The 60,948-nt window shown below is 43.6% G+C and overlaps 1 protein-coding gene and 1 pseudogene across 3 annotated transcripts; one reads left to right on the plus strand and one right to left on the minus strand.

Annotated features, from left to right (window-relative positions):
- Window positions 1-6,139: 6,139 nt before the first annotated feature.
- MTURN (maturin, neural progenitor differentiation regulator homolog) lies at window positions 6,140-35,592 on the minus strand. 2 transcript variants are annotated; one of them, XM_082662346.1, is made up of 4 exons: window positions 35,219-35,592; window positions 25,481-25,603; window positions 11,485-11,580; window positions 6,140-11,095 (listed from the first exon to the last, which is right to left on the minus strand). In XM_082662346.1, the coding sequence occupies exons 1-4, from the start codon at window positions 35,378-35,380 to the stop codon at window positions 11,030-11,032; spliced, it is 447 nt and encodes a 148-aa protein (XP_082518472.1). In that variant the 5' UTR covers window positions 35,381-35,592; the 3' UTR covers window positions 6,140-11,029. The 2 variants fall into 2 exon arrangements, with proteins under 2 accessions (XP_082518472.1, XP_082518471.1); XM_082662345.1 differs by having other exon boundaries at window positions 6,140-11,580.
- A 14,282-nt stretch (window positions 35,593-49,874) lies between these two features.
- On the plus strand, window positions 49,875-50,201 carry LOC309827451 (protein FAM32A-like; annotated as a pseudogene). The gene has a single exon. The product of its transcript is annotated as a protein FAM32A-like (transcript).
- Window positions 50,202-60,948: the final 10,747 nt, after the last annotated feature.

Genomic DNA, 60,948 nt, shown 5'->3' on the forward strand with positions numbered 1-60,948 from the left:
CTGAGCTAAGGCCGCTTGCAAATATAAGGACATGCTTCTGAAGTAGTAGGGTTGTCTAGTGAAGAATTTCATTATATCCCCATGTTTAATTTAGATGAACTTTGAATTCCAAAGGGCTCAATGTCAGGCGAGCTGGGAGAGGAAGGGATGGAAGGAGTGTGGGTGTGGTGGGAAACGGAGGCCTGGAGACAGCCCTCAGCGGGGTACACCTGACCAAATTCGTGTCCCATTGCAGACTGACACCTGGGGGAGGCTGTGTAGTTCGTGTCCCTTCAGTTGCTAGATTTCCATTTCTGATAACAAGGACTGCTGGAGTCAGTTGTTAGACCTGACACTTTCCAGACCTGTTTTAAAGTTGATTCTCCACAGGAGTTTGTCTTTTTAGAGCCCCTTGCAGCCCAAGGCTCAAAGTGGCCCATAACATTTCTAAGCAGGAGAAACTCAAGATTTAAAAGACCAAGGCCATGTGGGGAGCAAGACTCCCATCCGAGACCCCCACTCTTCTTCATCACCATATGACATTATCCCCTTCTCTTTCCAAGCCTGTGTAGCTTCATGCTCCTTGGAGAATTTGTTCAAGGGTTTGGTCTTGACTCACCTTTTCTGCTCTCCTTCCTCGCATCCCAGCATCGTTTGGAAAATGGAAAAGCACCGCTCCCGGGATTCAGCACCCTCTCCCTGGAGCCACTCACCAGCAAGCTCACGCTCGCATGCATGACCCATGGGGTCCCAACCATGACGGACCTGGGTGTTGACACTTGGGATCTCAGAAGCAGGGAAAGTAGGTTTGGAGCACTAACATTTCTTATGGGATATGATGTGGCCACCTTTTCTTTTCCTGCACTGGTGGAGGAAACAACTGCAGAGATCATCCAAACAAGCAGATGAGACTCAAAGTGAATGGAATTTGTCTTTGAAACGTGTTCTCCAATTCCCACGCACTCCTGTACCAAGACAAGCCTGAGGATTCCGCGGCGGTGATAGGGTTACTGAGGGCGTGTGCTAGTGCCTCAGCAGGGACGTGGGAAAGGAAAGGGCTGGAAGGCAGGCTGGAAGGGTGTTCTCACGGGTCTCACACAGACTGAAGTCGTCAGGGTGTGCTGTGGCCCTACCGCGCGGCACCGGGTCTGACTGGGTGACAACAGCTTCCTTCTGGTTCTCAGGGACTAGCCTGACTGCAGAGTGAATTTTTGCTCCTGGTTATTTCAGAGTAAGCTTGAGTAAAAGCCGCTTCATCATGAGGAGTCTGTAAGAGCCTCTTCTGTTCTCAGAAGAGTCCGTAATGGCCTTGTTCAGGGGGCAAGACCTAGGAAGAAGGGTCCAGATAGGGGAGCACACTGGTTGTCTCCACAGCCTTGCCCTGCCTCAGGATCCTCTGATTTTATCAATCACTAAATTATTTCAACGAATCTGTTGCTCTGGTTCTTTAGGGCATTTTCAAGTCTTTGCAACCACATGGATACTGGGAAAAAATGTGTCAGTTATCATCCTAATCCACTCAGCATGGCCATACTGGTCACAGGCAAGGCAAAGAGCTGATGAAACTGAATGAGTTTTCTTCATTCCATCCTGTGCACGGGCAACCAAGCAGACCAGCAGTGTTCACCGCATCAGGGCCTCTGTGATGCTGGGCAAAAAGGACCAGGGATTTCATTAAAAGTTAAGACCAATGCTGATGACACTCTGTGGAGGAGAGAAGGTAAGAGGGCTCTGAAGCCACACTGCCTTGGTTTGAATCTCAGCTCCAGCACCTACCAGCTGTGTGATCTTATGAAAATTACTTAATGTCTCTGGACCTCAGTTTCCTCATCTATAAAAGGGGGATATTATGGGAAAGGGAAGTATTGGGGAGTTTGGGATTAGCAGACGCAAACTATTATATATAGCATGGATAAACAACAGGGTCCTACTGTATAGCACAGGGAACTACATTCAAATTCTGTGATAAACCATAATGGAAAAGAATATGAAAAAGAATATATATATGTATAACTGAGTCACTCTGTTGTACAGCAGAAATTAAACACAACATTGTAAATCAACTATACTTGAATAAAATTAAAAAAACACAAACCTTGAGATATAGAAATATTTTAAAAAAAGGGGGGTATCAATCATAACATCTATCTTTTGTTGGGAGCATTGCAGGAGTCAAAAGGAGTTTAGTACAGTGTCTGGTACTTAGAAAGGGCTTTATAAATGTTTGTTTTAAAAAAATTATTGCGTGTAACAGTGCACACAGCTGGGGTATATTCACTTAGCACTGTTTGCTTCATGGCAAAATGAATGAAACCTCCTCGGGCTGTTCCACACTTGCAAAGAATGCAAGCAACACTGGGGAGCAGGGTAACCTTGGACCTTGTCCACACTCACCAGAATCGAAAAACATCATTTTGAAACTTAACGGTAGTAGCGAGACTGCTGTTAAGCCACTGTTAAAATGTTTCTTGGGGGAGTAGGGGCTTCCGTTATGCCTGTGACACGTTTACTGTCCTTTTCACCAATATCCCTTCTCAGGGAGTGTGTCCCAGGCTCAGTCAAATCACCCAGCAAAGGACAACTGTCAACCCCATGACTGTGACATGGGTTAGACCTAATTCAGTAGAAAGAATAAAAACCCTGAACAGAAGGGGCAACACAGGAAGAGGGAAGGAAAGGCCTTCCTGTTCCTTCTTGGGCCAAAAGGAAACCCTGGGGCAACTCTGGGAGCCGCTTGGGAACTCCCAAGGCTGCCACCAGTTTGGGCTTTGGCCTGTGGTGGTCTATGACACCCTTGGCCATCACCACATGTTGTTACTGCATCTTGTGCCCTGGAGCCCCCAAGAGTGTCAGCCAGTTTTTAGGGGCTCCCAACTACCTCACTTCTGGCCAGATATCCTACAGATGCTCAAATCCTTCCCCACCCACTCCTGATCTGTGCAGGCCTCAGGCAGACTGATTTCAGCCGAGTAGAAACCTGTGGTCCCGGCACCGCCCTCGGCACCCTGAATTTGGGTTGGAAGTCACAGGGCTTCACAAAGCCTGCCGGCTGATCATCAGAATGTCCCGGGCTGCCTTGGAACACAGAGCAGCCTTTCACCTTGCTCAGAGCAAAATGAAATGTGCCATCCATCTCCTCTTTGGCATTTCCCCAGCCCTTCTCAGAGTGAGCTAAATGCCATGGTTCATCGATCGGTCAATAAGTCATGTTTATTGAGCTGACAGTGTGTACATACAGGGGTGTGGGAGCTGCAGAGAAAGATGGATGAGAAGGGAAGAAAACCAACCAGAGTCAAACGTTAGGGTTTATGTATAAAGAAGGGACTCTACACCTTCATCTCCTATGCACAGCTGGGCTGCTCGCTCCTTTCACGCCACTCTGGGGTTCTGCTAGCACGCCTCTCCCAAAGGCTCCACAAGGAAATGGGCAAAAGGCTACCCAGCACTAGAAAGCCCTTTCCTTATGCAGTGCTGACCTCTAGAGGCTTCCAATTAAAAAGCATCCCAAAGGACCAACTTCGTTTTACTGTAGGTTTTTGTTTGTTTGTTTGTTTTGTTTTTTTTGTGGTACGCGGGCCTCTCACTATTGTGGCCTCTCCCGTTGCGGAGCACAGGCTCTGGACGCGCAGGCTCAGCGGCCATGGCTCACGGGCCCAGCCGCTCCGCGGCATGTGGGATCCTCCCAGACCGGGGCACAAACCCGTGTCCCCTGCATCGGCAGGCGGACTCTCAACCACTGCGCCACCAGGGAAGCCCTACTGTAGGTTTTTACATCCCACATCGTTGCCATATTTTCCTGGAAAACAAAGAGAAAATCTCTCTGCTCCTTTAAATGTGGCCTAATAGGAAATGCCTGCTTTATTCTTTGGCTCCCTAATTACAGCCTGCTCAGATTTTTAGAAATGCCATTGCTTTTTGCTCCAAAAAAGGGAAAAAAGGTGGGTCAAAGATCAGGAAAGTATTTCAAAGTTAGTATTTGCCCACTGTGAAACTAAGAGGAAACGCACTGTGCCAGCTATTTCGGGACACATTTCTTGAGTTTTCAAAGTACCAGATGGCCAGGCCCGCCAAGGGAGGAAGGCATGTTCGCTCCGCACCCCGCCCCTCGCCCTGATTCAGCAGGAGAGCACGGGGTGGGGAGGGGGTACTACCTGCCAGCCCCTCCGGCACACACGCAGCCAGCCCACTGGCTCCAGCCCTGCGGCAGGGTCCAAACACTGGGTAGTGGGTTTTGTTCTGCTTACTTTATTTCAACCTGTTCACATCCACAGTGAACACTAGGGACAATGGGGTATCCCACCCGGCCTGACTTTACTATGAAAACCAGGCTCGTTTCTAAAGGAAACGAGACTATTTGTTATGTCCCTAAGCAAAACAGCCCAAATATTCCTATTTTGTGGTAGTTTTTATCCTGTATTCTTGATCACAGAAAGAAGGGACATGTAGGAAGGCAGGAGAAAGTATCCAGGGATGTCAGCACTGGAGCTAATATACACCCACTATTTTGGCTGGGATCTTTATTTCTTTTCTTTTTATTAGAGTTTACTTTTTACAGTAGTTTTAGGGTCACAGCCATTTTGAGCAGAAGATACAGAGATTTCCCATTTAGCCCCAGTCCACACACATGCATCTCCCATTTCAACATCCCCCATGTAGTGATGCATTTGTTACAACTGATGAGCCTACAATGACACATCTTATCACCCAGAGTCCATAATTTACACTATAGTTCACACTTGGTGCTGTACATCCTATGGGTTTGGACAAATTTATAATATGTGTTCACCATTACAGTATCACATAGAATACTTTCCCTACTAAAAATCCCTGAAAATCCTCTCTGCTCCGTCTATTAATCCCTCTCTTTGGGGGTCTTTATTTCTAAAAGGGACCTTAGAGAAGATAGGTCAATGTCAGTCGCCCAGCCCTCGTTTCCTGAGACGGTATTTTCCTTATAAACTTTGCTTCCCACCTGCCCTAATCTCACTAGCCAAGATACATTCCTACAATGCTAGTGCCTAGAGGGAACTTGGAAATGAGTCCACACTCCTGTTTTTACAGATGAGGAAACAAAGGTGGGGCAGGGGGCAAGGGGGAGCTGGTGACAAGCCTGTGATCACACAGCCAGTCAGGGAGGAGACTGGGCTAGAACCTTGTCCCCCGGGAACCAATCTGAGAAAGATTCACTGCAAAGGGGAAAGTGGCTCTTTCCACCACCAGTCCCTGCACTCAGATAGAAGAGCCAGCTTACATCTGTTTCAAATTCTTTGCCCATTTACGTTGTTACATAATGTTGAGCAGAGATCCCTGTGCTATACAGTAAGTCCTTGTTGGTTATCCATTTTAAATATAGCAGTGTGTACAACAGAAACTAACACAACACTGTTAATCAACTATACTCCAATATAAAATACAAAGTTAAAAAAAAAAAGTCTATCTGTTAGCGCTCAACTAACAGTAAGAAATGAGTTCTCTTGTAAGAAAGCCTTTGTCTGAGGATCTTACACTAAGTGAGGTCTGGAACGCTTGCACACAGCCGACCACTCAGTACAATCTCTGACAACATCCATGTCCAAACCGAAGAAGCACGAATTAAGTTACCTGAAACACACACAGGAGCCTCTAGGCTGTGCCTATTAAGGCACTTGCAAATCTAATTTAACAATCTATGGAGACCTATTCATTTGGGGAAAGAAAATTGCTCTTGATCAAATAATGGGACTTACCACCAACTTCCAGACTTATTTTTTAAATGCCATTGTTTCTGAATAACAATTGGGCAGAAAGTAATGGGAAATGGTGTCATGTCATCGTAGAAGGACCACAGGTTTCTAACTGATGCCATGAAGGATTCCTAACTAGGACGGGGAAAAAAATCTAAAGTTCGAAGGAAGAGTGGAAAATTACGAAACACCAGGTACAGCATCAGGATAGATTAATGTCTCCAAATACATCAATTATTAACATCTGAATCATATCAGTGGTTCTTGTAATCACTCCTCCCTCCCCATCCCCCTGCCCCACCGCAGCCAGGCTCCAACAACAGCAACCACAAAGCTGGCTGATGGTCCCTATTCCCGGTCCTCCTTTATAGCAAGTCAGGCCTCCTTTAGGACCAAAGGTGGTGGAGAAAGTAAACAAGAGGCACATCACAGCAGAGTTCGGAAGGCTCTTTAATAGCAAGCATATGGTAATTACATCGTTGGATGAGATCCTCACCCTCAGGGGAGAGAGGAAGGAGCAGGTGTGGCCAGGGTTCAATTCTGCCTTTACACTGCTGAGGCAGCTGATGAAGGGCAACGGTGTTTGGCAACCCATTTCACAGTTTTGTAATTTACAAGAGAGTTCTTTGAAAGGAATATAAAGGCAAAGAAAGCAGAGACATCCTGCATGAAACATTTCTCACCTAAAAAACAAAACCCCCAAACCATTCCTTGCTTTTGCTTCTTATGTAGACACTAAACTTTGCTCTCTTACACAAATTAAGACTGGTTCACAGATAGTTTCAAGTTTTCCCTAGAACTGACGACTTACTTTCTCCTCTAAAAAGCTGACATTTGTACAGAGTATGGCTCTGTATCTTATCTGCCTAGCTATCAGAAGGTACTTAAAGTAAAAAATGAATCTGAAGAAACAAAAGAGAAAAAAAAAAAACCAGGCAAAGGCAGTTTTACAGGGAACAGACTGTCAGCTCTCTCTGTGGTACCGAGTAACTTGAATACACAGTTCTCAGAAAATGAAATGTTTATTTGTATGTGGCCTGGTGCCTGCTTTTAACTACTTGGGCCTCTTCGGCCATACCGTGCTTTAAGTAGACTTTCTACAACATGAAATGCTCATAGGTCCTCTATTTTTGTAATCCAGATTTAAATAAAAATACCAAAGACAACACATTATTTAACAATTTGCCCAAGGAACACGAGCTATAGATATCTCACCATGGACACCACGTTGCCACGGATACCAGTGGCTACCGGCATTCTGGCAAGTCTGAGAATTATTCTGTATAAAATCTAAAAGACTTCAGCCTTTCATGCCATACCTGGTATCACCAAACCAAGATAACTGCTTGTGTCTTTATGGAAGAGGATTAGTTTTTGATTCAAAAAAACTTGAGGCTTCTCTGGTAATCTGAAGACTAAGCAATCAGGCAATGACGTCTCTTTGGAGTTAACACTCACTAGAGGGAAGAGGGGTCTGTGATCCACTTGAGTTTTAATTGTGCTCTTTTACAACCCGGAAGCGTGGTGGAGGAGGTGGGCTCTGCCCTCTGGCCGGCTGGGGCATTCCTGAGCTGTAGCCTCCTCTGCAGCTGACAGCGAGGTCAAGTTTGGTTCCCGTTCTGCCTGCCAGGTGATTGGAGCCCCTTGCAGATCTGCCAGCACTTTGGAAATACAGGCTTCTCTGGCAGCTGGTTTAGTGAGGAACAGAACTCCACCAGATTTGCAAGACACCCACTGTCTCCTTGGCTGGGGGGCATTTTTTTTGAGGGGGGCATTTTTAAAGCCACAAGGCCACCCCCGACAGAGGCCTTGCCTCTCAACATGCAAGCAGCCCCTCTGAGGAAAGCAGGATCCTGGTGAGATAGCCAGGACAACAGTTCTCTTGTATTTTATATGATAACTGCCTCTTGCCTTTATATTTATTTAAAAAATCAGACCCTAACTCTCCCATTCTACCTTACTCATCTCCTCCTACCCCAGGTTAAGTCCTGCCTATTCCTATGTGTCTCGCAAACCAGGAGAAATAAGATCTGTTCATACCACAGCTTCCCAACTTGTACATTTTAACATGAGGCAGATTCCTAAAATATAAATTCCAATGATGCTCTAGTATCACAGCTCTCCTAGGTCCATACACTTTGTGCTCTTATGAAACAGAAGCAATATTTAGACATGTACTTGTGCTAGGGAAAGGTTTCTGCTCCTATGTGGAAACACAGTGACTACGAGAGGAGAGGGGTTTTCACTTAAGGACACTGGAAACCTCAATTCTGGCACCAGGACACAAGGAGAATTCCTAAATTAGAGACTTTTCATGTTCTAGGCATGGGGGGAAAAAAGCACTATGTGTTGCTGGCAGCCTGGGAGACTTGAGTGGACACCGCAGTGTCCGTGGTGGTGGCAGGCATACTGTGGGGTCTCACCTCCCTCCAGAATCTGCTCTCCGACTCCCCGAAGTCTCCTTGGTATGATTATCAGGCAGGGAAAGTAACCGGGTAACCACTAGAAAAATGTCTCTGTGATTCACTCAAACCTGGGACCAAGGTTGTGGAACGTTATCACAGGTGTGACTTCGCAGCTAGCCCACAGTGATCAACAAGCAATCAACCATTCCCCTACTCACACACACACACACACACACACACACACACACACACACACACACACACACACACACACACACACACACACACACACACACACACACACACACACTCAGTCACTTTCTCTGTTACTTCTCTTTCTCTCTCCTGGATGACATGGCAACAAAGCACTCATCTCTCACTCTCTTCCAGCTATTCTTCATGCGAATTCCCCGACTAAGTTAAGTTAAACTTACTCTACTTCCAAAGCCCCAGTCTGTCAGAGCACAAGGCAAATCCATACCTTCCACGGCACAGCAGCCAACTGGGACAAGTATTGATGTGCTTTCCATATCTCCGGGGCCCCCCTTTACCCTCTCATCTGAGGACAGAATCTCATCAGCCCCTCAGCATCAGACCTGAGGGGGTTTCAACACGCACAGACTAACACAAACCTGTTCTAAGGTCATCCTGTGGCCAGGACCCTAAGGACAGCAAGACTCAAAATGCATTTGCTTCGCATTTCTCGAGAAGTTTCCTTGACTGTTGCTCTTCATACACACACACATAGTAAGGCAGTTAAGGAAGGACAGTGGTTCAAGCAGGAAGGGCCAACTCCCCTTTCTTCAGGCGAGTTAAATGACCTGTCCGAGGGCACGTACATGGTCACTGGCAGAGTCAGGACTAAACCCGGGTCTCTCTCCTAACTCCTGGGTCTACGCTTCTCCTGTGGTACCACACTGCCTCTCGGTAGGTGTGTTTACATGTTTGTGAGAGTCGGAACTCGGTCTAGCCAGGGAACCACTTCCATAGTGAGAACCACAGGCTGCCCGCGTCCCTGAGCGGCCAGGTGAAGCTCTGCACTGAGCCAGTTCTGATGCCACCCACGACCCAAACAGAGAATCCACAGCGCAGGTGAGTGTGTACATGTGCATGTGTGTCAGCATGCACTGGCCAGGATGTGCACAATCAGAGAAAATGAAGCTTTAGAGGAAACAATCCGATTCGCAAGCAACGCCCTCTGGGGTTTTGCCTTGAAAATAAGGAACACACAGCGATGTCCTTTCCTACCCCCGGGGCAGAACAAAGGCCAGATTTCTCCTCAGCCCACTGAATGGCTGAGTCTATCTCAGCTCAATTTTTATCAACAGAGAACATTCACATAATAATACCACAATGCATTTGGTCAAAGCCTAAACACTTTTTCCATAAAATACATTTTATATGTCCATTCCATTTTCAAACATATGTAAATTTAGATTTTAAGCCTCTACGTACAAAATTCCAATTTACCTTTGAATGGAGCAAGCCAGTCCAGCTTCTTCATTTCGGTGGCAGAAGTCATTCTTTCAGACTACAGTGTGAGCACGGAGCTTTACAGACGCGGGCTCTACCTACGGGAGGCATAGCTCCCAATCACCTGTGCTCAGGTTCACAGCCAATCAGAACACAGGCGAGGGAGCAAAGCACGGAATCCGCTTGCTCCACTGGATAAAACCCCAAGGTTTGTTTTGTTAATAGGCTACTCCAAAGATAATTCATTTCACTTGAAGTTAACCTTTAATATGTTTTTCCAAGAAAAGAAAAAAACATGGGTACTGAAGCACGGATCGAAACCACGAAATTATTTTACCCGATGACTTAAAACTGTAGGACACCATTTTACCACGAGCAGCTGTACTCCTCACGGCACCAATCAATTAAACAGAAAATGTTGAGATAATCAGGTTTACACCAACATGCCTGGAAGATATACAAGACTCCCGTAAACTCCGTGGCCTCTGCTGCTTTTTTTTTTAATCTAAAACTTTGACAACCCAACAGGCATGTGTGTGCATGTTAAAAACAATTCCACCCCAGATGTTATGTTAAGTGTTGTAAAAGAGGCATTCTGCATCTTTTATTAGAACCAGAGATGCAGAAGGTTCTAAGCAAAATGAATGTTTTAAATAATTCCATGTTAGCATTGCAAAGAATTTCCCCCCTCAGTGTGTGTTGCTAAATGATGACAGCAGTGTTTCCAGTTATGATAGTAGTTGTTTCTGTGAGTTGTCTGAATATTTGATCATTAAAACTTCCCTTCTGAACCAAGCTAACCCACGATTAAAAGATTCCCACTTTCATACGACTTTAAAACTTCACTGCAGTTAGGTTCCTCAAAGCACTTGATTACAATTTTTAAATAAATTATACAGTGGGATCCTTTCTTGACTTTTTTTTGAAGAATAAAAGTCAGATTAAGAAAGTAAAGAAGGATTCCATCATATTTTTAAAAAATTTATCCTGGTTTATTTTCCTATTAAATTCATCTATGGCTTCAAAGTTTAAGTGGCACTTGGATTTGGGATGTTTTCATGATTTAACAAGTTGCCATCTTGTTATAAAGAGAGAAGGTAAATGTTTCATTTCATATGTGGGGTGGCTTATAAACATTTTAAAGAAATCAATAATTTATGTCACCCCATTTATATTCTCCACTATTAGACTTTAAAAGTGGCTTTGGAATCAGCATGTTTTAAAATAACTGAACATGCAAATAATGTTTCTACCTAACCATGAACCAGCTGCTATATATCTAGGTAACTCAGTAATGGCAGAACACTTAAAGGCTTCTTTGCCTCTCTTACCCTCTTAACCCAAAACTAAGTAATTCTCCTTTTCTGCCCTTGTATTTGCACTTGTGCAGTTTAATGACTAGATATTAAAACTCATGCTTTATAAGCAAAACCTTCCATTTACATACGCTTAAAAGGTACATAAAAAGTGCAGACTGCATTTCTTCTCTGCCATGCTTTCTCTCAATAATGTCACCTGTGATGACTCAAAACATATCCTTAATACATTCAGAGTTCTCTACTTTTGAGTCAGCAAATGTTAGTTCTCCAACATAAACTCAAGAGAGAACAGTCAGCCGCAAAATGGACTCTAAATTCAAAATGGCAAAGGCTACCGAGACAACTCCATTAGAGACCCACTGAAACGGGAGTAAAATTCAGGTCACTTCTGAGCAAAGCTCATCCCAGATATCGTGTGGTCGTTAAAAAGGTATTTCATTTTAATTTGGATGCTGGGAGTCAGACGTCCTGTTTCGAAGTGCTATTGCAAAATGCTAACCCAGGAGCTTGTGACCCCACCTCGGGTACCACAGGGCCCACTCTCCTTCTCAGGTGGGAGCCCTTGGAAGTCTACTGCTGACTGACCCCCATTTGGGGGTGGTCCGCCTCTGGCTCCTCCTCTTCCACGTCCGCACTGTACTCTTCAAATGCGTCGTCATCTGCATCCGGAAGCCCCAGTAACTACAGGGGAGAGAAGAGAAGCAGCTGTGAGTGCCAAATGGCCCACAGGCAGGAAGACAACCAAAGGCATCTGATCCAAATTCAACAAAGGGGGCAAGAATAGACTGTGGGGAAAAGACAATCTATTCAATAAGTGGTGCTAGGAAAACTAGACAGCTCCATGTAAAAGAACGAGATTAGAACACTTCCTCAGACCATACACAAAAATAAACTCAAAATGGATTAAAGACCTAAATTTAAGACCAGAAACCATAAAACTCCTAGGAGAGAACACAGACAGGACACTCTTTGACGTAAATCGTAGCAATATTTTTTTGGATATGTCTCCTAAGGCAAAAGAAAGAAAAGCAAAAATAAACAAATGGGACCTAATGGAACTGAAAAGCTTTTTCACAGAAAAGGAAATCACTGACAAAATGAAAAGACAACCTACTGAACAGGAGAAATATTTTCAAATGATATGACTGATAAGGGGTTAATATCCAAAATATATAAACAACTCATACAACTCAATATCAAAAAAACAGCCCAATCAAAAAACAGGCAGAAGACCTGAATAGACATCTTTCCAAAGAAGAAATACAGATGGCCAACAGGCACATGAAAAGATGCTCAACATCACTAATATGAGAGAAATGCAAATCAAAACCACAACGAGATATCACCTCAAACTTCAGAATAGCTATTACCAAAAAGTCTACGAATAGTAAATGTTGGAGAGGGTGTGGAGAAAAGGGAGCCCTCCTACACTGTTGGTGGGAATGTAAACTGGTGTAGCCACTATGGAAAACAGTGTGGAGGTTCCTCAAAAAATTCAAAACAGAACTTCCATATGACCCAGCAATTCTGCTCCTGGGTATATATCTGAAGAAAATAAGAACACTAATTCAAAAAGATACATGTACCCCCAATGTTCATAGCAGCATTATTTACAGTAGCCAAGATATGGAAGTAAACTAAGTTTCCATCAACAGATGACTAGATAAAGAAGATGTGAGTTACACACACCACACCACACACACACACACACACACACACAGACACACACAGAGGATTATTATTCAGCCATAAAAAAGAATGAAATTCTGCCATTTGCAACAACATGGCTGGACCTAGAGAGTATTATGCTTAGTGAAATAAATCAGACAAAGACAAATACTCTGTTATTACTTATATGTGGAATCTAAAAAATAAAACAAATGAATGCATATAACAAAACAGAAAAAGACTCACAGATATATAGAACAAACTCGTGGTGACCAGTGGGGAGAGGGAAGGAGGGAGGGGCAAAATAGGGGTAGGGGACTCAAAGATACAAACTACTATGTGTAAAATAAATAAGCAACGAGAATATATTGTATAGCACAGGGTAATATAGCCATTGTTTTGTAATAACTTTAAATGGAGTATAATCTATAAAAATACTGAATCACTATGTTATACACTTGAAATTAATATAATATTGTAAATCAACTATACTTCAATAAAAAAATTTCAACAGCACTTAACAGGAATTAGCACAGTAGCTATGGATTTCTCATGGGAGTCAGCTACCTCTATAATTATTTTCATAAGCTTATTAGATGGAAGTGTCAATCGTACAATGGATTGGTGCCCAAAGGACTAGGTTTTACTGGAGAGCCTGGAGATTCTCTACTTTTAAGTATCATCCATGCATACACAAAGATACAATATCTATGCACACACACACACTGGGCTGTCAGCAGTACAATGAACAGTGCTGACTAGCCCATCAAGATGTTAAAAATCTATTCTCCTCTATGTCTTCTTCTCTAAAAATGCACGCTGCTATTATTCGTAACACACATATAAAGGTACAGAGACTACTGAAATGTTCAACAAAACGGTTAAATAAGTTATGGTGCATCTGTAAAATGGAATCTTATATATCCACTTAAAATACTATTTTTGAGTTGAATGATATAAAAAATGTGCTCATGTGTGTAAAAAGAACATGATGAAAATTGCATTTTCATTATGATACAAATTTTTTTTTAAGTATACACAAATGCATAGAAAAAAAGACTTCAATGAAATAAATATATCCAAATTTTAAGAGTACTTTTTTAGGCAATGTGATTATCGGTAAATTTTTTCCTGTTCATCTTTTTGTATTTTCCAAATGCTCTATAATTATCATCAGGGAAATTCACAATAAACACACAGTAAACGTTTTCTTAAAACACTGGCTGGTCCTGGGTTAGAAACCGTGAGTGCCCTTTGCTGGGCCTGATCAATATGGACGAACGCTCTGGTGCTGGCAGGAAGCCATGGCTGCAGGCATCTTGCTTGGCCTTGTCTGCCATCACGGGGATGCCGACCCACAGCTCTTTGATGAACCTTTCTCACATGGTAGCCCCTTGGTTGACCATTTTCAGGCAACTTCACTGAATGGCCCTATGATCCAAACACTAACTGCATTAGGACAAAGTGAGATGGACCAGGACCATGGTCCTGCAGACCACAACTCTTGCAGGTCTCAGAGAGCCCTCTGAACACGCTCAGGACAAAATCATCTGCCAGGCATTATGGGTCATATGATGCACGTGGCCTGCCAGCACTACGGCCAACTGCAGGCACGTGCCTTCCCCTTAGAGCTCAGGGCTACAGCTGTCTCAGAGACACTGCTGACTGCGGGGAGGGGTCGGAGGGGCGCATCTCAGCTTGTTCGCACAGTCTGCACCAATCACATAGTCTGCACCAATCTCGTGTGTGCTGGGGAGAGGGGAAAAGCCCCTTTCCCCTACTACTGTCTCCCTTCCATATTTTACTGGGTGGAATAAAAGGCAAAGTTTGCCTCTAAAGAGGGAAAAAAATGGCTGGTTACAATGAACACAGATGACTAATGGTGTTCAAGTTTATTTCAAGAGCTGCTAGATGACACAGCAAGGTGAAAGTATCAAAAGAGTGGTAACATTTAAACAGTTTATAAAATATAAATATTTTTGCCACTACCAAGAACTCCAGAATCACCTAAATGCCAAAAGAAGATGCATTATTTCAATAATAAATATAACTCCTCATTGTACTGAAGGGATGCTCCTTAAAAGAGGAATGGTCAATGGGTTCCTTCTCAGTTAACAAATCTGACTGGATGCCTGGAGCCTTGGGTTCAGGAGGATTCTGAAGCTCAGTGGGAAAGATCCTGGTCAGTTAGCAATGGCTGTCATGAGTACAGGGGGCGCAGTTGAGGTATGCATCCACATATTTGCCATCTTGTCCTAACGTGACATGCCACTGATTATTCTTTTTCATAATATGTTTAGATAATTCACATGGACTCAAACTGTAGGTACCCCTTAACACCCACCCTCTCCTCAGCTTAGGGTGGCTTGGTAGAAGAGGTTCCAGCAAGCCAAGCGTGAAACCCTTCCCCTCTCTCCTCTGCCTAGCTCTGTACCTTACCTTGATGTGAATCCAAAGCACATAGTTCTAGGTCTGTAGCATTAGCCACGTGGGAAGCCCCTCCCTTTGGCAGGAAATCTTCAGATGCTCATTTGAGAGCTGCTCTCCCCCTGTCCTTAAAGGAGGGAGAGAGAAGAGAAGCAGCTCTCAATGGCTGTCAGGACGTTTAAGGCACCTTAGCGGAGAATCTGAAGATTTGTTGAGAGGCTGTGTGGAAAAGGCACTGGACCTCGCGTCTGGAAGCCAGGGCTCTAGCTGGGGACCACTGCCTTTGCTGAGCCTCGGCGTCCTTCTCTGTAAAGTGGGAACCATGACATCTGCTCTACTCCAGAGAAACTATGGAGATTCAGTGAGAAAGTGAATGTGGCCATGGTCTGCAAACTGTAGTCTTATGTGAATTATCTAATTACATTATATTACCTTGCTTCTCATTTTAAAGCACAGCCAGTTCAATTATTCAAGGGGAGTTACTGCTGCATCAGTAGACTGTCTCCAGACCCTGCTTCTTCCTCTCTCTTCTGCTGGGCTTGCTTCTGGACTGCCTCATTGTTAATTAGTACTGTAGGAAGTAGGAAGAGAACTAAGAAACTCAATTCTATCAGCCTCTGCATTAGATTCTCAGGATTACATTCCATTGAACCAACCAATTTTGTCACACTACGGATTCAATGATAATAGTTTATATTGGTTAAGTTACTATGTGCTAGGCACTGTATAAGCAGCTTTTCTGTATATTAATTCCTTTGGGCCTCATAATAACCCTATGGGGTAGGCACTATTATCTCCCTTTCACAAAGAAGATCTGAAGATGTTGAGTAAATTTGCTCAGAGTTGCCCAGTAGGAATCAGAGCAGGATTCAAACACAGGCCAGCAGGTTGTAGACATTACACACCTAACCGCCAGGCTACCTGGGAGATATCCTTCCAGCTGTCCATGCTGCTCCTATAGCTGGAGCCTTCAATGTTTTCTACTCGGTAATACACTTAAAAAAATTCAATATGCAATGTTAATATCAACATTTATGAGTATGTACAATTTGGAAGCATGAGGAGGAAAAGAGAAAAAGCACAAGAGCTAGAATTTGCCTGGGATGCCAAAGGACATCATACAGATATGTAATAATCTAGCATTCCCACCTCTGTCTCCATTCTCATTTATGGTAGGTAAGTCTAACTTCTGGGTTACCAGAGGCAGAGGTGAGGGGAGGGAAAATTGGCTGAAGGCAGTCAAAAAAGTACTAACTTCCAGTTATAACTTAAATAAGTACTAGGGATATAATTTACATCATGATAAATATAATTAACATTGCTGTATGCTGTATAAGCCAGTTGTGAAGAGGGGCTTCCCTGGTGGCGCAGTGCTTAAGAATCTGCCTGCCAATGCAAGGGCCATAGGTTCGAGCCCTGGTCCAGGAAGATCCCACATGCCACGGAGCAACTAAGCCTGTGCGCCACAACTACTGAGCCCGTGAGCCACAACTACTGAGCCCACGTGCCACAACTACTGAAGCCCAGGTGCCTAGAGCCCGTGCTCTGCAACAAGAGAAGCCATCATGATAAGAAGCCCGCGTACTGCAACGAAGAGTAGCCCCTGCTCACCACAACTAGAGAAAGCCTGCGTGTAGCAACAAAGACCCAATGCAGCCAAAAAAAACAAAAAAGTTGTTAAGAGAGTAAATCCCAAGAGTTCTCATCACAAGGAAAAAAAGGTGTTTTTTTCCTATTTCTTTAATTGTTTATCTATATAAGACCATGGATATTCACTAAACTTACTGTGATCATCATTTCATGATGTATGTTAGTCAAATCATTATGCTGTATGCCATAAACTTATACAGTGCTGTATGTCAATTATATCGCAATAAAACTGGAGGGGAAAAAAAAGAATAGATTGAATAGCCAGACTGGAAAAAAAAATTTAATTTCTGGATCCAAATTTTTAACAGTCAAGAATTCATATCAGAAACAGGACTATAAACAGACTGGGAAGAATCCTGAGTCCTTGCTTTTACTGCACTCACACACTCTTATAAGGGAAAGGAGACAGGCCAAGAAACCCTGTCAAGTATATTTAAATTGCTCCTGATAGAGTCATTCATTCCTACTTCAGTAAATTTTTTTTTCAGTTGACGGGAAAAAATCTTTATGATCACTCTGGACAAGTGTTGGCACTCCCAGGCTCTTGCTTCTTCAGAACAGTCTCTGATCACATAAGAACTACTGGAGCCCACCCATCCTAACAGGGTTGTACCTGGTGGGTAGAGATGCCAACCCTTGAGAATTAAAGCTCTTCAGACCCAAGAGAGTATGAGTTTTCTGTAGGACTAACTCCAGGTCTTTTTGAAAGTGTTATAAACTAGTTGAGGCTCTATTCAGTTGGCACTTAGCATCTGCTGTCTCTCACTCAAACACCTGGGCTAGAGTGTCTTTTTTTTTTTTTAATAATCTTTTTAAAAAATTAATTAATTAATTTATTTATGGCTGTGTTGGGTCTTCGTTTCTGTGCGAGGGCTTTCTCTAGTTGCGGCGAGCGGGGGCCACTCTTCATCGCGGTGCGCGGGCCTCTCACTATCGTGGCCACTCTTGTTGCGGAGCACAGGCTCCAGATGCACAGGCTCAGTAGTTGTGGCTCACGGACCTAGTTGCTCCGCAGCATGTGGGATCTCCCCAGACCAGATCTCGAACCCGTGTCCCCTGCATTGGCAGGCAGATTCTCAACCACTGCGCCACCAGGGAAGCCCTAGAGTGTCTTTATAAAAGAAGAGGAGATAGTATCTAGGCCCTGGAGAGCACAGGCAACCAGCTAGGCCTTCAGGGCTTCCATTAAGTGCCCTGTGGCTTTAGAGGTTCCTGTAAGCTCCTTCCAGATGATTCTTTGAAGCAGCATTTCCCACACTTTGCTGTGTATGTGACTCACCCAGGATCTACCTAAAATGTAGATTCTGAGTCAGTGGGTCTCAGGTGGGATCTGAGATTCTGCTTTCCTAACAAGCTCCCTGGTGATGGGGATACTGCTGGTCCAGAAACCACACTCTGAGTATTGAGACCCTAAAGCATCTGGGGAATTTGTCACGATTTATCTTAATGATCCATGATGCTGGTGTTACCAAGAAACCTCTGATGGGATCCTGGTCAGTCTGTCTTTTTGATAATAAAGGAAAAAAAAAAGGTGGGGGGGTAGGTGGCAAGACTGATGAAACACCCAAATGGGCAAGAGTAATAGGTACCCTCTTATTTTAGGGGCTATCGCACGTTGTACAAAAGACAAGGGTTTGAATGTTCACCATATGAGCAAAAAACAAATGCCATGATAAACTTAAATTGTCAACATTCAATGTGTGTGTGTGTGTGGTTTTGTTTTGGTTTTTTTTTTTGGATGTAGTAGGTTGTTTTTTTTTGTTTTCTTATTAATAGTTTTTTACTGAAGTATAGTTTATTTACAATGTTGTGTTAATTCAATGTGTTTTTATTAAAACCCACACTTGTGCATAATCTTTCCTACCAGACTTTCTGACCAACTGGGGCAGCTTCCCACAAGTGGATTCTCTCTCTTCTTCCAGACTCTTGACCAGACTAGAAGAGTAGAAGCAAGAATTGAACTTTTTCTGGGTCACAAAGGGTTTTCCTGTGGGGTATAATCCCTGGCTCTCCAGCCACTAGTGGCAAAAAAAAACAACCACCAATCTTGCTCATGCCAGTAAGACTTAATTAAGGGAATTTTTCTGGTGGAAGGATCTCTGTTTCTCAAGAGAAAAAAACGTGGAGTCATACAGCAACCCTAGGCAGGGGACCAGGGTCAATCAGAGTGAGAAAACCTAGGGAAGCACAGGCTCTCACTCCAGGTAGGGCCATCAAAGCAACAATGAGAACCTGCTGTATAGCACAGGGAACTCTACTTCACTTCGCTGTACAGTGGAAAATAACACAACATTGTAAAACAACTGTACCCCAATTAAAAAAAAAAAAAAACATCAACCAAAACAGCACAGAAAATCATCACAGCAACAGGTGCCTCATGACCCTAATGTCCACAGTGCTAGTAAGAGGAGAATACTCCAAGAGAATAGAGTAAAGCTTTGAGAGAACTGAAAGGCAAAGATTAGTTTTGGTTTTGCAGCTAACTTGGAAATGGTAAGTTCTCTCTTCTTTTGTGAACTGTTTTCTAGTGAGGGGGTGGAGGGGAGGAAGGACTGTTAATCATCACTAAATAAAAGATATAAAAACATGGAGGAAAAAAATGACTGGCATGGCCAGCATTATTTAGACCCATAACCACTATTTCATTATCTAACTCAATCATGTGATGGCTGGCAACTGTCAATCCAGGGCCACTTAAACAAAAAAAAAGTAGGACTCCAACGATTCTCCAATTCGCATTGATCAAGCCTAGTGACAGGTGTCTCCGAAGCCATTACTGGTGCCAGGACATGGATAAACCCTCCTGCTCACAGATGGCAATGACAGCACTGTCATTTGCACACATGTACCATTTGGATATGACATTGCAGCAGGAAGGAAAAAAAAAAACTAGGTAGAAGCTAGGCGGCCCCTGGAGTGGAGCAGAATATAGGTCAGTCCAGGAAGGAAGCTGTCCCACTGCATGCACGGAGCCACATATCCACCCAATAAGCATTTCCTAACAGCAGTTAGGAGCTGGAAATTGAAACAAACCTCAGTGGGGTGGCTGGGCTTTGATAGCCCTCTGTGTTCTGATTTTGAAGCTCCCCATGCATCCACGAGGCAGAGAAACATGTATGACCCCCATTTTAAAGATGGGGGCACTAAGGCTGAACAACACGGGCTGGGAGCCGGCCAGGCCAGGGCTAAGCCACCTTGCCCCACCCAGGGACATCTCTAAGGTTCTCTGGGCTATGGGGCCAAGATGGGCCCTTCTGGTCTTTCTTCTTGGCCGGCCCTCCTCCTGCTCCAACATTGTCCAGATCTCGCCCTTTCAAGCCCCCCTCCTGGCGAAGCCACTGCCAGCACTTTGTTCCTTGACGAGCCCACTCACATCTGATATTCCCAGTCCTTCTGACACATAGTAGATAAGGCAGTTTTTTTAAAAAAAACACAACATAGTTCCTGATTATAAATGTTTTCTGTGACATCATGGAGAATTTAGAAAATCCAGAAGAGAAAATAAATATCACCCATAACCCTGTCACCAGAGGCTCTTTGGTCATATGTCCCTCTGGGGGACAGGAGCATCCATTTGTCCCCCTTGTAGCACTAGCCTCTAACCCACTGAGTTGTACGGATCAGGTACTGAACGGATGGTTATTATTTTGCCAAAACCAGTGTCGATAAACTTTTGGCAATAATACCCCAACACTGCCCCCTTAGAATCTCTTATCTTAGCCAGATGCTTCTGTTAAGCGTGTGTTGAAATCACTTAGCAAATTGTTTTCTTCCTCCATCAAAAACCTAAGGGTCCTACGAAAGCTTTCATTACTGAGCTCACTTCTCAACAGTATTTTGCCGAGTGTCCCCATCCCGTCCGTGTCAATGCCAGCATTTACTCAGTGCTTATCCTCTGTGCCATGCGCTGCACTAAGTCCCCAACAAGAATCGTGTCATTTAATCTTCATAGCAATCCTAAGGTAACTATCATCATTTGTTTCCTACTTTTACAAATGAAAAAACTGAGAAACAGCAAGGTCAAGAAACTTGCCTGAGGTCACACAGCCAGCAAGTGACAGAACTGGGATTTGAATCCAGGCAGCCTGCCCCCAGAGCTTGGGCTCCTCATCACTGTAGTAACCCGATTCTGCATAACTAGGTAAAGGGACCACAACCAACACCCTGCGGTCGGTGCACACTCACTGACATCCTCTCAGGAAACACTTCCCCAGAGAACCAGCAGATCGAAGTGAGCAGAGCAGGGAATGGAACTCCTTTGCACTGTATCTAGCAGAGTATCTAGACCAAAATAAATGCTCAATTTTGTAACCTGGAGTTTCCCTGTACGTTTTTGTGGCTCTGTCTCCTACCAGAAAGCCAGCTCCTTGAGCGCAAGGGCTGGGCACCCTGCCCTGCCTCTTACTCTCCAAAGCGGTGCTTTGGCAATAGCAGATGATCATACATTTTGTTGATCATGTGATGAAGAGATAGAGAAAGAAGAGGAGGAGTAACATGGTGAATAAGAAAAAGAATAATTATTTTTTCCTTGTCAAATCAAATAACAGATGTCTTTGGTAGGGCATGGACTTTGTGATATTGATTGTTTCAGTGCGGGGAAGGCAAACAGAAAGGGCGGGGGGAAGGCAAACAGAAAGGGGAGGAAAAGCACACAGTCTACAAAATTGGAATGTCCAAAGGTAGAGAGTGCTACTGTGGCACGCTGAGCCTTGCAGGCAGGATCGCTGAGGATGGCCAGAAGATGACTCCATTCTTTGGCCCATGCAGGCAGGCATGCGTGGGCTTCAGCAAAGTTAATTGACCCTGCTTGACTGATGCCCCAAAAGGCAGCAGAAGGCTGTCAACAGAAAGGTCCTTATCTTTCTGGAGAGATTACCCAGCGTAGGGGCTGGCAATGGGCTGGCCAAGGTAAAGCAAGAATTCCAAGCCATGAATGAGGCTGTTCTAAGATGAAGGTAAAAATATTCCTTCTGTGGTTTCCCCAACTATAAACAAAAAGGAGCTACACAGATTGATCAGATTATCCAAAATTTTCAGGGGATGAGGTGCTCAAGCTTACCAGCGTGATAACCGTGTAGCATTTGGGTATGTGTTACTTCAACAAATACTTGCAGCTACAACAGCAGTAAGACCCTTTCCTGGGTCTTCTTTCTAAATCCAAAGCTCCTTTATATACAACAGGTAAATACCAGTGGGAAGAAATACACTCTTCAGTGGAGAGGGAGAGGGTAAAGGCTTCCCCACCGCTCTCCAGCAGCCCCTCACCTGGGTCTGTAACACTCCCTCTCATCCGATCTGGGGCACATCCTGACTGCGAGAAACCCAAAGCTTGTGTGCATTTCACCCTCACTAGTCCTGAGAAGGCCTCCAGCCTTTCCCGCGGGCAGAAAGACCCAGCCAGAGTGCCCAGCACGCAAAAGCTTCCCCACCAAAGGGGGCGCCGTGCCAGGTAAAGGCCCCACCTTGGGAGCATCACCCCTGCCCACTGTGGCGGAAGGCTCTGCTTTAGAAATGAACTCCGGAAGCCCAACAGCGTTAAACGAAATCCGTGTGTCTCCGTGACACAAAGCAGCTTGATCTGAAAGAAAGTATTCAACCAAGTCAATCGCTTTTAGCTATGCATCTGGATTTTTTGGACTGCACTTTTTTCCATTTACACGTGGCGGCCTGGTTGCTGAAATACAGCCATACACTTGGTAAAGCAAGGTGGCAAAAGAAGTCCTGGTGGGAGCTCACCTTCTGCAGTTAAGCCCATTCTGCAGGTAGTCTGTTGCTTGCCCCCACAGATGACAGCCACATACAGAGAATCAGATGGCAGGCTAATGGGTGGAACCCCCCTGAGGAAGCCAGCTGCACAGTGAGTATCATTTGCTAATTAGATAGTTTGGGGGGGGGTTAAGATTTGAGGGAACCAATTTTTAAAAAAAAATTTTGCTTGCCTTGATATCTCTAGTTGGATGTCTAACAGGTATTTCAAACACTGACACGTCTATAACCGAGCTCTTGATAGTCTCACCCCTGAAATTTCCTCCTGCGGCCTCATCCATCCCAGTCAAGGAACACCATTCCCTTCACTGAGTAGATGAGGACCTCTGGAGTCAGCCATGTCTTCTTTTTCCCACACCACACTTCCAACCCATCAGCAAGTCCGGTTGGGTCTACTTTCAAGGCATCTCCAGAATCCGGCCCATTTCTTCCACCTTCACTGTGACCATCCTGGTCCAAGACCTATGGCCTCGCCTGGATGAAAGCAACAGCCTCCTCACTGCGCTCCCTGCTCCCACCCCTGCCTCACAGCCTGTTCTCTACTCAGCAGATCCCTCTTGTGCTTAAACCCCTCCAGCGGCTCCCCAGCACACGGGAGTGCAAGCCCAAGTCCTTCTGTGACCTGCAAGCCCCTGAGGTTCCTCGGATTCATCTCTCGAGGTTCCTCCCCTCCCCCCCAACTCAGGCCGTACCAGCCCCTCCTTGTTCTCTGAACACTAGTTTTCTCTCCCTCCCTCTGTGGTCGTATTTGCTGTTCTCTCTACTCGGAAAGCTCTTCCTGTAGCTCTCCTCATGGCTCACATCTCACTTCAAGTTTTACTCACATTACCTTCTCAGTGAAGCAAGCCTTCCCTGCTCCCCTAGTCAAAACTGTCAGTGCCTCTGACACTTCTCACCCCCTTTCCCTGACTCATGTTTTTTTCTCCTCAGCACTTGTCACTAACACATTATGTGTTGTACTCATTTATCTTATGTTGTACTTATTTATCTTCTCTCTCTGCCACTAGAATACAAGCTCTGTGAGGTCTAAGATTTTCATCTGTCTGGTTCAACTGCTAGGAACAGAGCAGTAAAGAGTGCCAAGTGCCTACTGGGTACTCAGTAAATACATCTTGAATGAATGGAAGTGGGATAGACCAGTATCTTTAAGTCAAATATCTATTTTGAATAAGCCAAACAGGCTTAGAAAATTAACAAACAACAAAAAGAAATGGTTGGACAAATGATACAGATCAGATAAACTGACAAAAGCCACTTGAAATTCCACTTTTTATAATGATGGATTAAGTGATAGTGATCAGGACAAACTCCTGCAAAGAGAACTAAAAAATCTGGATTCAGTATGAAAAATGCCTTCTTAAATATGTTGAGAATTAGCACCCAGAGAGGTAAACCTATCATAAAAAGCTGCTTTTGTCCTAAGGACATCTGCTGACCTGGAAGAAACTTCTACTGCATCCTTGGCCTACTCTAAGAGCTAGGGAGACCAAAGTCAAACCCAGGGCCTTTCAAAGGAGCAAACTGTTATAAACCATTGTCACTTTAGGCTAGGACCCCTATGCTATGGTCTGAGTATTTGTGTTCCCCCCTCCAAATTCATATGTTGAAATCCTGACCTTCGAGGTGATGGTATTAGAAGGTGGGCCCTATGAGAGGTGATTAGGTCATGAAGGTAGAGCCCTCATAAATGGCCTAGTGCCCTTACAAAAGAGGCCCTGGGGCTCTCTCTGTCTCCTTCCACCATGTGAAGTTCAAGTGAAAAGATGGCCATCTGTCTAGGAAGTGGGCCCTCACTAGATACCAGATCTGCTGGCACTCTAATCTCAGACTTCCAGCCTCTAGAACAATGAGAGATAAATTTTTGTTTATAAGCCGCCTAGTCTATGGTATTTTGTAATATCAGCCTGAACAGACGGAGGCTGCTCTCAGAACAAGGATGAACCAGAATAAACCAGGCCTGCAGCCTGACTGTCCATCACCTGGAGAGTTCTAAGAACCACAAGTCTCAAACTGATTGAGGGTGGTCTCTGACTGACAGGGCCCCTCCAGCCCTGGCAGAAGCAAATAAAAATCCTCTCTGGAGGAGAGTACCATCATCTTAGGCCTCAATATACCCCTATATATAAATTTTCAAATACAAATATTCAAGCATGCAGAGATAATCCAACATGCAAAGAAACAAGATACCAGGACGGGGAACCAGTGGTAACTCCCAAACCTTGAAATACTGGAATATCTGACAGTCTCTTATGCAGCCAAGCCTACCATGTTCAGAGAAACAAAAGACAAGTTTGAAAATTCCAGGAAAGAAGTAGATACTATTTTAAAAGATTTGAAAAAAGAAAACAAAAATAAAGAAATCCTAGAGCAAATAACACTGAGCATGTGGAGTATTTATGGTGGGCAGGGAATTGAACTTAGGGCAAGTGTCACGTAATCTGACTTTCTCTTCCAATAAAAATAAAGAGAGAAGTAGTCTTCAAATTAGGGGTGAGTATTCATTTTACATGTTTTTCAGCTATAATGAAACAAACTGGCAGCTAACCATAGACATACAGATTCCTAAATCCTAAGGGGGTTGGGGGAAAGCAACCTCTATAAGAGACTTCATAAAAAGAGAAAAGAACAGAACAACTATCCAATTTCCTCCTTCTCTATATCCATCGACATGGAGGTACATCCTTTATATAGCCTTCTGGCAATTTCCTATCATAAGAGAACCTCCATAGCACTTCCAAGCATTTTGGTTTTAAGTCTACTGGATGAGAACCAGAATACTCAGTTGTCTCATAAAGGCTCTGTTTGCTTCCCACCCAATCAGAGATTCTTAACTCAAGTGATGCTAGAAATAACCATCATCCCTGCAACAAACAGCTGTGTCGCATCCCGTTTCCCCCTCCCTCTCCGCCCTCAGCCTCCCTCCACTAGCTGCTATCTTTAAGCCACAGGGCAGACAAGAGAAAAACAATTAGTCACCCCAGGTTTTGCCCACTTTCCCCACAATCCATGTCATTCAAAGCACAATCACTGGAGACAACAAGATGGCTTTAGAAACCAAGCAGGCACCTACAGGTCTGAAAGACTTGAAGACTTTTTCCAAGACTTCATGGAGCGTCTTCTTGCCGCAGGAGGAGATATAATCCTGTGCTAGCTGCAAAAAAGGCAGGCAGTCCTCGCTCTCACTCCACACGTGCTACATGCCCGCCGGCAAGGGAAAGGAGAAAACAAAGACACACAGTTATTATACTCAGTTTGAAATAAACAAAGCCAAGAAGATTTTTTTTTTCTTTAATTACGTGAATTTGAAGAAGGCCTCCATTCCAGAGTAAACTCCATATATTCATCCTTGATTTGTTTGCACTGAAGGAGATCAGAAAATGCATACCCTGCAGAAAACCCCCACGCTTCTGGGCCATAATCTCACCTGCTCAATTTTCCATCAGATCTGCTCATACGTAGTAAAAGCGGCATTGGGATCAACATTCCCCCACCCATGATTTCCACCGCCCCCCTTCTGGTGCCAGCTATGGGTGGTTTTAAAACAGAAGGAAGGAGAAACCGAGAGCCTGTGTAATCCTTACCTTTGCCTTCAGCACTGGCTGACGGATTAATTAGGCATAGTTTGTAACTGCTTACTTGGACATATTCTTTACCCAGATTAGCCTGTGATGATAAATTTACCTCAAGATGAAATGAATTCAGGAGAACACACAGAAAAGTCATCACTAAGTCACCAGGAAACAAAGGCTTTCTGAAAGCTCACCTTCCCTTAAAATGCTTTAAGAGGGCATCATCGTACCCAAGCAACACTTTGCAATGTTAACACGCGCCAAGAGAAGACTGATTTAGGTTTTATTTTTTTCTTAGGGCTAGACAAGTGGGGTATTTTTTCCCCAAATGAGGATATCCATTTTAGCACATCTTTAAGACTAGGCTAGTTTCTCCCATAAATGTTCAAGGATCTGGAATAAGTCCAAGAAACAGGCTTGAGAGATGGAGATGCAGAAGGCCCCTGCATATCTGAGCAATGGAGGGGGCACTGAGCTACCAGGATGACATCGGGGTATCAGTCAGGTACCAAGAATCACTGTTTAGAGGGGCCTGAGCAATGACAGCTCAACGTTGGTGAAAAAAGTGTAGAGGAGAGGAAGATATTTGGCAGATGAGAGCAAGGAGTAGGGACTAGGCAGCAAGAGACATGATCAATTTGGAGAAATGGTCCATGTCAAGCACTTGCCCCCTCCTATTAATACAAATGATGAGAGCATCACCCCAGAAAGTCATATGCCCGACACTCAATAAACATATTTCACTCCTTCTTTCTCACTGCAGGATCTCCAGGAACTAGAAAGAACTTAAAACACTTCTCAGATCCAAGAGAGAATAACAAGGTGCTAATATGCCATCTTTACCACCCAATTATCTGTGTTTCATAGATGTGAAGGTCCATTTCCGACACGTGCTGCTCTAATTCCAGCAGACTTCTAGAGTAGCTATCGCCTTGACCTAATAAAGATAACTTCTAGATTCTCCAACCTTAGAGAATAGCTCAAACACGATTCCCTATTAATTAGAGGCCCTTAAAGTTGTTGAGCCTCTGAAATGCCATTTATATAAGTCTCTCGCATTGTACAAAAACGTAATAGTACAAAGCGCTTTTATATCCATTACTGCACTTGATTCTTGATTAGTGCAGATTCTGCAAGACCAATAATAAAGTCCCACTTTATACAAGTTCAGCTCAGCACCCATTTTCAAACTCAAATTTTAAAAAGTTCAAGCATATTTCCAATTCTTATCCAAGTTAGAGATGGGGTTAACACCTAGCACCACACGATGGAAAATTTGAAACCTGCCTTCCCTAGACTTGTTGTGAAGATTAGAGAAAAAGTAAAATGTTTATTTAGTGCCTGGCACAGTGCCTGGCTGGCAAATAGTAGATATTCAATAAATGGTGGATGTAAGTCGCCTATTTCCCCTTTTGCATCTGCAGGAGGATTGGGGGGAGGGGCTTCCACCTGCCACAAGGCTAAATCAGACACCCTGTGTGACTTCACTGAGAACGCTATCCAAGGCAACTTGGGATATAGTTCATTCAGAAGCAGGTGTATCTATGAAAACCTTGCATGGCTATTTTTAAACTACATGTTTTTAAAAAAGTACTTCAAATTACAAAGTAAACTAAGGAAAGTATATCACTCAAACAATAACAGAATCACAGAGTATCCACCACTGCTTGGTAATCAGTTTATTCAGTTTGAGTGTTTCTAGGGCATCTATAGCCTCATGAGGAGATTATTCATGCCACAATTTTCATTACTCCACTGACGGAGTTGTTGATTTATGAATATTTTGGAGAAGAAAGACTTAACACCTGCCAAAGGGCCTTATGTCCAGTGTGCCTAAATCTCCTTCCCGTGGCTGTCTAACTCATCCTGAATTCCCAGTAGTGTTGGTTTTGCGGTTTAAAAAAGAGTTTTAACTGAAGCCCTGCCCAAATGATAACGTGAGGGAGCAGGGGATTTGGAATAAGACAGGCCCAGGTGTCCACGGCCGCTTAAAAGAAATCACTTGCTAAACGTTAATTGTTTCATGTCCATTGTATCTCATGATAAAAGGTATTCAGTTTTATTCATTGAAACTGTCCCCTTCTAAAATTAATCAAGACAGTCAGCATACAAGATAAGATGAACTAAAAATTAAGTCTGCAGTTGAGAACATAAAGACAAAGGGGAAACAACGGAAGAAGAAGAATGTAAAACCAAGTGAGATTAGGACCAACAGTACTGGTAGACAAGCCTGGCACTTGCCAAGGATGGGACACAGATTTGCCTCCACTGCTTTCCAGAGGCCTATGCTATGCAAAGAAAGACATGCCATCAGTGCCCCGAGGCAGTGCCCACATATAAAACAGCCCAGCTCTTAAGAACTAACAGGAAAGGGACTAGGGACAGGAGGGTTACCTCTCAGGAAAATAGAGAGGCCCATTCCAAAACCAAGGGAAGGCAGAGAGAGCATGCAGCGGCTGGGCTGAAGCTACTGAAAGCAGGATCTGGGGTCTAGTCTTGTACAAAGACAAATGGGCACTTGAAGACCCACAGTCCTGTACCACAGGGCGTGGCTACAAGGCCTTCAACTTGGAAAATATCAAGCATATGTAACCAAACATCCACTTTGGCCACGAAAAAACTATAGCAGGGGGTCAGAGAACCTATGGCTTTGAACAATGTAATTCCCTGGCAAATATAAATCTGAGGACAGAATGTACTGAATTTCCAATAGGGTAGTTGGAGCCAAGGCAGATTGCAGGCCTGGACTATTATAACAGGGGAAATGCCAAGAAAAGGCTTCGCAAAGGAGGGGAAAGCGGTGGTTCTTTTTTTTTTTTTTTGCGGTACGCGGGCCTCTCACTGCTGTGGCCTCTCCTGTTGCGGAGCACAGGCTCCGGACGCGCAAGGCTCAGCGGCCATGGCTCACCGGCCCAGCCGCTCCGCGGCATGTGGGATCTTCCCGGACCGGGGCACGAACCCGTGTCCCCTACATCGGCAGGCGGACTCTCAACCACTGCGCCACCAGGGAAGCCCAAGCAGTGGTTCTTAAGCTTTAGCTTGCATCACATTCACCTGCAGGCTTATTAAAACACAATTGCTGGGTCTCACCCCAGAGTTTCTGATGGGGGATGGGGCTGAGAATTTGCATTTCCAACAAGTTCCCAGGTAATGCTTCTGCTGCTGGTTCTGGGACCGCAATCTGAGAACAAGAACCAGAATGGAACTTTGACTAACTACATATTTGAGGGTGGGCGTTACATCAAAAAAAACCTAAATGTCATTACTGACTAAAACCACCTCGAATCTTCAGGATGGCATGGGTTGCAGTGAAGTGGCCCCCCTTGTACCTACCTTGAGCAGCCTATAGATTCCTGCTCATTTAGAGCTGAAAATCCCCAGTGAGAACTCTGATTTCAGCACACACCATCTGCGGCCGTTCTTTCTGTTATTAAGTTGGGTCAGAGTTTATTATCAAAGCTCGCCCAGCTTAAGACATTATAACAATGTCATCTGCAAACAGGAAAATGAGCGCCTTTCTGTTTTCTGTAGTATAGATGAGAACATCCAGCTTACCCAAAAATGGAAGTAGATCATCGAGGTAGTTCAATCCCACAAACATCTTACTGATCAGCCTGTGTGCTCCTACTGTTCTGCCACTTGTGGGGACGGCGCTTGACTTCCTGGTGCCTAGGCAGAGCTGGGGGTGGCAGGGGAGCTAAGAACACGCCCGTCGTCCTCCCAGGACTCAGTTATCTGTGTCAAAGGGCCATTGCCAAGGGCCTCACTCTCACTGCATGCGTTTTCTGCTGTCGGCAGTACTGGGGAGTGCATTTTAAGTTGGTGCAGCTTAACACAAAACTGACTGCTCTCCACAGAAGAGATGGTATAAGAGGGTAAGAGCTACAAGCCATCTCATGCCAGCCAACGTATTTCTGCCCAGGGAAGAGCATGGCTGGCCACACCTACCACCTGCTCTTGGTGTCAAACACTGCTCTGTTTTACCAAGGAGGAAACTGAGGCTCAGAAAGGTTAAGCAACTTGTCTGTGGTCACACAGGAAGCAACAGGCAAAGCCAGGATGTCAAGTGAGGTGTCATGCCTTCAACCTGAGCCTCAGCTCCTTCCTTTGTAAGTCGCAGAAAATAATAATACCCACAGGGTGGATATAAACATTCCATGAGATAATCTGTAGATAACCCTGCCTCTCATTTGGCAGGGGCCCAATGAGTGCTTATTCCCTCCTATTTGAACTTATATTAGCAGAATTTTACTCTCCTCAGGATTATCACCCATGAATGATGAAGGGCATATCTTTTTCCCTGAAATAATCTCTCTGTATGAATAATGCATGGCCACTGTGGAAGGCATTACAGTATACCACTATTGCTCATTTAATCTGCAAATAATAATGTGATATAGGTATGATTATCCCCATTTGACAGAAGAGGAAACTGAGAATAGAGTTTGAATTTAACAAGAAAGTGCCTTCTTTCCACTATACCACCATGTAAACATGATGCAATCTCATTCAAACAAGTTGTATTTTCTTTCTCCAAAATGAAAAGGTTGTTATTTAGTCACATAGTTAAGAATAGAGACATGCCTAGGACGAAAATGGAGAGAGAAAGACATAGGCACAGGCACACATATAAAATTAAATCACACAGTCCCTCTATAAATAAAACATTTTTCTTCAATACTATGACAACTGCTACCTTTGTTTTTGCATTGAGGAGGGATTAAACTCTACAAAACTGTGGACCCAAACATGTCGTGGACAGTAAGGGAGCACCCCCCTCCTTGTCGGCAGTGCCCAGGCACCAGGGAGGGGCCGGGCAGTGCACTTTGAGAGCTCCTTTCTCCTGGCCTAGGCGAAAAGGGAAACAGCTGGTGCTGCCATGCCCAGGAGCACGTGTCCCTCTGTCTGGCTGGCATGTTAGTGGCTGCCAACACTCCATTCCTCAAGCCTGACCGAGCTCTCAGGACCTTCTGAGCTGGCAGAAGAGGGGAGCACACTGACTGTGTGAGCTGTCGGCCACTTCCCCATGACACCTGAAGAGCCAGGCAGAGTAGCTGCGTCCCTGAACTTCCAGCACACACACAAGGCACTGGCAGCTTATCCCAGGACCTGAACTCCTTGGCCATCCATGGAGAGAGACCTGAATCAGGGCAGCAGTTTGGAAACGGACTGCAGGGACAGGATGGCCTGTGAAGCAAGAAGGGGAAGGAATGCACAAGGGACCCAGGAGCTGCCAAAGAGAGGGCAGACAAAAAGAAGTCCTTGTTCCTAGGCCTCTGGAGCCCCCAGCCTGATGCTGCCTGGGGTACAGTCTGCATGGCAGAAGGCACAGCCCTCTGGGCTTTGGCTCAAGTCCTGGCTCTCTTACTTCTTAGTGGCATAGTCCTGGATGAGTCCCTTAAGCTCATTAGCCTCGGTTTCCTCACCTATAAAATGGGGACATAATAATACCCACCTCAGAGAATATTTGTGAGGCTCAATAAGAAGTAGCCCTGGAACCCACAGTCTGAACTGGGTCCCCTGTTGTCACTCCTGTGGTGCTATATAATCACTACAAGGCTACCGTTCAAGTTGCTCTACCGTCTATTAGCTGTGGGAAAGTTAGTAAACCTTGCTGGGCTTCACTTTTCTCATCTGTAAAGTGGAGATAATTACAGGGTAGTCTGTGAGATTACTAAGATTAAATGAGTTCATATATGCAAAGTCTGACACACAGTAAATTGCACTTAAGTGGTAGTTGTCTTTGAAGCTGTCACTCTTGAAATTTAACATCTATCTTCTACACTAGACTGTTAGTCATTCATTCTTACAAACATGGATTGAACGCCTATCACATGTTTGACACTGACACTGTTGCAAGCGCTGCAATACAGTGATAAGACAAGCTCTCGTGAAGCTTATAGACTAGTGGGGCAGGCAGAGAATAAACAGAGGACTATCAAGTGCTGGTGAGCGCTATGATAAGAATAAAAGGGGGAGGGAGGGAGGATGTGGTCAGGAAGGTTTCTCCCAGGCCACAATGGCAAAAAGGAGCTGGCCATGTAAAGATGTGGGGGAAGAGTATTTTAGGCAGAGGGAACAGCAAACGTAAAGGCCCTGAGGCAGGAACGAGCTTGGCTTGTCTGAAGACCAGAAAGGCCAGTGTGGCAGGAACACAGTAAGCAAGGGGGAAGAATGGTCCAGGATGAGGTCATAGAGGTGGCAGGAGACAAATCATGTGGGGACTTGAAGCCAAGAAAGCTTAGGTTTTATTGCAATAATGGGAAGTCAGTTTAGGAGAGGTAGGGAGTGGTGAGAACATGACTTGGATTATATTTTAAATAGATCCAGAGGGACTGCTGTGCAGAGACCCTGCCAGAGCCACTAATATCATCACCCCCACTTTAGGCACGTTTCCCAAACAAGTCTGCTAGGGAGGTATTAATATCATCCCTATTTTACAGATGTGGAAATCAGGTCAGAGAGGGGTTAAATAACTTCCCCCAAGGCTCAAAGTTAGATGTGGGGAGCTGGGGTGCAAACTCGAGTAGCCTGACCCCCAGAGCCTGTGCCCCTAACCATTATACAACACTGCCTCTTAGATGAATAGAATGGCCCCATTCTAGGTAGCCCTGGCCAAGTGCAGACTGAGCCCTCAATAAATGTCTGTTGAATGAATGAATGAATGATATAAAGACAACCTGCAAATTGAGAATTGCTATGTAAATATTCTTATTGTTAACAAATCCTTCAGATTACATTCCCTTCATCTCAAATTTCTTCTAATGTTTAGCAGGTTTTCCTGGGGAAAGGAAAAGAACAGAGGTAGGACATTTACTTCATGTCTGAGTTCCCTTAGCTAGAGGCAAACAGCACTTGACAAATCTGGCCTGGGACAGATTAGAGATGTTTTGGGTGAAGAAAACTCCAGTGGTTGGCATCTTGTCCATTATGGCCTCTAGAAACTGAAAAAGTTCCAGTCTACCCAATGAATTACTCCCCCCCACCACGCCCACCATTATCTTTCTTCCCTATCTATTTCATTTAATTGTCAGTGAATGAATGCTTTCAAAAGAAATACTTTCAAGCACTTTACTCATACAGGTGGGAAAACATTTAAAATATAATATGGGTGGCCTTGAAAAAGGCCTGATATACTTAATGTTTCTGAATGATGGTTTGATAAACATATTCAAGGCAAGAGAATAGCCTTGCTTTTCTCTACCCACTTATTCTCTTTGGATATGTCTCCTGCAGTGCCAGCAGGAAGGCTGTGTGGAACTCTCCCCCATAAAATCCGGAACCATGAGTGATTCTTGTCCCACCTCGAGCAATAAAGAGGGGGAAAGGTCACTGGCAGTCCAAGGAAGTCCAGGGCTAGAAGGGACTCCTAATCAAACCCTAACACTGCAGTTACTTGGACCCTGATGCCCTTTCCACTATATCCCTGGAGTTTACTTTTACAATGGAGTAAATCCCTTTTTAATGACCTCCCACTGACAACACTAATTTACTTATTTTAACTAGTTAATAGTGTTCTTACATACATTTATAGTTTACTTGCTCTTCACAAGTACCTATGATGGAGGCATTCTGATTAACCTCATTTTACAGGTGAGAAATTGAGGCTCTTAAAAAAGAGACAAGTTCTAAACTCTGGAACCCCAGATCTCTGACCCAAATTTGTGGGGCCCTTGCTGTGCAGTGGAGACTATTAGGTGCTTTATCTATTTGATCACCTGGGGGTTGGTATTATACCCATTTTTTGGATGTGTACACTGAGCATCTGAAAACATTAAAATGCATTTGACCGGAGTCACACAACCAGAACTCAAATCTGGCTGTCCCCCAATGCCATCCCTTCTCTAGAGTGTGGCAGGGCTGGGGCCAGGTGGGTTGTTCACCTTTGCGGGGTGGGGTGGAGGTGGTGGGAGGGGAATGCTTCATCGACAAGTCATACAGAAGCCTTCATCTCTCTGGGGCCAAGAGAGACAATCTTGCTGTCTCTGTAACTCCTTCTCGAACTTCCCGTGGGTGGTAGGGGCGCGCGACAGCTTGGACCTCAGCCCAGCTTTGTCTCACCCCACCTGAGGAGCCAGCGCCAGGCCTCGCTGAGGCGCTGCCCCACCTCCGTCCGCAGGGGCGGCAGCAGCGCCAGCTCCAGGCTCAGGCCGGCGACTCAGGCCGGTAACCTGAGCCCACAGCCGCCTCCATCTTACATTTGGGGACCATTATTTTTTCCTCGTCCTTACAAACACTTCATGAAGCGCCATCGTCGCCCAGTCTCTGCACCTCCCAGCCCAACTCCCCGGCCCTCTACATCCCCTTCCTAAACTACCAGCGCCAAGATCCCAGGTGGGCGCAGGATGCAAAGTCGAGGTTTTGGACACCGCAGTTCCAGGTCCCGGTACCTCCGAGCCTGGGGCAGGGCGGGGAGTGGGGTGGGGAGGGGGAATTCCCCCTCTTCTGGAAAAACCGAAGGGCTGTGGCAGGGCCGAGACCGCCGCCTCAGCTGGACAGAACCTCTCGGGCTCCAAACACCTCGTTGGAAGCTCACAGAGAAGCAATGGAAGCACGAGAGGAAAGGGGGATAGGCGTGCCTGTGTGTTTGTGTGTGTATGCGCACGCGCGAGTGCGTTTTTAAGATCCGAGGTGTAATTCCGCAAAGAAGGTGCAGGAGATGGGGCATCGCTAGTGTGGACGGAGGCTTTGTGTCCAAACACCGCTGAGAATAACATGGGGGAGGGGGACGGGAGCGGGTTCTCCCCGGCGGGGGCAACTCGAGGAGTTGTGTCTGCGTATTTAGAGGGTAACGGGGTTCCTCACCTGGGCGGGACGCCTGGGTGTAGGAAGCTCCCGACTCAGGATCCTGTGGGAGGGGAGGGTCCGTGCGCCCCGGTCCGCGCGCCCTGGCCCGCACTGGTGCGAGGCTGAGACACCCCCGGAGATGCTCCAAGCCGAGCACAGCGCTCGAGCCGTGGGGTCGCGTCCCGGAACCAGCCGTCTCTAGCCCGGCTCCCCGGATCCTAAGGACGCCCCTGCCTGCCGCCTACCGGACGCACCCGGAGCGCTGACCCCAACGGGCCGGGCCCGAGGGCTCCCCCGGCGGAGCGCGGAGCAGCTGGGTGCGCCGCGGTCAGCCGGTTACGCCCCCCCCACCTCCCGCCCCACCGCCTCGCGGCGAGGGAGCTCGGGCGCAGGTAAGCGGCTGCGAGTCCACACTCCCGCGCGCTGCGGCGGTCCCTCCCCCAGGCACTCACAAAATTGTCCCCGCAGCCGTTGTCCGGACACAGCACGTAGAAGGAGACGCCGGGGTCGGCGTAGAAATCCATCCTGCGCTCGGTCTCCTCGGTGGCGATGAGCTCGAAGGGCGTGTTGGAACACCATTTCTCCGCAACGTCAGCCAGCTGCTGGAAATCCATCCTGGCCCGCCGCGCCCGTTGCTCCCTCAGCCTCCTCACGCGCCGCCCGCCTCCCGCTCCCTTCGCCGCCCGCCCTCTTCTCCTCGGGCGCGCTCCTCCCGGGCGGGCAGCGCGCGGCTCTGTGGGCTCTCGGGCAGGCGGCGGGGCCGGGCGACGCGGGCTCCCTCCAGTCCCGGGGCTCCTCCCGGCGGGGACTGTTTACATGCTGTGTGTAACGGGGTGGGCGGCGACCAGGGACAGCGCGGCGCCGCGCCCGGCTCCTCCCCGCTCCGCCTCTCCGCCCGCCCCCTTTCGGGCAGCCACCGAGGCTGGCGCGGTGGCCGGGCGAGGTTGGCTGTGGGCGCGACCGGGCGGGACTCGGCGCGGCGGGAGGGACCAGGCGCTCCGCGAGCTCCCCTGTTTCACCCCCCCCCCGCCCTTTTTAAAAACTAACCCGGATCATAGCTGGGCCCTCCCGAACCCAGGGCCGCCCCGGCCCGTGACGTCATGGGCCCCAGCCAATCAGCCGAGCCTGAGGCCAGCGCCGCGGCCTGCGAGCCCGGTGACGTCACAGCGCGGGCCCGAAATCCGCGGCTCCCAGGTTGCAGTGAAGTGGAGTTATGTGGATCGCGTTTTTCTGCCGTTGGAAGGCCGGGAAAGCGTTTTCCCCAATGCGACTGAAATGCAGGAAAGCTCACAGAATTGCAGATAACGTGTACCTTGTCTGAGGCTAGCAATGGAGGAGCTGACAAAACCTAAGGGAAACAGAGCTTTTCTTTTTCAGAAATCACAGCTCTGTTCTCTGATCAACGTAAAGAAATGTTTCCCATAAATACATTTACTAGACACTGAAATGAATGTCCATTTGGAAAGGAAGATGAAAGTTTTGGGATTTGGGGGGTTTGTGTGTGTGTTAACATAAAGCTGAATATTTCTTAGAAATAAGCCTTATAAGACTAGCTTGAATAGTAGTCACCTTCAATTCATATTGTATAACCTAAAATGATCAACTGCTAATTTGGGAGAGAAGAAAATACATTTTAAAACAGGAGTACAAGGCCCAAAGAGTGCACCTGTTGAACGCTCACTGGCTGCCGGGGGACAGACAGGCATTGCTGGCTTGCAGAAAATGCGTTGGACAGAGCCCTGGCCGGCAGGAAGTGAATGACTAGTAGCAGAGACAGGCTAAATAGCATTCAGTCTACAAACATTTAATCAGCTTTTATCTTTAAAGTTTGTCTTCTGAACCAGGCACTGTGCTTTCCTTAGGGATGTAAATATGAATAATATGTAGTTCCACCCTCAAAGAGCTGGCAGACTAGGGAAGGGAAGTTCATGACACCACAAACCCATTGACCACACCACTTCCTCAATAGAATAGATGCGATTCTGGAAAGTTGTTCTTCTTCCACATCTCTGGGATAGGAATTCTTTTTCCCTTGACTTCCCTTAATAAAACCAAAGCTGTATTCCCATAGTGAAAGTAGAAAATCCAGTTAATCTTTTGGTAGAGGAAGAGGTCACGATAGTGATCAGCCGAAAGGCATCCTGGGCATTGCATCCTATCTGATCGTTTTCCTGATGGGAGTTGTCCTTACCTGGAAGTTAATGCTCATGTGTAACAATTTCATGACTTCGTAATTTCCGAATCCCTTTAAAACAGTTCAGTTCAGTGAACATCCCTGGAGTATCTATTGAGTACCAGACAAAGATGCACAAGGCCCAGTTTTTGCCATCGAGGAATTTACAGACTGAACTAGGGAGGATTCTAAGATGACCTTCAAGATCCCTGTGTACACCAAGATTCCTGGTATACACAGATGTTTTCCCAATTATTCAAACAACCACTAATCTAGGCACTGCTGTGAGGGATTTTGCTGATGTAACTAAGGTCTCAAATCAGTTGACTTCCAGAGAGGGAGTTGTCCTTGGTGGGCCTGATGTCATCACGTGAGCCCTTACAAGGGATTGGGCTTTTCTTGGAGATTCAAAGCATGAAGTAGATTCATCGTCAGTGAGATTCTCCACTAATGGCTTTGATGATGGAGGGGGCTGCTCTCCTGGAGAGGATTCTAGGAGCTCAGAGCAACCCCTGACCACCAGCCAGCAAGGAAATGAGACTTGAGTCTTACAACTGCAACGACCTCAGGGAGCTTGAAGGTGAATTTTCTGCAGAGCCTCCAGAGAAGAGCTCAGCCTGACTGATAGCATGACTTCAGCCTTGGGAACCCTGAGCAGAGAACTCAGTTATGCCGTGGCTGTGCTAGAAATTCTGCCTTACAGAACTGTGAGCTAATTAATGGGTGTTGTCTTAAGTTGCTAAATTTGTTTTAATTTGTTATGCAGCAGTAGAAAACTAATACACAGGACAATGAAGGAGACAGACACAAGAATAAAAAAATTCAATACGCTGTTGTGTTACAAAATGCTGCTTTTTTCTTTCTTTCTTTCTTTTAAATAGGGACACCTCAAGATAGAGCAATTGTCCTTGTAGTCTTACCTGGTTCTGCCACTTAAAGCATTATATGCATTAGTCTGGAAGTTTCATAAATGAAGAGATTCTTTAAATTTGGAACTAAAATATATAAAAGACACCGCTTTTCTTCTTTTTGGAAAGGAGGGAGTTTTACAAATACATGTGTTTTTAAATCCATCTATCAAGTTTGCTCCAAGTGATGGATGACCATAATTACAAAGTTTTATTTTATTTAACAAATACTTTTTGTCAGAAGATGAAAAATTCTCAGGATGAAAAAGAGAACTCTGAGGCTTCCCTGGTGGCACAGTGGTTAAGAATCTGCCTGCCGATGCAGGGGACACGGGTTCGATCCCTGGTCTGGGAAGATCCCACATGCCGCGGAGCAACTAAGCCCATGCGCCACAGCTACTGAGCCTGCGCTCTAGAGCCCGCGAGCCACAACTGCTGAGCCCATAAGCCACAACTACGGAAGCCTGCCCGTCTAGACCCTGTGCTCTGCAATAAGAGAGGCCACCACAGTGAGAAGCTCGAGCACCGCAAGAAAGAGTAGCCCCCGCTCGCCACAACTAGAGAAAGCCCGTGTGCAGCAACGAAGACGCATCACAGCCAAAAATAAATAAAATAAAAAGAGAATTCTGAATATAAAGCAATTGTTCAATAAATTGAATAGACATCGTTGGTTTCCTTAGAAAGGCATTGAGTTTAAAGAGCAGAAACTTGAGTTCTGGGTTGATTCCCACCTCAGTGACTTTAAGTTTCATGTATTGATAATCTGCAATTTACTTAATTGCCCTGAGCCTCAGTTTTCGCTTCTGAAAATGGTGACAATAAGTGAGATAAAGTATGTAAATTCCTTTCTCCAGAACCTGGCACACAGTAAGAACTCAGTAAATGCCGTGATTACTCTTAATCTGCTTCTTGGGAATAATTTGTAGGAAGATCAGCTGATGAATTTTAAAAGTAAAATTCAGGAGTGACATGAGGGTGATAGCATGGTGAGTACTGATCACAGATGATGTAAAATATTTTTTCCAAGCATTTGGAGCAGCGTTTCTCAATAGCAGCACTATTGATATTTGGAACTGGCTCTTTCTTTCTTGTGGGCAGTTATCTTTTGCATTGTTGGATGTTTAGCACCATGCCTGGCATCTACCTGCTAGATGCCAGTAGCATTCCCCCCCCCACTCCCCCTGCCACTGTGACAACCAAAAGTGTCTCCAGACATTGTTAACTGTTCCCTGGAGGCCAAAATCACCCCCACTTGAGAACTACAGATTTAGAGAGAAAAGTCTTGCACTTTTTATGGAAAGGGTGCTCATATAAAAGCAGTGGAAATTAGTTCTGGAAAGTGCATCTACAGAGGCTGCTTGAACCTAGGTTTCCTTAATGCAACTGGAAAAGTCAGTTGCTCAGACAGGAAGCCAATAAGTCACTCTGCTTCCCTCCTGCTTGGACAGAGTCCTGTGAGGCGTCCTGTGTAGAGATGTATACAGGCTCCAGGTACAGGGCAGTGGTCATTCCGGAACTTCAGCCAGGTCTTTTGTGTAGCCCAAGGCTGAAGGAACATCAGGGACCCCTGAATCCCCTTTCTTTTTTTTTTTTTTTTTTTTTTTTGCCTTTGGCCATTGTTCAGAAGTAGAAGGAAAATTAAACCATAGCCCCATTGGTGGGCAGAGAGTTGTTCAGGCTTCATTGCATTCAGAGAAATGTTTCTCTTCTTTTACAGTAATCTAGACTTTACTCTTTCTGAACACTGTCTTTGGGAGATGTGTGTTGTTAAGGAGAGGAGGCATCTTCAAACCTGGCTGGGAGGTCTCAGAAGCCCGAATCAGAATTGCAAAGCCCACCTAAGATTCTCCTACTCAAGCTGACTCTTCCACCCACCCCTGTTCCCAAGTCCTCTGTGGCTTTTATCCTAGTGTGAGTAAGGCTGACTTGGATATATAATTTTACCTTTTATTTACTCCCACATTGTAAGTGCATTTAATTAGCCCTACCATCTGGTGAATCTGCTTCATCCACAGAGGCTCGTGGTCATGTGGCACAAGGAACGAGGCAGAAAGGGAAGTGTGGCTGGCTCCACATTCACCCTTTGAACCCAAGGTAGTTGCATTGTATCGTGAGGGACTGTAGCCGCCAAGCTCCAGGAGGTGACCGTCAGTAGAGTGGTGTGTGATTTGTCACAGCAGTGATGGGAGAGGTGAAAGGACTCCAGGATCTGGAGACAAAAACCCCCAAGAAGTCAACATAAGAGGGATGAGAGCCATCCCCACGTCTTCCCAATACACTCAGGAGAGGTGACACTTGGGCAGTGGGGTGGGGCGGATAAATAGAAGGTAGTCGGGTGAGTTCAGCCTATGCCAAAGTTTATGTTTCATTGTAACTGGCGTTTGAAAAAAAAATTAAATTGGAAGATCAGCAAAAATGAAAAATCTACATAAATGGGTCACTGTGACCCAAATACCCCACAAACCTCAGGAGAAGAATTTTCTTCAGCATTCTTGCCCTCTGGCCAGAAAAATTCATTCTGAATTTTGTTTCTGAATCTGTCGATCTTAACTTCTACAAAATCATTTCTTTCTTGTTATCCCTCTAAAGGCTTTGCATCTAGAATCTGAGGAAGCTTCGGGTTACATAATTTCGCTACATTTGCCTTCAAAGCATGTCGACCTGATCAAATTCCCTGATAAACATTTTCCTTTTATATATGTCAAAGAAACAGAAATTATTTTTATTTTATTTTTATTTTTTAAAATACATTTAAACACCTCAGCATTCTATTTTGTTCAGTCATTCCCCTCCTTGCCCTTACTCTCAACTATAATAGTTTCTCATGTTCCCTGTTTCTAAACATTTTCATTGCCTTCTTTCCATATAACACACAGAACTCCCTTTTCAGCGATATCTCTTTGGTGGTGCTGAAAGAGAAACACAGACTTTATGGTGGCAAAATGGTTGTTTTTTTTTTTTTTTTTTGCGGTACGCGGGCCTCTCACTGTTGTGGCCTCTCCCGTTGTGGAGCACAGGCTCCGGACGCACAGGCTCAGCGGACATGGATCACGGGCCCAGCCGCTCCGCGGCATGTGGGATCTTCCCAGACTGGGGCACGAACCCGTGTCCCCTGCATCGGCAGGCGGACTCTCAACCACTGCGCCACCAGGGAAGCCCAAAATGGTTGTTTTAATACTTTTCTTTTCGCTTTCTGATCATGATTATAGTTCTGCCTTTATTTTATTTGTCTGCTGAGGCTTATTAGCACCTCATTACATTAGCTCATTCTCTAGCGAGGTGTCCCAAGAGCATTACTCCAGAACTCCTACAAGGATGTAGATTTCCCTCTGGGAAAAGACATGTATCCAGGAAATTTGCTAAACCAGAACCTGCTGTCCTTAAATTAGCAGACTGATCTTTTATGATACATCCACTTAGTAAGATACAATGATCTGGATGACAGCAGAGCTTGCTTTACTCCAGCCTTGCCCCAGACAGAGAGCGTGCTTGTCCTCAGCTGCAACGCCAGCAAAGTAGTTGATAGAACGAGTGCAGCTAAGATTTGTGACACAAATGGAAGTTGGGGTGTTAGAAAGACTTCAATTAATTAATTAATTGCGACCTTGGATAGGTTACCTAACTCCTGTGAACCCCCATTTCCTCATCTGTAAAAACGCAATAAAGGTATATTCCTTGTGAACTTGTAAGAATTTGAGAAAATAAGTATGTGAGTGTGTGTTTAATAGGGGAAGACAGTGCAAAGATCAGCATGAAGTTTTTTAGAAAGTGAGAAATTTGACAATATATCTAAAGTCCTGATAGTAGTGGTCCTTGGTCTATAATGTGTGTAGAGATATTGATTAAGTTTAGGTTTCGTTAAATTAAGTATGCCTGTTAAAAAATTTAAGACGTAACAGTTAGAAATTGCCTTCAGCTAATAATAAAAATCTTGACTAAAGTGACTTGAACAAAATCAGAGTTGGTTTTTGTTTCATATGAATGAAATGTGGAGGTGGGCAGTTCAGGGCAGATTCGGCCACTCCTTGGTCATCAGGGGTCGGGCTCTTTCTGTCCTACTATCCTTAGGGTGTGGCTTCCATCTTCAAAGTTGCCTCAGGGTGCATCATGGTTTTTGGAGTTCCAACTATCACACCCACATTCCAAGCAGGACAAAGGAGGGAAGGACAGAGGAACATAGGCCAACTGTCATTATTCTTTTAATGAGCCTTCCCAGAAGTTCCAACTAACTTCTCACACACTGTTTCCCTTCTATCTTTGAGGGATACTCAGAAATGTAGTTTCTCAGCAAGGTTTATTTCCCAGTTTCGTTGATCGAGCAGGTTCTGCCATAAGGGTAACCACTAAATATTAGAGAAAGAATGAGAAACTTCCAAACAAATAGAAAGGAAAATGGGGACCAAAGAAAGTCCATCGATCCAACAGATGGCAGGAATGGAATAAACAGAAGCCAAGAAAAATCATTCTAATGAATGATATACACAAAATAAGATGGAGTAAATAATTCCAGTGTTTAAGTGTACTCATAATCAATGTGAAAGGACTTAACCCACAGATGAGAACATAGATTGTCAGACAGGATAAATCAAACAAAAGTCATCCATGTGCTGTTTATAAGAGACACACTTAAGTTATAACAGAGGAAGTGTGAAAGCAAAGGACTGGGAAAATATGTAACAGGTAAATTCCTGTTAAAGGATAATGTTTTTAAAAGATAATATCACGATGCTTATATAAATAGAGAAGAAAACATCAAAGATTTTATTTAACTCTTTAATTAGTGAGGGAACTAGTAAGATGCTATAAAAGAGAATTCAAAGTATTACACTTTTATAGTTAAATCAGGAATGAATACACAAATAGATGCAAAATTGGTTAATATCCACAGGGTGATAATCAATTACATTTCACTGAACACAATTTTTATATCGACGGAGAAAAATTATTTGCATTGCTATCAGTTTTCTATAAGACAGCTCAAAGACAAGGAAAGGCACAAACTACAGAACCTGAAAACTCAGCGGGATGTGCTCTCAAACAATGCTTAATTTTCCATTGAAGACACCAGGGAAGCTTTTGCTCTGTTAGTCCTTCACAACGTTCCCTAGTGTCCCCTCTCCTTCTATGATCATAACAATCTCAAAGGAAGATTACTCTTTTTTAAAAAAAATTATTTATTTATTATTTATTTTTGGTCGCATTGGGTCTTTGTTGCTGTGCGCAGGCTGTGTTGCGGCGAGCGGGGGTCCTTGTTGTGGTGCGCGGGCCTCTCATTGCGGTGGCTTCTCCTGTTGTGGAGCACGGGCTCTAGGCACGCGGGCCTCAGTAGTTGTGGCTCATGGGCTCTAGAGTGCCGGCTCAGTAGTTGTGACGCACAGGCTTAGTTGCTCCACAGCATGGGGGATCTTCCTGGACCAGGGCTCGAACCCATGTCCCCTGCATGGGCAGGCAGGTTCTTAACCACTGTGCCACCAGGGAAGCTCTCGTAGAAAGATTATTCTTAAGTTTGACTGGCAAGATCCAGGTCCACAGAGTAATTTGACCAACTACAAAATTAATTTTTGTCTTGAAGTTTTCATAAGGAATCCCAGAATGATCTCTTAAAAGATTTGCTCTCCTATGGCTAGGAAATTCTTGCCATCAAATTATGCCTGCAGTATCTATAAATTTGGGTGAATTTCTTTCCTCTTAAAATCTTCCAAATTTCTTAAGGCTCCTGGTCTGCCAGGAAGTAACCTTCCTCACCTCCTGTGAGGCTGGGATCCTATAAGCCAGACACCACCCAGTTTTCCTAGGAGGGCTTTGTAAGCGTCAGCTCCATAAGCCAAGTCAACCTTCGCTCCCTAAAAGTGGTTGGTCATATCTGGCGAAATAAGCATCATTCTCAAATATGGCTCTCCAGGAAAGGCCCTGGTTGTACAATCAATTCATTCAATTGTATCCTGGTAAGGAGAAGAGATTCTTTCTGAACCTTGGCAAATAATTATATTGCCATGAAAAGCATGGAGAATCAGTAAGAGTTTCTGAATTCTGTAAGATCAGTGGTGATCAAATATAATTTTTAAATGTTCCATTTCAGTTTACAAAAGCAGAACCTACTAAATTTTATAGGTTACAAATAGCTTAAGAAGAAAGAAAAGGGTTTATTTATACAACCAGAATATAGAACACTGAAATGAAATCAACATTCCAAAAAATAACCACAGTGAAATTTTCCTCATCAGTTCACTCTGTCTTATGTAATTAATTCTTGTTCTCTGAGCCTTGGGTTAGTAGTCCTCTTGACTAAAAACAGTCCTGGAGATCTTGATTTGGTCCACTGGTATGGTATGAAAGTTATCTAAGAGATGCCAGCTCAGAAGCATGTACACTAGAGGCTAAGTTTTAAAGCACTGATAGCCTGAAGTACCTGGTACAGTCCTTTTCTATACTGAGAAAAGACTCTGAGACCATCCTTCTTGGTTGAAGACAAAATTGGCCTGTAGCAGGACTTCCCTGGTGGTACAGTGGTTAAGAATCCACCTGCCAATGCAGGAGACACGGGTTTGAGCCCGGGTGTGGGAAGATCCCACATGCTGTGGAGCAACTAAGCCCATGTACCGCAACTGCTGAATCCTGCATGCCTAGAGCCCGTGCTCTGCAACAAGAGAAGCCACCGCAATGAGAGGCCTGCGCATCGCAACGAGGAGTGGCCCCTGCTCGCCGCAACTAGAGAAAGCCCGTGTGCAGCAATGAAGATCCAATGCAGCCAAAAATAAATAAATAAATAAATTTATTAAAAAAAAAAATTGGGCTGCAGCTTCCAGCAAAGCCTTCAGGCAAGCATCAGAGTAAAATAAAAACTACTTGTAGATGGCAGAGACTTAAAATGGCTATGTTTAATTTATGACTAGTAACCTTCAAATGTGAAAGGTCTGATGAGGGGTGTCTAATAATAATGCAACCCACAAGGAAATTTGGTTGTTTCTATAGCATGCCAAAGAAAGATAATAACGTCACCCCCCTGGCAAAAAAAAAGTCTGTCCTTAAGGATAATGATTGAGCTTACATTCAAAGATATCTGATTCATTAAAATGGAGAAACGTAATTTTATGGAGGAAAAATCTTGAGATATAACGTAATGATCATAAAACATAATATACCAAGAATATACTAAGAATAGCAAGTAAAGAGATTCAGGAGTAGGGCCCAGACCTCTGTATTTTTTATAAAACTCCACAGGTAAGTTTGATGTGCATTCCCATTTTGACAACCAGTAGACACCAGGTTCAAATTGAAGAAATAAGACTATGGCCAGGCCAAGGTAAGATGTTAATTACTGAAATTATGATTGAGACTACACTGTTGTATAACTATACTGTTGTCGAATGTCATCAGGCAAAGTATTGCCAGGACTCTGATAAATACAGGAAAACACGACACACCTATTTCGTAAGAGTTTTGATCAGTATTTTCCTTGAGGATAAAAACAGAACACGGGGGCTTCCCTGGTGGCGCAGTGGTTGAGAGTCCGCCTGCCAATGCAGCGGACACGGGTTCGTGCCCCGGTCCGGGAAGATCCCACATGCCACGGAGCGGCTGGGCCCGTGAGCCACGGCCGCTGAGCCTGCGCGTCCGGAGCCTGTGCTCCGCAACGGGAGAGGCCACAACAGGGAGAGGCCCGCGTATGGCAAAACAAACAAACAAACAAAAACAACAGAACACGGACAGACAGGGCATTGACAAATCTCCAGGGATTTCCTGGAAAGCGTACCATTTCTGAAATATTTATATTAACAATAGTTTATCTGTACAAGTTTAACCTAGCGAAAGCTGAGCTCCTCTTCTGATCTGACAGCTCTACTCATGCAAGTCCTACAATAGTAATGCATTAAACAAATCTAGCGCCTCTCTTTTTACAAGGTGAAAGAACAAGGCTTTGTGACTTCCAGGGACCCTCTAGGGAACCTCAAGATTGTTTTAGATGTAAAAGACATCTTGATTTTCTGTACACTTTAAAATGGCTAAAATGGTAAGTTTTATATTATATATATTTTACCACAATAAAAAGATTTTTTAAAAAATTTAAATTACAATTAAAGAATACCCCCACCCCGAATCCTGATTTTATTTTACTTTTTCTAAATTTAAGATCTAATTTTTGGGGAAATGAAAATAAAAAACTTATCAGAAGATATTTGGATACTTAATTAAGATGGGATCATGGATGACTTAGAAACAATAATTGATTACCTATTTAATTAGAGTCACAATAAACATAGATGGTAGCAGGATTTTAAAAAATTTATGTTCTTTCACAAGTGAAGAACCTTGGTTCTTTTTCTTCCTTAAATAATCAACAATATAGTGAAGTCAACATAAAGCACAGGAAATTATTCTGGTAAAACCCAGAATCTGTGGTTACACAGCAGGTAATGATAACCTTTACATTGTAGGCTGAGGCATTACTCAGTAAATCAAGGCAACAAGCCTACCAAAATTGGGCAAACTTTGCTAAGATTTTAACACATTACAGAGCTACTTTTCAGACTCGAGTATTAGAAACTAAGGCAAATAAAATGTAATTTCCAAGTTCTGTCTTTCATTATCCATTTTCCTATTCTGAAACAGACTGACATTTTACTTTAGAACAGATCTTAGGGGGCTGCAAGGTCAAAACTAATTTTATTATAACACTAAGATGTTATCTATGTTAACATGCAGTGCATTAATCATTGGTGTTGGCAAATAAATCAATATGTATTTTTAAAAGTTCTCAGTTGCCACCTTTAATACAGTAAATGTCGATAAGTTATAACCCACATAAACAAAAGTCGCTGGGGCCCTCAATAAATCATGAGTGTACAAAGGGGCCCAGAAACTAACAAACAAAAAAAGTCCAAGAAGTACTGCCTTAGGATAAATTTATTCCTTTTCCTTGGAAAACAAAAGCACATCTACAGTTGTACATCTATTTATGATAAAAGCTCTCTAGAAAGTGGGCATAGAGGGAACCTACCTCAACACAGTAAAGGCCACGTATGACAAGCCCAGAGCTAACATCATACTCAGTGGTGAAAAGCTGAAAGCATTTCTTCTGAGATCAGGAACAAGACAAGGATACCCCCTCCTGCCATTTTTATTCAACATAGTCTTCTTGGAAGTCCTAGCCACAGCAATCAGACAAGAAAGAAATAAAAGGAATCCAAATTGGAAAGGAAGAAATAAAATTGTCACTGTTTGAAGATGACATGGTACTATACATAGAAAATCCTAAAGATGCCACCAAAAAAAACTACCAGAGCTCATCAATGAATTCAGTAGAGTTGCAGGATACAAAATTAATATAGAGAAATCTGTTGCATTTCTATATACTAACAATGAACTATCAGAAAGAGAAATTAAGGAAACAACCTCATTTACAATTGCATCAAAAAGAATAAAATACCTAAGAATAAACCTGCCTAAGGAGGTAAAATATCTGTACTAGGAAAAGTATAAGACACTAATGAAAGAAATTGAAAATGACACAAACAGATGGAAAGATATACTGTGTTTAACCCACACACTTATGGTCAATTAATCTATGACAAAGGAGGCAAGAACATACAATGGAGAAAAGACAGTCTCTTCAATAAGTGATGCTGGGAAAACTGGACAGCTACACATAAAAGAATGAAATTAGAATATTTTCTAACAACATATAGAAAAATAAACTAAAAATGGATTAAAGACCTAAATGTGAGACCAGAAACCATAAAACTCCTAGAAGGAAACATAGGCATAACACTCTTTGACAGAAATCATAGCAATGTTTTTTCAATTTGTCACCTAAGGCAAAGGAAACAGAAGCAAAAATTTAAAAATGGGAACTAATTAAACTTAAAACTTTTTGCACAGCAAAGGAATCCATCGACAAATGAAAAGACAACCTACTGAATAGGAGAAAGAATTTGCAAATGATATGACTGATATGGGGTTAATATCCAAAAATGTATAAATAGCTCATACAACTCAACATCAAAAAAACAAACCACCTGATTTAAAAATGGGCAGAAGGGGACTTCCCTGGTGATCCAGGAGTAAGACTCCATGCTCCCAATGCAGGGGGCCCGGGTTCAATCCTCGGTAAGGGAACTAGATCCCACGTGCATGCCGCAACTAAAGATCCCACACGCCACAACTAAAGATCCCACACGCCACAACTAAGACCCAGTGCAGCCAAATAAATAAATAAATAATTTTAAAAATAATAAAAATAAAAATGGGCAGAAGACCTGAATAGATGTTTTTGCAACGAAGACATACAGATGGCCAACAGGCACATGAAAAACTGCTCAATATCATATATCATCAGAGAAATGCAAATCGAAACCACAATGAGCTATTACCTCACATCTGTCAGAATGGCTACCATCAAAAAGTCTACAAATAATGTTGGTGAGGATGTGGAGAAAAGGGAACCCGAGAACACTGTTGGTGGGAATGTAAATTGGTGCAGTCACCATGGAAAACATTATGGAGGTTCCTCAAAAAATTTAAAATAGAACTACCATATGACCCAGCAATTACACTCCTGGGTATATATCTGAAGAAAACAAAAACAGTAATTTGAAAAGATACATGCACCCCAATGTTCACAGCAACACTATTTACATTGCCAAGGTATGGAAGCAACCTAAGTGTCCATCAACAGATGAATGGATAAAGATGATGTGGTGTGTATATATATATATATATATATATAGTGGAATACTACTCAGCCATAAAAAAGAATGAAATTTTGTCATTTGCAGCAATATGGATGGGCCTAGAGGGTATTATGCTTAGTGAAATAAGTCAGACTGAGAAAGACAAATACTGTATGATATTTCTTATATGTGGATGCTAAAAAACAAAACAAGCTAGTGAACATAACACAAAAGAAACAGACTCACAGATAAGAGAACAAACTAGTGGTTATCATCAGTGGGGAAAGGAAAGGGAGGAGGAGCAAGATAGAGGAAGGGGACTAAGAGGTACAAATTACCATGTATAAAATAAATAAGCTATAAGTATGTATTGTACAGCACAGGGAATATAGCCAATATTTTATAATAACTCTAAATGGAGTATAAACTTTAAAAATTGTGAATCACTATGTTGTACACCTGAAACATGTAATACTGTAAATCAACTATACCTCAATTTTTAAAAAGCACATACAGTTGTATTTCTTTGTCGCTATTATTCCTAGCGTAGCCTCAATAACTCTTTTTTTTTTGGCTGTGTTGTACGACATTCGGGATCTTAGTTCCCTGACCAGGGATCAAACACGTGCCCCCTGTATTGGGAGCATGGAGTCTTAACCACTGGACTGCCAGGGAAGTCCCAATAACTCATACTAATTAAACTTTAAATCACAATAATTAACTTCCATTTATAATGACCCAAAGATGTATCCTCTCTGTAGCATATGAAAATAAGAAGCAAAGTATATACAATTAAATAGTGGTTACTAGTCCACATTTTGGTATTCTAACTTACCTGGTTGCATATACCAGAAAGCCAAACCAGCTTAAGCAAAAAGGAAATACACGGGGTCGGGTAACTGAGAAGTTTAGGAGTGGAATAACTTTGGCATGGTTGACTCTAGCTGCTCAAATAAAGTCACTGGGCATCTGTCTCTTTTCATCTCTTGGTTCTGTTTTCCTCTGAGCTGGCCTTGTTCTTCAGAGCCGTCTGCCTTCTCATGACGAAAAGAAAGTCCCTAGCAGCACTAAGCTCACATGATCTTTAGTGTCTAACAGCTCAGAAAATGGAGATTCAGATCATCTCTTTTAGTATCTGATTATTCTCCCTAAAAGGTCCTTAAGTAGCTCTACTTGGAGCAGAAGCCCATCCCTGGGCCAATAGCTGACTCCAGAGGTCTGGGATACTCCAAATGCTCAGCCTGGACCACCTGCCCACCCCTGTGATCATTTAGAATAGGGAGCAGGTGTTCTCTGCCCCAAGCATGATGCTCACTGTTTTCATGAAAAGGCAGTCTTGAAACTTCAGCAGGGCGCCATGGAGGCCTACGAGCAGATCCAAAAGGAGCCCCTGAAGCTGAAAGGCGTGGCAGAGCTCAGAGTGACTAAGCGGAAGAAGAAAAAGAACAAAGACAAGGTGAAACTCCTGTAAGCGATGGGAACAAGCAAAAAGAACGAGGAGGAGAAGTGGCGCAGCCTGGACAAGCGGACACTGGCCCAGGTGGCCTCTGAGAAGAAGCGGGAGAAATGGCAAATGGAAAGGATCCTGAAGAAAGCATCCAAAACCCACAAGCAGACAGTAGAAGACTTCAACAGACACCTGGACACACTCACAGAGCACTATGACATTCCTAAAGTTAGCTGAACAAAGGAGCCTCCCCATCCGGGGTACGGAGTAGCATCGAGGCAAAGTTGGGATTATGTTTGGTGCCTTTGGCATTTTCTAGAAATATTCTCTTACTCCCATCCTTACGTCTTCTGCTTGAGACAGTGCTTTTCAAAACTGTTATGTCCTCATTCTGGAACTTGATTAAAGTAAGACTGTCCTTTTACTCTATTTTGATTTCTCGGTAGGACGTAGAAGAGAAAGCTTTTAGCTTGGAAAGTTTACCCAGAGATTAAGGTTATTTCTGTGTAAGTGCTGTGGAAAAGTGTTTTTACCCCCGAGCTGCATCTGACTCTTTGACAGCCAGCCAGCTGGCTTTGCCTAGATGAAACCAACTCCAGAGACAAGGGGCTAATGCCAGCGTGGCCTGCAGCATGCAGACCGCTGTAGGGCCCTGCAGGGGCTGCCTTTCCAAGCTCCCTCTAGCTTGGGGCTCATGCTCTCCCGTCCAGGGTCCAGGGAAGCCACTTGTAGCTTCGTGGCCTTCAGACTACCTCCTCAGCCACCTGGCCACTGAGACAATGTGGCCTGGGAAACAGAACAACCACCTAAGGCAAGGATGGAACGTACATCCTGTCCCTTTCTGAAGCTGTGGCCAGTGTGTAGCCTCTTCCCCCAATGTCCCCATTCCAGACATGTCTAGTGGGTGTTGCCATGGCAGACATTGCCAGTTGAGCACAGAATTCTTTGTAATGGAACCCAGACCCAACCTGCCTTCCTACCCTCCACCCTGGGCTCCAAGCAGCTCCCCGTATTTATTCAGAGTTGGCACATAACATGTTTGGCGTTCCTGGCCTCAGGACACCTCAGGTGTGATGGGACCAATGCAGAGCTCCAGAACCAACAGACATGGGTACAGTTGAAAGGAAGGACTGAGGTTCCCATGCTGGAGAGCCAGGATCTTTGAGGGCCTATGTGTACCCACCAGATGAAGATCAAATTGCATGTGCTATTGGGAGAAAGTGTGTTGACATAGATGCTGAAAGAATAAGAAAGTCAAAAAAGAAAAACCAAGTGTTGGGTTTGGGACTGTCATATGTGAAAGGCAGAATAAAACAAAAAAGTTATTAAAATAAAGAAAAGGCATTCTTGTTTAGCAAAAAGAACACTAAACTGATATTCAAAATACCTTGGTTTTGCTTCTGCTCTGCCACCTCCTAACTGTGTGATCTTGGGCAGGCAATTTCACTTCCTCAGACACCAGTATTTTGTGGTATAGAATGAATGGGTTGGATTAGATGATTCCAGACTTAAATGTCTATAAATGTTTTTCATTAATTCAGAAAGAATCAAGGTTTATTTGTCTGTTTGGGGGCTCAAAACAAGATGTAGAAGTAAGTTCTAGTAGTCCTAGTCAATAACAGAAACGTATTCAAGCTAAGTTAAGCGAAAGAAAAAAAAGTCAGGAGAACTTTGTACAAAAATCCGGAGTATCTCACAGAACCCAAGGACAGAAGTGGACATCACGAAAGCCAAGCAGCAGGAACTACAAAACTACCAGGAACTATTATTTTCTCTCAGTCTCTGTCTCTCCCTCTCCCTTCCTACCTCCCTCTTGCTCTCTCTCTCTCTCTCTAACCAGATCATTTTTTCCCCCTTTTCCCTATATTTTGCACATTTGTTCCGTTCTCCTCTGTAAATGTCTACTTTCTCTGCTTCTCCCGGCATGTGGATGAGAATGGTTTTCCATGATGGCAGCTTCTGCTCTTCAGTTTCCATAACCCTCATTCCAGCTAAAAGGCACAACACAATCATCCCTGAAGCTCACCTCCAAGTCTGATTGCCTCACCTCAGGTCAGGTGTCCATTCGTGGCCAGCAAAGCAGGGTCATCAATCATAAACATGGCTGCCTCATGGAGATGGAGATGTTCTCAATGAAATGGGGGTACTGAACTGGGAAGACACCCCCAAAGGTATCTATTTCAACAGTTAGGCTAATTTTTTTTTTACCGACAAGTGCAAGGTACTATTGTTAAGAAAGAAGAACTCAACAAGAAATAACAAATGTCGGAGAGGATGTAGAGAAAAAGGAACTTTTGTACACTGTTGGTGGGAATGTAAATTGGTGCAGCCACTATGGAAAACAGCATGTAAGTTCCTTGAAAAATTAAAAATAGAACTACCATATGATCCAGCAACTCCATTCTTGGGTATTTATCTGAAGAAAATGAAAACACTAACTTGAAAAGATATATGAACCCTCATGTTCATTGCAGCATTATTTATAATAGCTAAGACATGGAAGCAGTCTAAGTGTCCATCAGTGGAAGAATGGAGAAAAAAGATGTCATACACACACAGACGAATATATACACACAATGGAATTTTATTCAGCCATGAAAAAGAAGGACCTCTTGCCACTTTTGACCACATTGGATGGATCTTGAGGACATTATGCTAAGTGAAATAAGACAGACAGAGAAAGACAAATTCCATATGATCTCACTAATATGCTGAATCAAAAAAAACAAGTAAAACGGCTCATAGATACTGAGAACAGATTGGTGGTTGCCAGAGGTGGGGGGGGAGTGGGTGAAATGGGTCAAAGTGTGGTCAAAAGTACAAATTTCCAGTTATAAAATAAATAAGTCCTGGGGATGTACAGCATGGTGGCTTCAGTTAATAATACTGTATTGTATATTTGAAAGCTGCTAAGAGAGTAGAGCTTAAAAGTTCTCATTACACACACACACAAATTGTAGCTACATGTGGTGAATGATATTCACCAGACTTATTGTGGTGATCATTTCACAACACTTGTATGTACAGAAATCAAATAATTATGTTGTACACCGAAAACTAACATAATGTTATATGTCAATTATATCTCAATTTTTTAAAAAGGAAAAAGAAAGAACTTTACAACTATAAGGCTTTTAGATAGATAAACATGAGTTAAAAAAAAAAACTTCTTGGAAGGGGATGGATTCATAGAGTAGAGGAAACTGAGCATGAGTCATAATAACACCATTTTAAAAACGCAGTAGGGAAAAAAAAACACAGTGGGAAGTGTAACCAAAAGTATAACACAAACAGTTTTAGTGTCTTGTATGATTTATATATATTTGGCAATGAGGATTCTGATAATCAATATGTGGATCTGGTGGTATTTCTTTTCTGAACTCAATTAGAAAACCAGATGGATCAATTTCCAACAGCAGCTCCCAAGCTAATATGTTCTGATCCCACCTCTTAGAAGAAAGGCCATCTGACGGAATGCCCAGGTGGAATCACAAGGCATTTCATACTGATACCCTCATTTCTGGTCATACCTCTTATAGTTATTTATAAATAAATATTTATATTATATATAGAGAGAAATAAATGTGGAGATTTCATAGAAATGGAATCATATAATATGTGTGGTCTTTCATGTCTGGCTTCTTCCATTTAGTACAGATATGCCACATATTTTTATCCATTCATCAGTTGATGGACATTTGGGTTGTTTCCACCTTTTGGCTATTGTGAATAGTGCTGCTGTGAATATTTGTGTACGAGCTCTTGTTTGAACACCTGTTTTCAATTCTTTTGGGTATACACCCAGGAATGGAATTGCTGGGTCATATGATAATTCTATGTTTAACTTATTAAGAAACTGTCAAAATGTTTTCCAGAGCGGCCGCACCATTTCACATTCTCACCAGGGTTACATGATGAGGGTTATAATTTCTCCACATCGTGGCCAACATTCCTTTTCCGTTTTTTGACTACAGCTAACCTAGTGAGTATGAAGAGGGAATCTCAAGGTGGTTTCGAGTTGCCTTTCTCTAATAACTAAGTTCTTAGGTTTTTGATTGCACAGAAAAGATTGTTTACTCTCAGAGGCATGGATTGTACCTTAGAGGTTTAATATTCTCAGGGCTGAGAACACAGTAGGTGATTTAATCATTGCCTGCTGACAAATCTTTCATTTGGCAAACATTTACAAGCAGAGTCTGGGCTTCGTGTGAGCTCAGCACCAATCAACAAGAGTTCTATTTAGCTTCAGGAGGTCAGAAGATCAGAGCACATGGATACATTCTAAAGACTCTGACAACAGGCCCCTAAGAAGGCAGATTCACACCTCAACATGACACAGCAATGGAAGCTTTAGAAGCAATTTGATCCATTGCACCAAATGGTGGCTGAAGGTCAATTACAATGAAAATCGGTATTGGCTTCTGTTTTCATCTCCCTTTTCACTTTTAATAAAACGTGTCTTGGCAGAAATCTCTTAAGGCAGATGGGTGCCCACTTTGTAGAGGTGTTTGGTGGGTTAATGTGAGCCAAACACTTCATGATAAGACGTCCGCTGCAACTGAAGAGTCAGGTGCTCTTATTAATGAGACTTTTAATTCTGAGCATTTACTCCATGCAAGATTCTGTCCCAGGCAATTTATTAATAGCTGAGAACGTAATGCGCAGCTTTCAGACATTATCTCAATCTTAATAAATAGCTCTTTCCTCCGCTGCAGCACTGGTTCTGTCTGGGCTCAGATCTGAGCTCTGCCCCTCACTAGCTATGAGATTTAACCTCTGTGAACATCAATTTCCTTATCTGGAAAGATGGAAATTAAAACGCTCATCTCTTAGGTTGTTTTTAGGATGAGCTAGGATAACCTGGTTAACGTACTACAATGTCTGGTACCTGGAGAGAAGTTAATAATGTTAGCTCTCTTTGCCTTCATTTAGAAGTAGGGATATTACAGATATTATTCCTCCTACTTTGTAGATGGGAGGAGTGAGGCACAAGCCTCACAGTGAATGAGTCATCATCCTGTCTTCCCAGCTCACAGCCATTTCCAGCTCCCTGAGGACTGCACGCTGAACCAGGGTGATGGACCACAGCAGTCATGTTCGTACCACAGGCACAGCCTTCAGGTCATTGCTCATTGAATTGAGGGAGACAGACATGGGATTAAAGTGGGCCAATTACATTCTTGTGTAAGAATTTGGAATTGAGACCGAGAGGCAGAAAGTTAGAATCTGTATGTGGTTAGAACCGTGTCACGTAATTTAGAATCTTGATGCCACTACATTCTGGCATATGGATGGGGGAGTGCAGAAAGTTGGTCCTCAGAGAGAGAAGAGGGAAGTAGATGTGCAGAAAGAAGCAGCAATGAGAGCCTAGAAGAGACCCCAGTGGTTTTCCAGTACTTGGTTCTAGTATTTTCTGAGCCCAGCTCACACATTTTCCCTTGGATTCCATGAGACACCCACCTACAGACTTATAATAAATTCCCTCAGGTCGCTTCTCGGAGTTTGGTGGGCAAGATTTTCACAGGCCACCAAACTCCAGTGAGCAAGTGACTGAACTTTATTTCCTGTAACATAATTACATGTGAGTTCTCATTCCACCTGATGGCAGAAAAGCAGTCAAGTTCAGCTTCAGGTAAACTCAGTCATTTTAGCGTTTTTTGGGCATTTTAGGTTTCACTCAATTCAGGGTATCTTCACACATTTCCTTCTCACCATAGTGTCATCTCCAGACTTCTTGGGCATCCTTCTTGCCAACAAGAGGAGGCACTTAGCCCATGCTCACCTCCCTGGAGAGAGGTGTAACCGTGGTTCGATGCATTCCATCTGCTCTGGGGTCATCATGTCCTTGCAGCCACTCTCCTGTCACCTGATTCTGCACCACAGCCCTCTACAGCTCTTTGCTCACTGTCAGACACTTTTGTGCCCCTTTTAGGAACTCACTAGCATCCAAATCTTTTTGTTTTTAATAAAAATGGTTTTGACAAAATCTGAACAATCTTTAATCTGCAGGAAGTAGAGCCTTGTAGTTATTCTTCTGATTTCTTTCTAATATCTTGCTTACAAAATAACCTTGTGCATTGATCTTTTGGGGGGAGAGTCTTTGGAAACTTGAAATTCCTTTTTATTTCAAAAATCCTGGCTGTTGTAAATCAAAAGTGTTAGATTTTAAGACTATTGTTTCTACTATAAATTTCAAGAGCCTAAATTGGAACTAATCTGAGTTTTAAGAACCTAATTTGGAACCCAAATCCATTTGGCTAAGATACTGCATAGTGGTGACTTAACTGGGGAGGGCCAAGGAGTAACTTACAGGAAATGCACATTTTTGTTGAGCTGCATGGGTTTTCGTTGATTTCTTGATTACTGTGAGCTGGATAAACACTGGCTTCCCAAGAATGCTTTCCATCCTTCGACCCTGTCTGCCTTTTAGAATTTCCAGGATTATCTCCTCTGTAATGTTCCATCTGCTTTCCACAATCCTTGTGTCACTTGGTGCACAGATACTGGTGGGCACATGGAAAGGGTGAGCCAAAGTTAGACCTGCATTTGCAAGACCACGTGAAACCCAACGCTCATTCTCCTGAAGCCAGGCTGCTTTTAGAAAGAGAGAAGAGGAATGCCATTCCATCACGCATGCTTATCATTCCCCAACTTTGGTTTCAAACCATCTTTATACCCTGGCCCATGGAGAAACTTGCCATTAAATTCTGTTCTCTCACAGCCCTTATATAGCAACTGTGTTGGGACCACTTCAGACATTCCAAGCTTCACTAAGACAGCAATTTTCTAACAAGAAAGCTAGAATGGGGGAGCATCTAAGATTTAGTTGCAGCAAATTGGAGACCAGACAATATAATCAACTTATTCAGAATAGTCAGTAAAATCAGCTCTATGGGAGAGACACAACATTGTCATGCTTTAAATGCAATGCATCTATCAGTTAGGATTATAGGGGTCTTAGAGTAAGTATTCCCTTTGTTACTTCCAGGTCACGGGGTACAGAAAAGTAAATTTAATGAATTTTAATGATATAATAAAATATAATATCACATGAAAAAAGTAGTAAACAGATATACACATATGAATCCAGTTATTCATATATATATATATATATATACACACACACACATACACATATATGTGTATCTAGACACATATAAGAATAAAAGATGGAAGCAGTAAACAGTGATCACTTCTAGGTAGTGGTATCATGGGTAGTTTACATTTTCCTCCTAACATTTTAACATATGGCCCCAATTTTTCATTACTCTTATCAAGAGAAAATAATTAACATCATCCTTTTTTAAAGAGTGAAATGGGACTTCCAATCTCATAAGATAAGATGAGGGGAAATGATAATCTGAAAGCTCTCCTGCCACATTGTCTAGAAATGCTTGATAAAATATAGCAAGAGTGGGCTTCCCTGGTGGCGCAGTGGTTGGGAGTCTGCCTGCCAATGCAGGGGACGCGGGTTCGTGCCCTGGTCCGGGAGGATCCTGCATGCCGTGGAGTGGCTGGGCCCGTGAGCCATCGCTGCTGGGCCTGTGCGTCCGGAGCCTGTGCTCTGCGACGGGAGAGGCCACAGCAGTGAGAGGCCCGCGTATCGCAAAAAAAAAAAAAAAATATATATATATATATATGTATATATATATATATATATATATATAGAGAGAGAGAGAGAGAGAGAGAGAGAGAGAGAGGGAGCAAAAGTTATTTTAAATCCCTTAGTGAACGAGTAAGAGAGAAGGGAAGGCCCAGGTGTGTCAGTTAGAAATAGGAAAGTCAGTGGCAAGGATGTGAGATGCTGCTGCAACTGGGATTGGGGCCTGGATCCCTGAATAAAGCAGTTTTTAAAGGGCTGTACTCTCATTGAAAGAGTAGATTAGGAAAAATATCAATCCACTGGCAGAGAGACAAAAAGGTATTTGTATGCTTTTCTCTGGGTGGGAAAAATGTCCATCTGAGAAACAAAATCTCCAGGTTTGTTTCTACTCCAACTTTGGAGGTTTAAATTTGCAGATGATCCAGGAACCATGATTCTAAATGACCTTCAAGGTGATAAAATGACCAAAAACTTGGTCCAGATATGGTGATCTCTCCGTAGCAAACACAAAGCAGCTCTTGAGAGATACACCCCAAACCCAGGCCACAGGGGAGTCTCACAGTAAAACAGTCTTCTCTAAAGAGGAGCTCACAAACTAAAATGATGAAATGCAGAAGGACAAAATCCTCCATGACAGTCAGCAGACACAATAAATAGCACCAAAAGATTCCCTAAAACTCTGCATAATAGAATGACAATTTGTTTTTGTTTTTGTTGTTTGTTTGTTTGAGTACAGGAGTGGCATGATCTGATGTAATATTCCGCTGTATACATGTGACACATCTAGAATGACAATTTGAAAGAGAATGTAAAATAATCACCTTTATAAGTCTTAAAAGGCCTGAACGATGTAATTAAAACACCAAGGGACTTCCCTGGTGGCACAGTGGTTAAGAATCCATCTGCCAATGCAGGGGACATGGGTTCGAGCCCTGGTCCGGGAAGATCCCACATGCCGCGGAGCAACTAAGCCCGTGCGCCACAACTACTGAGCCTGAGCCTGTGAGTCACAACTACTGAAGCCCGTGCGCCTACAGCCTGTGCTCTGCAACGAGAGAAGCCACCACAGTGAGAAGCCCACGCACTGCAATGAAGAGTAGCCCCCGCTCGCCGCAACTAGAGAAAGCCTGCATGGAGCAACGAAGACCCAATGCAGCCAAAAATAAATTAATTAATTAATTATTTTTTAAAAAGGGTTTGTTTAAAAAAAAAACACGAAAAAAAGAACAAGTCCTATGAAAGGCACTTTGCATGACAGTTACAAGTACAAAATCTGGAGCTAAACTGCTAGGTTCAAATCCCAGCCCTATCACCCATTAGCTGGATGGTACCACCTATTAGCTTGATTTCTTGATTACTGTGAGCTGAAAACCCTGGTCTCCCAAGAATGCCTTCCATTCTTTGACCTTGCCTGCCTCTTAGAATTTCCAGGATTATCTCCTCTGTTATGTTCAGTCTGCTTTCCACAATCATGTCAATTGGGGTGAGTCACTTAATATTTCTGTGCCTCAGGTCCCTCCTCTATAAAGTGGGAATATTAATGGTACTTACATCAATGGGGTGTTGTGAGGATTAAATGTGTTAATGTATGTAAAGTGCTTAGAAGACTGCCTATCAAACTATATCACGATCTATATACAGAGAGATGGAAGTGGATAGACATAGACATAGTTATATATTGTATCAGTATATATATAATATATATTCTAAATGTTTATATACTAAATCCATGAATTTAAAAATAGACTCAGATATCAGACACAAAAACCCAGCCATAGGCTGTTCATAACAAGGACACTTAAAATCTCATAACTCAGGAAGACTAAAACTAAATTTACTAAATTTACATTTCACTAAAATGAAATAGCAAAAAAATTATACCAGGTAAATACACATTTTTTAAAAATTGAGGGCTTCCCTGGTGGTGCAGTGGTTGAGAGTCCACATGCCGATGCAGGGGACACGGGTTCGTGCCCCGGTCTGGGAAGATCCCACATGCCACGGAGTGGCTGGGCCTGTGAGCCATGGCCACTGAGCCTGCGCGTCCGGAGCCTGCGCTCCGCAACGGGAGAGGCCACGACAGTGAGAGGCCCGCGTACAGCCAAAAAAAAAGAAAATTGAGAGAACATACTCAGTAGCAACAACAGAGGCCAGAAGACAGTAATTATGTTGATACTAGACAAGAAAGACTTTGAAATTTAAAAAAATTTTTAGATAAAGATTGCAAGATGAAAACATGAACAATTCACCAGGAATATTCAACAGTTCTGATGTTCTAAGCACCAAATAATATAGCATAATTGACAGAATGACATGGTAAAAATGGACAAATTCACATTTAGAATGTGGCAGGCAAAAACAGAATATGGAAGATTTGAACAACCCAATTTACATGACTCAGTGTATACCAAAAAAGTCAAGGTTTTCTGAATACAATGTACTACAGTTTGAAATTAGTTAACAAGATAACTCAAAAAAACCATTAAAAACACACTTCTAAATAGTCTCTTTGTCAAGAAAGAGACTTTAAGGGAAATAAATACATATTTATCACTAAAGGACAATGACAATAACACATGATAATACATGTGGGATGCAGCTAAAGCAGACCTTGAGTCACTTATGACCTTAATTACATACATTAGAAAGGATGAAAGCCTGAAAAGTAAAAAGAGAAACGTCCATCTTCCAGTTGTAAAACAAATATGACAAACCCCAAAAAGTAGGAGCTAGGAAATAGTAAAAATCAAAACAGAAATGAATTAAAAAAAACAAAAGTTGTTTTTAAAAAAGTTAAAATAAGATGACACTGAATAGCCGAAACAATCTTGAAAAAGAATGAAGTTGGGGGGGCTTCCCTGGAGGCGCAGTGGTTGAGAGTCCGCCTGCCGAGGCAGGGGACACGGGTTCGTGCCCCGGTCCGGGAAGATCCCACAGGCCGCAGAGAGGCTAGGCCCGTGAGCCATGGCCGCTGGTCCGGAGCCTGTGCTCTGCAACGGGAGAGGCCAACCGCAAAAAAAAAAAAAAAAAAAGATTCCGCATGCCTCAAGGAAGATCCCGCGTGCTGCGACTAAGAACCAATGCAGCCAAAAATAAATCAATAAATCAATAAATAACAAATAAATCTTAAAAAAAAAAAGAATGAAGTTGGGGGACTTACTCTTTCCAATTTCAAAATTTACTACAAAGCTCTGGAAATCAAGACAGTGTGGCATTAATAAACTGTTATATTAATGGTCAATCAATTTTTAACAAACATGCCAAGAAAATTCAATGGGGAAAGAATAGTTTTTTCCACAGATGGTGCTGGGACAACTAGATATCCACATGAAAAAGGATGACAGTGGACCCTTATCTTACATTATATAAAAAATTAACTCA

Source organism: Grampus griseus (assembly GCF_964374135.1).
Source record: "Grampus griseus genome assembly, chromosome: 9".
Lineage (NCBI taxonomy): Eukaryota > Metazoa > Chordata > Mammalia > Artiodactyla > Delphinidae > Grampus > Grampus griseus.

Bases quoted from the DNA above. Each gene is read 5' to 3' on its own strand.
- MTURN (XM_082662346.1), bottom strand. From the start codon at position 35,380: ATGGATTTCCAGCAGCTGGCTGACGTTGCGGAGAAATGGTGTTCCAAC. The intron at 25,604-35,218 runs GTGAGTGCCTGG...GCGGGCATGTAG, and splicing joins ACGGCTGCGGGGACAATTTT to CACGTGTGGAGTGAGAGCGA. The intron at 11,096-11,484 runs GTCAGTCAGCAG...GAGTCATCACAG, and splicing joins CGGACCACCCCCAAATGGGG to GTGACATTATTGAGAGAAAG.